Genomic DNA, 72,089 nt, shown 5'->3' with positions numbered 1-72,089 from the left:
GAATGCATGAGGAGTAAACGGAAACCTCATTTTTCAGATCTGCGTGATCTCAATACCGGAAGACGACAACGCAAGTGTGAAAGTAGCCAAAGTCATAGCACAACATACAATAGTGGTTGCGTGTTGGGAAACTGGACAGTACCGTATGAGCGCATCCAATGAGACAGGGCAGGAACTAGCAAAAGAAATAGAAATCTGCATTTGGGGAACCGGCTTTCAAAAGTTAAAATCCAAAATGGTTTGCGATGGAGGAGATGCATTGAAGTTGTCAGGAATCTGTTTTACCCTGGTGACAGTTCCCACGTGTGAATCCGCCCCAGACGTAGATCCGTGTTCAGGATTCACAGTGCTGTCACAGAACAGTGCGCTCAATGGTCTATACACCGTGTGCAGTGCTACAAGTATAAAGGATGGGCTCTGTGTGTAGGCTTGGTAGAGGTAGCCATCACGGCTGCATTTATAAAAACATAACATGTTAAAGGGGTTCTGCAGTTTTTTTTAAACTGATGATGTATCAGCATCTGATTGGCGGGGGTCCGACACCCGGGACCCCCGCCGATCAGCTGTTTGAGAAGGCAGTGGCTCCAGCAGCGCCGCGGCCTTCTTACTGTTCACTGGCCGAGTGACGTCACGACTAGTATCATCTAGCCTGGGCGCGGCTAAGATCTGTTCACTTGAATGGAGCTTAGCCCCGCCCAAGCCATTTAATTCTAGCCGTGACGTCACTGGGCCTGCGGTAAACAGCGGGAAGGCCACGGCACTCCTGGAGCGCCGCTGCCTTCTCAAACAGCTGATCGGCGGGGGTCGGACCCCCACCAGTCAGATGCTGACTATCTACTCAGATGATAGATCATCAGTTTGAACAAACTGCAGAATCCCTTTAACCGATTATGAGATTTATCAACAGAAGAAAAATACATAGAAGGTGCTGGCATATTTTTCCCTTCCTTCCACGACAGCACCACAGAGAGGATCTGCCCCCAGGGACAGGAAACCTACAGAATAAAAAGGTGGAGCCTCTCTACCCCTTCATTGGTTTCCTGTCCCTGGAGTAGGAGACCTACAGTTTTTCTTCCAGGTACTTACTGCCGGTCTGTGTATTCTAGGTGGTCCCTAGAGGACTGGCGGTATCGTGCCGGGGTCCATCGCGCTGTGGTTGCAGGCTGACAGGACCCTAGGATCCGGGGGGCTAAAGGGGCTCCTCTGGGTCTTGCGGCAGGCGCATCGGCATCTTTCTGAGGAAGCATTGCCACGCGGTGTCAGGAGGTGGCTCCAGGTAACTGAACAGAAGATGCGTGGGCATCTTTCTGGGTGAAGCATTGCCACGCGGTATCAGGAGGTGGCTCCAGGTAACGGGGCGGTAGGTGCGTGGGTATCCTTTCGATAAGGTATTGCCACGCTGCTTCAGGATGGACGAGAGGCTACGGAATAGCGTGGCTACTTCCGGTAGCCAGCGGAGCGGGTGATGTACTTCTGGAAAACGCGGGGACGTACTTCTGGCCCGTGATATTCAAAAGGATGTGTTTTACCGCTGGGATGCCGAGGCTCTGACAGGCGGCTTACTGCGACCGATGAACGCTTGTGTCCCTCTGTCTCTCTCCTTCTCCATGGCCAAGGCTCTGGCAGTGGAAGTATCTTGGAGGTTAGTAACGGTCTGAGTAATTTCATTTTTTAACCCTAAAGCTTCTTCCCTTGCTGTTACCAGCTATGATAGAAGAAGAAAAGACACAAGAATCTGCAGAGAGAGAGATGGTAGCACCAGTTTCGGTACTTGGACACATTTCTTTTTCTGTGTGAGTTATATGGTTGCGACTTTTTTTCACACTATGGTTCCCTTGTATTGTTTTACCTAAGAAAATGCTGACTAAAAGAAAGAACAAGGAATGAGCCTTATGTAAAACGGCTCTTTCGTCATCTTATGACAAAAAGCTATGTCAGCACTGTATTGATAAGACTATTTCGGACGAATCCCCATCCCTCTTAGAGAATATTGAAACACTAATTAGGATTGAAGTTAAAAATACGTTTAAAACCAGTAAGAAACTTAAAGTGACGGAAGGAGACAACGTATTCTTCTGGTAACAGTGACTCCCCTCTGGATACCTTTTCTTCAGAATCTTCTTCCTCAGAAGAAGAAAATGTAGAAAGATCCTTTTTTCCTCCTGAAGATACAGATAGACTCTTAAAAGGTATTAGATCCACTATGAACATTGAAGATGTTATGGTAGATAAGTCAATAGCAGACTCTTTGTTTGAGGGATTGCAGAAAAAAAAGGGGTAGCTGTTTCCCCGTGCATAATAGTGTTCTTTCCCTAATTCAAAAGGAATGGAAGAAACCATGTAGGAAGGTTTTTATTTCCAAAACTTCAAGGGAGTCTTTCACCTAATCTGAGCGTTTTAGACCGCTCAGATCAGGTTATAGACTCTTTAACCCTCATTACGATCATACCTTTCTCTTATGTGTCCCTCGCCCAGATAATGAAAATAACACTTTTTAAACTTATGCAAATTACCTTCTGAAGGTGCCCAGGGGCGGCGTTACTGGGCGATGTGCCCAGAAAAACACATCTCCAGCCGGCGGACGTCACGAGCGGCACCAGAGGACGGCGGGCTGGGAACTGGCCCGCACCTGCGCACTGCTCTGCCCATTATGGGCAGAGGAACATCCTTTCATATTGCGCATGCGCCGGCCGGCTGTCTTTAGTTGGCCGGCGCATGCGCAATATGAAAAGCTGTTCATCTGCCCATAATGGGCAGAGCAGTGCGCAGGTGCGGGCCAGTTCCCAGCCCGCCGTCCTCTGGTGCCGCTCGTGACGTCCGCCGGCTGGAGGTGTGTTTTTCTGGGCACATCGCCCAGTAACGCCGCCCCTGGGCACCTTCAGAAGGTAATTTGCATAAGTTTAAAAAGTGTTATTTTCATTATCTGGGCGAGGGACACATAAGAGAAAGGTATGATCGTAATGAGGGTTAAAGAGTCTATAACCTGATCTGAGCGGTCTAAAACGCTCAGATTAGGTGAAAGACTCTCTTTCATCTTCTTGGGGCAAGATTCCCAAAATAGATGTTGCCATTTCTAAGGTTTCTAAAAGATCCTCTCTTCCCTTTGAGGACAAGAAGGCTGAGTCCTTCCTGAAGGGTGCTTCCTTATTTCGTCCCAACATTGTGGCCACAGTGACGGCTAGAACATTAAAGAGGTTCTCTGGGCTTTTAATATTGATGACCTATCCTATCAGATCGGCAGGGGTCCGGCACCCCCGCCGATCAGCTGTTTGAGAGGAGGCATGCGCTGTGCCGTGGAGGAGCTGCAGAGTTCCATAGCAGAGACTGGAGTATCTGTACATAGGACGACAATAAGCCGTACGCTCCATAGAGTTGGGCTTTATGGCAGAGTGGCCAGAAGGAAGCCATTACTTTCAGCTAAAAACAAAAAGGCAAAATGTATGGAGGAAGGTGCTCTGGTCTGATGAGACTAAAATTAAACTTTTCGGCCATCAAAGAAAACGCTATGTCTGGCGCAAACCCAACACATTACATCACCCAAAGAACACCATCCCCACAGTGAGACATGGTGGTGGCAGCATCATGCTGTGGGGGACTGAGAAACTGGTTAGAGTTGAGGGAAAGATGGATGGTGCTAAATACAGGGATATTCTAGAGCAAAACCTGTACCACTCTGTGCGTGATTTGAGGCTAGGACGGAGGTTCACCTTCCAGCAGGACAATGACCCCAAACACACGACTAAAGCAACACTTGAGTGGTTTAAAGGGACACTGACAGGCCCAACAAGCATATTTCGGTATCTATATGACAGTACAGGTCTTATAAGGGGTATTAAAATCATCTAAGTATCCCCCCTGTCCACATTCTAAATACAGTAAACTGAAGTTTTAGACTTGCTTGAACCGTCTTCAATCTGCCCAAGGCTCGGCGTTTCACCTCCACTTGCGCCCAGCCAGCCGCTCCCAACTGCCGTTTTGAAGCGCCGCCCAGCTCATCAATATTCACTTTGCTGGGCAGCTTCTGCTGTCCCCGCTCTAAAGCGCTGCGCTGAACAGTGCCCGGCGCATGCGCCGGATCTTGTGAAGTCGGGGACAGTAGTAGCCGCCCAGCGAAGTGAATATTGATGAGCTGGGCGGCGCTTCAAAACGGCAGTTGTGGGCGGCTGGCTGGGCGCAAGTGGAGGTGAAACGCCGCCCCTTGGGCAGATTGAAGACGGTTCAAGCAAGTTATAAAACTTCAGTTTACTGTATTTAGAATGTGGACAGGGGGGATACTTAGATGATTTTAATACCCCTTATAAGACCTGTACTGTCATATAGATACCTAAATATGCTTGTTGGGCCTGTCAGTGTCCCTTTAAGGGGAAACATGTAAATATGTTGGAATGGCCTAGACAAAGCCCAGATCTCAATCCAATAGAAAATCTGTGGTCAGACTTAGATTGCTGTGCAAACCATCCAACTTGAAGGAGCTGGAGCAGTTTTGCAAGGAGGAATGGGCAAAAATCCCAGTGGTAAGATGAGGCAACTGCTCATAGAGACTTATCCAAAGCGACTTGGAGCTGTGATTGCCGCAAAAGGTGGCTCTACAAAGTACTGACTTTAGGGGGGTGAATAGTTATGCACATTGACTTTTTCTGTTATTTTGTCCTATTTGTTTGCTTCACAATAAATAAATAAATAATAATAAAAATTCAAAGTTGTGGGCATGTTATGCAAATCCTCAAACAATCCATGTTAATTCCAGGTTGTAAGGCACCAAAATACGAAAAAATTCAAGGGAGGTGAATAGTTTTGCAAGGCAGAAATTTGGCAGGGAAAGGGTTCCTCTTTGGAAACTCTTCCTCGTCAAATAAACAGTCTCAGCAATGACGCCAAGCCAAAAGTGGTAGAAAGACTAAAATTATTCCTCTCAGCATGGGAAAAGGTGGCAGGGCCATGGGTTTTGGAGGTCATTCGTCACAGCCTAAAACCAGAATTTCGCACCTTGCCGCCTCAAAGATTTGTTATTACAAAAGATTGTGCTGTAAAGGGGTCATTCCCCATAATAAAGGAAATTCAAGAACTAATAGAAAAGGAGGTCTTAATTCAGGTCCCTTTTAAAAAGAACTATCAGAAGGATATTTCTCCCGGCTTTTTGTAGTTCCAAAACCAGACGGCTCCTTCAGAACCATCATCAATGTGTGGGATATAAACAAGTTTTTAGTGTTCAGAAAGTTCAAGATGGAAACAATGAAAACTATTATACTGCTTTTGTTTACACTTGTTTCATGGCAGTGATAGATCTGAAAGATGTCTATTTCCACATTCCAATGCACCCGGAGTTCCAGAAGTTTCTCAGAGTTGCAGTCTCTTTGGAAGGTCAGCTACAGCAATTCCAATTTCAGGCATTACCCTTTGGCCTGTCTATGGTCCCAAGGATCTTTAGTAAAGTGGTAGCAGAAATGGTATCATTCATAAGACTAAAGAACGTGATGTTAGCGCCATATCTGGATGACTTTTTAATAATCGCAAAATCCCATCGCAGTTGCAGGGAAGCAGTACAGATGGTGATAAGCACCTTTCAGGAATTGGGTTGGATGATCAACAACAAAAAATCCAAACCAAAGCATGAAAAGTGTCAGATTTCTATGCCTAATTTCCAGAGGAAAAGATAAGCAGAATTTCCACTCAAATAAAATCCCTTGCATCTCCCACTCTGACAATTCGGAAGGCGATGGTCGGTCCTGGGTTCCCTAGTATCCTGTATTCCGAATAGGCTCAGCTATATTCTTGTCAATTACAGAGAGAAATATTGACGGCCTTCAAGAAGAGCAAAGGAATTCTAGATGTTGAGCTGCAAATCTCAAGAACAACAATGAAGAGTCTAGCCTGGTGGGAGGACAGACAAAATCTGATACAGGGTGTACCATGGACCTATCCAGATCCAACAGTCATAACTACGAATGCAAGCCCCTGCATGTCCAGGGTCACAGTTTTCAGGGTCAGTGGTCACAGAGTCAAAGACTCTTTTCCTCCAACATAAAAGAGCTTTTGGCAGTGAGATTGGCTATAGAAGCTTCTCAATCCCTAATAGGTTCGGGCCATGTCACAGTCCTATCAGACTACAGTAGCCTATATAAATCACCAGGGGAGACAAAGTCTGTTACCTTCGGGCGGGAGGCGAATCGGTTGTTGAAAAAAACTAGAGGGGCAGGTCAGTCATATTTTAGCCCTACATATAAGAGGGAAAGAAAATATTGAAGTGGAATTCCTGAGCAGGTGTCCTTTAAAACAGGGAGACTGGTCCTTGAACAATTCGGTCTTCTCCATGATCACACAATTATGGGGCATGCCCGTGATAGACCTGTTCGCCTCTCGTCAGAACAAAAAAGTAGATCTATGCTGTTCCTTGGATCCGAGGGAATCCCCTTATGGGGTGGATGTCCTTCTCCTGAAATGGGACTTCACACTGGCCTACGCCTTCCCCCTTTTCTAGTTACTACCATTAGTTCAGAAAGGACAGGGCGAGAGTAATTCTGATTGCTTCATTCTGGCTGAAGAGAGCATGGTTCACTCCTCTCAGAATAATGTCAGTATCAGACCCTTGGATACTTCCGGAGATTCCCGATCTGCTGTCCCAGGGTCTGGTTTTCCATCCAGCAGTAAAGGGTCTGCATTTAGCAGCATGGAATTTGAAAGGGGTCTATTAATAAAAAAAGGGATTTTCACAGGAGCTGATTGCTACACTTCTTAAAGGGGTTCTGCAGTTTGTTTAAACTGATGATCTATCCTCTGGATAGATCATCAGCATCTGATCGGAGGGGGTCCGACACTCGGGACCCCTGCTGATCAGCTGTTTGAGAAGGCAACGGCGCTACAGCAGCGCAGTGGCCTTCTCACTGTTTACTGCTGGCCCAGTGACATCACGACTAGTATCAACTTGCCTGGGAGCGGCTAAGCTCCATTCAAGTGAACAGAGCTTAGCCGCGCCCAGGCAAGTTGATACTAGTCGTGACGTCACTGGGCCAGCGGTAAACAGTAAGAAGGCCGCGTCGTTGCTGGAGGGCCGCTGCCTTCTCAAACAGATGATCGACGGGGGGTCCTGGGTGCCGGACCCCCTCCGATCAGATGCTGATTATCTATCCAGAGGATAGATCATCAGTTTAAACAAACTGCAGAACCCCTTTAAGAGTAGAAAACCGGTGACTATTTCTATCTATTCCAGGATATGGAGGAAATTTATAGAATTTTGTAAAATTGATCCTGATAACCTGCCTGATTCGATTCCTATTTCCTATGTTCTGGAATTTCTTCAAAAAGGGCTGACTTTGGGGTTAGCTAAAAACACATTAAAGGTGCAGGTTTCTGCCCTTTCGGTACTTTTTGAAGACAATTTTGCCTCTGATCCTTGGGTAGTTATGGTCTTTAGAGCAGTAGATAGGATGGCCCCAGTTTTTTTCCCCCCTGAAAGTTCCCTCGTGGGATCTGATTCTAGTTCTAGGAGCTCTGACGCAGCCCCCTTTTGAGCCCATTGAATCGTCCAATATCAAACATCTTACCTATAAAATGATTTTACTAGTAGCACTCACCCTGGCCAGGAGAGTAGGCGAGTTACATGCCATTTCTGAAAATCTTCCATTCAATACTATTCTAGAGGATAGAATGATTATTCAACCTGACCCGGCCTTCTTACCCAAAGTTTCCTCCAAATTTCATAGATCACAGGAAATTGTGCTTCCCTCTTTTTTTGCCAATCCTAAAACCCCAAAAGAAGAAGAATTTCATACATTGGATGTAAGACTATGTTTATTACATTATCTCAAATCTACGGAGGGGTGGCGAAAATCTTCAGCCTTGTTTGTCCTCTTCTCTGGGCCAAATAAGGGTAAAAAGGCTACCAAAGGTACCTTGTCTAGATGGATCAGACTTGGTATATCTCAGGCTTACTTGGAGGCTGGTCTTTCTCCTCCAATCTCGGTGAAGGCTCATTCCACTCGTTCTGTCTCCACTTCTTGGAGATCTGGTGCTACTATTGAAGAAGTCTGTAGAGCTGCCATATGGTCTTCTCCCTGTAACTTTTTCCAGCACTATCGTTTGGACCTAAACTCTTCCTCTGATCTATCTTTTGGTAGAAAGGTCTTACAAGCGGTGGTCCCTCCCTAAGGAAGGATATTCTTCTCTGTAATTCTCTCTGTGGTGCTGTCGTGGGGGAAGGGAAAAATGATGATTACTCTTACCGGTACATGGATTTTCCAGACCCTCACGACAGCACCCTTTCTTATTCCCTCTCTGGGTTTCTTACTTCTCTCCTCTTATAGGCACTGGGTGTAAAAAATAAAAATAAAAAATAATAATTATATGAAAGGTGTATATTGTTAAGGTAGGATTCCCTCTCTTGCTCTGAAATCCACTGACAGGGTAGAGAGGCTCCACCTTTTTGATTCTGTAGGTTTTCTGTCCCTGGGGGCCAATCTTCTCTCTGTGGTGCTGTCGTGGGGTCTGGAAAATCCGATTACCGGTAAGTGTAATCATCATTATCCAGAGCAGTCCTTCATGTTGGCACCAAGCGACACCTGTGGTTCAGGCACATGTCTTATTGTATTATTTCAGACGTGTTTTGGATGCGGCATAACATAATTGGTATCTGTTCATATAGGACTAAATAAATGGGACTTGGTTTTTAGTTTTATGGTTCAGCTACATAGCGATCTTGGTTGCTCCCAAGGATCACAGAGTAGTGGTGCTAGCATAGAAATAAATGGAGTCACAGCACAACTCACATATTTCCCGTGACCCCAGAATCGCAAAAAAACAAACAGTAGTGGTGTTTTTTTTTGGTAATTCTGGGAACATGGTTGTGGCAAAGGTATAACTGGCACCTGACGTTCAGCTCTTGAGCCTGTGGCTTACACCTCCACCAGTATTATAACATAACATGTAGAAGAAAAAGTATTAAGAATCTCTTAGTAGGAATAGGATTTTTTTTATATTTTGTTTTCCCTCCATCAGTATGGGAGTGTCCAGCTTGCTTGAAGTGCATTTAACAGCAGTCTAGAGATACACTTTACAGCAGCCACATAGACCATTGGAATCTGTAGTCTGGGGAGAGTTCTGGGCATGCTCTGTAGTAACCTGTGCAGAGGTCATTGTGCAGGGAGGGTGAATATACAAGCTGTGTCCGTCACCTATTGTGAATGATGGAACCTGTCTTCTCTTTCCCTATCTATCTGTCTCTCGTGTCCGCACGTATGTCTGGTTGGTCAGTGCATTTGAAAATGTTTAACATAAAGACTCAATTTAAACAATAGGTTTTTTTATTATATATTTTTCTATTTTTGTAGTTCCTCTGATAATCGTCAACTCAATAACGATCGTGCTACTTCTCTTATTTGGATGAAGACTCTTTTGTCACCTCTTGCGAAGACCGACCGGACTGATGACTCCACCACCTGAATATTCCCCCACGACTGGACTGCTGAGCCCTCTGTGGAGTTAAAAAAAAAAAACAACAAAAACTGATGTGATGCATTTTTGTAAATTGTCTCATCAATAAGCGTATTATCTGAAGACTGAGCGTTACTGGTATCTACATGTGCTTGTACGATCACTGTGCCCACCTGCCACTCAGTGGATAGCGATTGGCGTGTACCGCACCCCCGTGTGTAGCCGCTTATGGGACTTGGTGCTGGTGTGCAGACTCCTCATCATAAACAACACCTTCTGATGACCTTGACCAGATCATAGCATTTATCCTCTGTGGTAATGGTCTGTATCCTGTGGCTCTCCAGTTGTTTACAAAACTACAATGCTTAGCATGCTGAGAGTAGTAGTTTAGCAAGAGCTTAAGAAACCTAAAGATGCACGCCACTAGGCAATGGTTGCATACGTTTTTTTTTAAATCTCACTTGAACATACAATAGACACCTGCAGTTGGTTTCCAACCTTTGAATATTTATGACGTACAGAATGTTGAGGGGTGGGTTATCAAAGTTTTCCACGAGTCATAAGCCACTGTTTAAGTTCAGAACCATCAGTTTCCCCCATCATGACCTTACTAATGACATATTACTTTCAGAAAGATAAGGTTTGGTAGAGGTTTCCTAGAGGGGGTAGTCTACAGTATTATCAGTATACTTGCCATAAGCCGATGTACATTCCAATTCGTGGAGGAGAATGGAAGCACCTGAGACCTGAAGGACCTGTTGTCTGTATGTCTTGTCCATGTTGGATAGCTCTGCCCGATTTTAAAGAGAACCTCCCAATGTAGATTGGCTTTGACGTATCTGTGGGGGCCCTGACAGACAGTGCTTATAAAAATCATCCCATCTCTGGTGGATCTACCATGGGAATTTACCTGTAAGTGCCTGACTGGTAGACTAAGACTGGTAGGTTAGTTAAGCTTTACTTCTAGCTGGACACAGGCTATACTCTGAATATGGCCCTGTTGTGAGGGTCCTCAGCCTATAAATTCCTACACAGGTTTACATGTGACTTCTCAACAGAAAGTCCTCAACTGCCTGACAGGCGGCCACAGTATATAGAGTATATAGCTATAGAGACCATAGTATGAGGCCAGTGAATTTGATAGGATGGGCGCACAGCCTTCAGTACGCGCACTTGCGTTTTTCCTGACTACCGCAGCAGACTGGATTTTTGTATTTTATCCTGTTTTATATGTAGATCGGAGGGGGGAATAAAAATGTGTCACGAAAACTTGTCTGAAATATGTTGGGTTCTTTAAATAAGGAGCTGCAGCAGACATCCATAGACACTTAGAGCAGTTTCAGACGAGCGGATTAAAGGTATCTATGACGGGCTGCGTTTGGGTCATTGGAGGTGCGGTCAGGTCGGGTGCATAAATATGTCCAGAATGCGCTCATATGAAATTGGCAAATCTTAAAGGGCTTGTCCTAGCTACAGATATTGATGGCCTACCCTCAGGTCATCAGTATCAGAATGGTGGGGGTTCAGCATCCGACACCTCCACCGATCAGCTGTTTCGGGAGGCTGCAGTGCTGGAAGCGGACAGCTCAATACACTGTGTAGTGGCTATGCTGGGGTACTGCAGCTCAGCTACTATTCAAACGAATCTGTGTTGAGCTGGTGCTAGAAAATACACAGAGTATAGAGCCTTCTTCTCTGTACATTATATAGTCTACAGTTGCACGAAATCCTTCACCTGTTGCATTGTTTAGTTATTCCTGGACAGTCCCTTTGAGCCTTTTTCGGACCTCCGCCATACATGTAGTCAAGCCCAGGCTTTAAAAATGGTGGCTGCATGCGGGCGCCATAGCCTCTTGGTCTGCTTTTTTAAACCGCAGACAACCTAGGCTAATAACGGCGATCGCAGACATTCAACTCCTCAGATTCCATGGTTAATTGTGACCACGGCAGCCGAGATGGCTTTCCCTGGGAGCACTGTGCTCCCAGAGCCTAAACTGCTTCCCTTTACTGAGATCATAGAAGCCATTTTGTTGATGGCGGTAGCCTGGACCATGCCTACCACAAGTATATTCCTTTGGAGGTATGTAGGTGGCAGTGCTCCATAAGAATATAGTGAAATTCCCATAGGCTGCATATTATAGTCCCCTAGAGGGGCTTAAAAAAGTGGAACAAAAAAGTTTAAAAATGCAAATCATCCCCTTTCCCCATATAAAAAATGATAATTTTCACTACCAAGTCCCAAAACGTCTGTACTAATAAAATATGAATGCATTCATCCTGTATGTTGAACGCCCAATGGAAAAAAAATCTAAATCAAAAGGGGCGATTCACTTCCCAAAAAAATAAAAGGTGATCAAAAAGTCATACACACTCCAAAATGGTATTAATAAAAACTACAGAGACAAGACAAACTATAAAAATGAAAAAAAAAAACACAAGAAAAACTATAAAAATGGAATCGCTATAATCATACTGACCTGGAGAATGAAGGTAACAGGTCAGTTTTACTGCGTAGAGAACGTTGTAAACACAAAACCCATAAAACACAGACAGAATTGCATTCTTTCCACTCCAGCTTACCACTACATCATACACAGTAATAAATTAGAAAGTACAACTTGTCCCACAAAACACAAGCCCTCATATGGCTACGTAAATGAAAAAATAAAAAAGGTAAGCCAGGGAGTTAAAAACAGGAAATGTCAAGGTCCGGAAAGGGTTTTCCCATCACAGACAATGGGAACATATCGCTAGTATATGGCCTCATTGTCTGATAGGTGAGGGTCCCACCGCTGGGACCCGCACCTACACTGAGAACAGAGGCCCAAAAGTTGTGGAGGGAGCACTGCGCATGCACAGCCGCCCTCCATTCATTTCTATGGGGCTGCCGAAAATAGCCGAGCACTGGCTCGGCTATTTCTGTCAGCCCCATATAAATTAATTGGAGCTGTGACCTTGCAATTGCGCTGCGTTCCCATTTAGTACTATGGGGAGAGCAATTGGCTGTGGTTGCCGGGGTCCTCCGACCACCACCTTCCCCGCTCTGTTCTCGGAGTACTTGCGGGTCCCAGGGATGGGACCGGCACCTATAAGACAATAGAGACATATCCTACTGATATGCCCCCATTGTCTCAGATGGGAATACCCCTTTAACAATGCAGACCAACAAAACTGAGGTCCTAATTAGTTTAACCCCTTCCTGTCACAGGGATTTCGTTTTTTTCATTCTCTACTCCTTGCCTTCCTGGAGTCATAACTTATTTTTCTTTGCATCGTCATACTCTGACCCCCCCTTCCCCATAACTTTTTTGTAGTTAGTTACATCTAGGGAGCAGCGTGCAGGCTAATTTTTTTGCGGGATGATCTGTAGTTTTTATTAATACCATTTTGGGTTGTGTATGATCATTTTATAATAAAAATTTTTGGGGGAGGTAAAGCGACCAAAAACAGTGAATTGGCCATTTTAATTTTTTTTCTGTTAAGCCATTCACAGATAAACGCTTAGGCCTCTTTCACACGGGCACATTTGCGGATCTGCAATACACCGGTGCCGTTCCGTGGGCATTCCGCATCACGGATGCAGACCCATTCACTTCAATGGGTCCGCAAATCCGGAGATGCGGAACTGAAGCACGGAACGGAACCCTACGGAAGCACTACAGAGTGCTTCCGTGGGGTTTCGTCCCGTACTTCCATTCCGCAAAAAGATAGAACATGTCCTATCTTTTTGCGGAATGGCTGGATCGCGGACCCATTAAAGTGAATGGGTCCGCGATCCGCTGCGGCTGCCCCACGGACTGTGCTCGTGCAATGCATTTCGCGGGCTGCAGCACAACCACGGGGCCCACACGCCCGTGTAAAAGAGGCCTTATTTTAATAGTTTGGGCACTGTAGGGACTCAGCAATACCAATAATCTTTATTTTTTATTTTTTACATGGGGAAAAGGAAGTGATTTGAATTTTTATATCTTTTTAAAAACTTTTTCACTTTCAGTCCCCCTATGGAACTTTAAAATGTTGTTGTATGATTGCTTATCCCATAGTCTATGGGAGAATCAGTAAATTACTGCCAAGCGCTGCCGCATGCCAGGCTTTATAGGAACTTCACTATGTCAAGCCTCGGAGGCTTCAGGCTGTCATAGCAACTGAATGGCTCCTGCAATCTCTGTCCTGGTAGGATGGATTGCCACTGGACTGGTAAACCACTAACCTAGCCAACATTTGTGACCTCCTGTGGCAGTGCGGTATCTTTCCTGTGCTGCTGGTATCTAATCTGTGTTCATATATGGAGTCTGTGAGTCCCCTGATTTCACTCTGGTTGTCCATGTATGGAGTCAGCAGTTTGATGAAGAAGAGTATCTCCAAGCACAGGACAGTGCTTAAGGATACCCTTGTATATTAAAATTTTCTTTATATTTGTATTAAAGGCGAACACTAAGCATTGGGCAACAGAGCCCAATTCTATTAAGGCTACATTCACACGTCAGTATTTTCCTATATCCCGATTTTCGGTCCGTTTTTTGCGGATCCGTTGTTCCTGAAAATGTTTCCGTATGTCATCCGTTTTTTGCGGATCCGCAAAAAACGGAAACATGTATAAATTTCAATAATCAAATAAAGTTGTTTGGAATTCATTGAAAAAAAATTGAAAAATAAAATAAAATTTGTTATGTGTTTCCAGGAACGGATTCCGCAAAAAACGGATGACATACGGAATGACATCCGAATATCTTCCGTTTTTTGCGGATCCATTGACTTTGTATTGTACCAGGATCCGAATTTTGCGGAAAAGAATAGGACATGTTTTATATTTAAACGGACAGCACACATTGTGCTGTCCGATTTTTTCCAGGACCCATTGAAAATGAATGGGTCCAGATCTGGTCCTGATCTGTTCCGCAAAAAACGGAACAGATCAGGAAAGAAAAAACGGACGTGTGAATGGACCCTAATAGGAGAATTTCTCTGGCTAAAAACCTAATAATATTCTTCCCATGTGTAACGTATTCTTTCACACAATGTACTGGTATCTACATCTATCTCTCTATATATACCAGGACATTGTATGGGTGTTTTATTAGAGGATAAATTAGTAATTACAAAAAATAAATAAATCACAAAACCGTCCATTATAGGAGGAGAACCATTAAAATCATGAAAGCACCATCTCCATCAGATGATGGAAATGAGCTCTTCCTGACAGACCACACTGACTATAAAATGAACACCTCCTGACAGACTGCACTGACTATAAAATGAACTCTTCCTGACAGACTGCACTGACTATAAAATGAGCTCTTCCTGACAGACCGCACTGACTATAAAATGAACTCTTCCTGACAGACCGCACTGACTATAAAATGAACGCTTCCTGACAGACCGCACTGACTATAAAATGAGCTCTTCCTGACAGACAGCACTGACTATAAAATGAACACCTCCTGACAGACCGCACTGACTATAAAATGAACTCTTCCTGAAAGTCCGCACTGACTATAAAATGAACTCTTCCTGACAGACCGCACTGACTATAAAATGAGCTCTTCCTGACAGACCGCACTGACTATAAAATGAACTCTTCCTGACCGACTGCACTGACTATAAAATGAACACCTCCTGACAGACTGCACTGACTATAAAATGAACACCTCCTGACAGACCGCACTGACTATAAAACGAACACCTTCTGACAGACCGCACTGACTATAAAACGAACTCTTCCTGACAGACTGCACTGACTATAAAATGAAAACTTCCTGACAGACCGCACTGACTATAAAACGAACTCTTCCTGACAGACTGCACTGACTATAAAATGAACATCTTCTGACAGACCGCACTGACTATAAAATGAACTCTTCCTGACAGACCGCACTGACTATAAAATGAAAACTTCCTGACAGACTGCACTGACTATAAAATGAACGCTTCCTGACAGACTGCACTGACTATAAAATGAACGCTTCCTGACAGAACGCACTGACTATAAAACGAACTTCCTGACAGACCGCACTGACTATAAAACGAACTCTTCCTGACAGACTGCACTGACTATAAAATGAACACCTTCTGACAGACCGCACTGACTATAAAATGAACTCTTCCTGACAGACCGCACTGACTATAAAATGAAAACTTCCTGACAGACTGCACTGACTATAAAATGAACACCTTCTGACAGACCGCACTGACTATAAAACGAACACCTCCTGACAGACTGCACTGACTATAAAATGAAAACTTCCTGACAGACCGCACTGACTATAAAATGAACTCTTCCTGACAGACCGCACTGACTATAAAATGAGCTCTTCCTGACAGACCGCACTGACTATAAAATGAACGCTTTCTGACAGACCGCACTGACTATAAAATGAGCTCTTCCTGACAGACCGCACTGACTATAAAATGAACACCTTCTGACAGACCGCACTGACTATAAAATGAACTCTTCCTGACAGACCGCACTGACTATAAAATGAACACCTCCTGACAGACCGCACTGACTATAAAATGAACTCTTCCTGACAGACCACACTGACTATAAAATGAACACCTCCTGACCGACTGCACTGACTATAAAATGAACACCTCCTGACCGACTGCACTGACTATAAAATGAACACCTCCTGACAGACTGCACTGACTATAAAATGAACTCTTCCTGACAGACTGCACTGACTATAAAATGAACACCTCCTGACAGACCGCACTGACTATAAAATGAACACCTTCTGACAGACCGCACTGACTATAAAACGAACTCTTCCTGACAGACTGCACTGACTATAAAATGAAAACTTCCTGACAGACCGCACTGACTATAAAATGAACACCTCCTGACAGACCGCACTGACTATAAAATGAACTCTTCCTGACAGACCGCACTGACTATAAAATGAACTCTTCCTGACAGACCGCACTGACTATAAAACGAACTCTTCCTGACAGACCGCACTGACTATAAAACGAACTCTTCCTGACAGACCGCACTGACTATAAAACGAACTCTTCCTGACAGACCGCACTGACTATAAAACGAACTCTTCCTGACAGACCGCACTGACTATAAAACGAACTCTTCCTGACAGACCGCACTGACTATAAAACGAACTCTTCCTGACAGACCGCACTGACTATAAAATGAACGCTTCCTGACAGACTGCACTGACTATAAAATAGAATAAAAATGTGTTTTATTTACAAAAAATAAATACAAAACTAAGCTACACACCCAAATCCACACCCCCTTTTTACCTGTGTAGACTTGGCCGGTATGTTTTCTTGGGAAAGGTGCCAACCCTTGGCCCTGGGAGCGGTGAACTCTGGCAAAAAGGCCACTCAGATGCTGTGGTTGCAATTGACCATGGCATTTGAGGGGTTAAAAGTCTGTGATTGGTGTTATCGCCGGGTGTCTGCTGTGTAAAACTCCTGAGTGGGCGCCATTTTTAAAGACCTGATATCTAGCGTACATGTACACCTGATGTCAGGAATGGGTTAATTAGAGCAGACTGCGGCCCAATTTTTTCTATGTAATTACTTTATACTGTATATGCCATACGGAAAAACGGACCGCAACCGGAAACACTACTGAAACACAGACCGCACTGACTATAAAATGAACTCTTCCTGACAGACCGCACTGACTATAAAATGAACTCTTCCTGACAGACCGTACTGACTATAAAATGAACACCTCCTGACCGACTGCACTGACTATAAAATGAACACCTCCTGACCGACTGCACTGACTATAAAACGAACACCTCCTGACAGACCGCACTGACTATAAAATGAACTCTTCCTGACAGACTGCACTGACTATAAAATGAACACCTCCTGACAGACCGCACTGACTATAAAATGAACACCTTCTGACAGACCGCACTGACTATAAAACGAACTCTTCCTGACAGACTGCACTGACTATAAAATGAAAACTTCCTGACAGACCGCACTGACTATAAAATGAACTCTTCCTGACAGACCGCACTGACTATAAAACGAACTCTTCCTGACAGACTGCACTGACTATAAAACGAACTCTTCCTGACAGACTGCACTGACTATAAAATGAACACCTTCTGACAGACCGCACTGACTATAAAATGAACTCTTCCTGACAGACCGCACTGACTATAAAATGAACTCTTCCTGACAGACCGCACTGACTATAAAACGAACTCTTCCTGACAGACTGCACTGACTATAAAACGAACTCTTCCTGACAGACTGCACTGACTATAAAATGAACACCTTCTGACAGACCGCACTGACTATAAAATGAACTCTTCCTGACAGACCGCACTGACTATAAAATGAACGCTTCCTGATAGACTGCACTGACTATAAAATGAACGCTTCCTGACAGAACGCACTGACTATAAAACGAACTCTTCCTGACAGACTGCACTGACTATAAAACGAACTCTTCCTGACAGACCGCACTGACTATAAAACGAACTCTTCCTGACAGACCGCACTGACTATAAAATGAACACCTCCTGACAGACCGCACTGACTATAAAATGAACACCTCCTGACAGACTGCACTGACTATAAAATGAACGCTTCCTGACAGACTGCACTGACTATAAAATGAACGCTTCCTGACAGAACGCACTGACTATAAAACGAACACCTCCTGACAGACCGCACTGACTATAAAATGAACACCTCCTGACAGACCGCACTGACTATAAAATGAACGCTTCCTGACAGACCGCACTGACTATAAAATGAACTCTTCCTGACAGACCGCACTGACTATAAAACGAACTCTTCCTGACAGACCGCACTGACTATAAAACGAACTCTTCCTGACAGACTGCACTGACTATAAAATGAACTCTTCCTGACAGACCGCACTGACTATAAAACGAACTCTTCCTGACAGACCGCACTGACTATAAAACGAACTCTTCCTGACAGACCGCACTGACTATAAAACGAACACCTCCTGACAGACCGCACTGACTATAAAATGAACACTTCCTGACAGACCGCACTGACTATAAAATGAACTCCTCCTGACAGACCGCACTGACTATAAAATGAACGCTTCCTGACAGACTGCACTGACTATAAAATAGAATAAAAATGTGTTTTATTTACAAAAAATAAATACAAAACTAAGCTACACACCCAAATCCACACCCCCTTTTTACCTGTGTAGACTTGGCCGGTATGTTTTCTTGGGAAAGGTGCCAACCCTTGGCCCTGGGAGCGGTGAACTCCGGCAAAAAGGCCACTCAGATGCTGTGGTTGCAATTGACCATGGCATTTGAGGGGTTAAAAGTCTGTGATCGGTGTTATCGCCGGGTGTCTGCTGTGTAAAACTCCTGAGTGGGCGCCATTTTTAAAGACCTGATATCTAGCGTACATGTACACCTGATGTCAGGAATGGGTTAATTAGAGCAGACTGCGGCCCAATTTTTTCTATGTAATTACTTTATACTGTATATGCCATACGGAAAAACGGACCGCAACCGGAAACACTACTGAAACAAAAAACTGAAAAAAGGATCCGTTAAAAACGTCCCACGAAACACTTTACGTTCTGTTTTTTGTATTCCATACACGGAACCATTCATTTAAATGGGTCCGCAAAAAAAAAAAAACGGAATGTACTCCATATGCATTCTGTTTCCGTTCAAAGATAGAACATGTCCTATTATTGTCCGCATAATGGACAAGGATAGTACTGTTCTATTAGGGGCCAGATGTTCCTTTCCGCAAAAAAACGGAATGCACACGGATGTCATCTGTATTTTTTACGGATCCGTTTTTTCCAGACTGCAAAACACTGAAAAAGCCATACGGTCGTGTGCAATAGGCCTAACTTCTGTATTTTCTACAGCCCCATTTAAGTGAATGGTTCCGCATACGGTCCACACAAAAAAAAGCGGAACGAAAGCGGAAAGAAAATACGTTTGTGTGCATGAGCCCTTACGTATTATACCTGTGACTACCTCTGATCAGTGCCGTATGGTCTGCAGTGTTATAATACTCAGACTGTGTAGACCTGCTATATAACCACTGTATAATTTATACACTCCAGTTATAATCCTATTATGGCTCAGGACATTATTAACCTCCTGTAACCATCTATTTTGATGGAAATGCTATGCCAGGTGTAATGATACAATATTTTGGCTAGTTCTTTGCAGGGTATGCTGGTACAAGTTTATGCGTTCCACGCTTCACTTCCGCATCAGCCTTTACAGCAATAACAACAGCATTGAGGCGTGGAACGCACTGTTAATACAGGGCCAGGGGGCCTCTTTAAACTGCGCTGCCTTCGGAATTGCCTGACTGTAGAAAATATGAAACTGCCGCTACAATAGGGCAGGCTTCATAGCGGGCAGCTATGTACTGTCAGTGCAAGGACTGCTGTGCTGCTGCTGCATAGGAGGTAAGGCAGAAGGAGTAGACATGTCTTCCATTGGGCTCAGTTCTTACTTCAGCAGTTGGCACTGTTACTTTATCATATACAGTTGCATTTCTTTTTTGCACTAGTGACTAGTCCATTGTATTTGCTGTTTGCATTAAAATAGGAGAAATGGGAAGGGATAGATAAGAAAGGCAAGCGCTAGAATGCAGCAGTGACATAAATGTGGGTTGAGAGCATGCTGAGACTTGTGGTTCTATCACCTTAGAGTCTACAGCTCCTCTGCAGATCTGTGTCTCCATGGTTACAGACCCCATGAGGTCTGATCCTGTGGTCTGCCATGTATTTTTATTTTTTGTATGTTACTGGATGAAAGAGAGCAGCATGCTACAGAATAAGGCCCCTTTCAGACGAGCGAGTTTTCCCGCGTTGGTGCAATGCGTGACGTGAACGCATTGCACCCGCACTGAATCCTGACCCATTCATTTCAATGGGGCTGTGCACATGAGCGTTGTTTTTCATGCATCAGTTCTGCGCTGCGTGAAAATCGCAGCATGTTCTATAGTCTGCGTTTTTCACGCAGCCCTGGCCCCATAGAAGAAATGGGGCTTCAGTAAAAAAGACATTGCATCCGGAAGCAAGTGCGGATGCAATGCGTTTTCCAATGATGGTTGCTAAGAGATCTTCAGGTTTTTATCACGCGAGTGAAAAACACATCAAAACGCATTGCACTCGCGTGGAAAAAAATGAACACAATTGCAGACAAAACTGAACTTGCTTGCAAAATGGTGCGAGTTTCACTGACCTAATCCGTCTAAGGCCTTCTTCACACACCCTTTTCCCCTCAGCCTTGTAAAGAACTAATAAAAACAACTTGTGTTTCTAGCATTTTTTTTTCCCATTTTTGTTGGCATTTTTATTCTGTGAAATTTTCTACAGATGTTTCTCCTGTTGCCTTTAAAAAAAAAAAAAAATTCCCCTATGTATTTTTGCATTGCAGTTGAGAGTGTTTTTTTTTTTCTTTTTTTTTTTTTTTTTTTTTTTTATTCAGCATGCTTTGACTTCTTTATAGGACTTGAAAAATGCTTGCAGAAGAGTGTGGCTAAGAGTACTTTCACACTAGCGTATTTCTTTTCCGGCATAGAGTTCCGTCCTAGGGGCTCAATACCGGAAAAGAACTGATCAGGTATATCCCCATGCATTCTGAATGGAGAGCGATCCGTTCAGGATGTCTTCCGTTCAGTCTTTTTGACTGTTCAGGACAGAGATAATACTGCAGCATGCTACGGTTTTATCTCTGGCCCAAAAAACTGAACACTTGTCTGTTTTTTTTCTATAGGAATGTATTAGTGCCGGATTTAAAATACCGCAATGCCAGATTTGTCCTTCTGGTCTGCGCATGCGCAGACCTTTAAAAACGTAAAAAAAATAGAAACGGATCCGTTTGTCCGTATGACAAACGGACAGACAGATCTGTTCTTGCAATGCATTTGTGAGACGGATCCGCATCCGGATCCGTCTACAAATGCTGTCCGTTTGCATGCAGATTGCCGGATCACTCTACCGCAAGTGTGAAAGTAGCCTAAGACGGCAGCTCCAGATGTTAGCTGAGGGTCTATGTAAAACATGAAACACAGGACACAAAAATATTTTTTTTTCTCCTGGCATGTTTTTTCATTAAGCACGCTGGAGCTCTTGGCTTTTTCACATCAACTTCTCTATAGGTGAAAAATAAATACCTTTACTAAAACGCTAGTGGTGAGACACACTGGAGTCATTTACAAAGACCGGCTTTTTACGCCATTCTTTGTTTCCCTCCTTCAACTTATTTATAACGAGGATTGCACCTCTCCATAAATTAGGTGCACCTCCGGCAGTTTTGCACCTGGAGTAAAAACTACTTCAGCCCCTGCCTGGACTCATTTTTACTCCTGTTTTACATCTGTTTTTAAGCCTAAAGCCTCATGCACACGACCGTTGTTGTGTTCCGTTCCGCAAAATGGGGTTCCGTTCTTCCGTGATCCGTTTTTGTTTCTGTGTGGCTTCCTTTATTTTTGGAGGATCACCAGACATGAAGCAAAGTAAAAAAAAAGTCTAAGTCAAGTTTGCCATGCAAATGATAGGAAGAAAAACGGACGTGGATGACAGTCTTGTGTGCCTCCGCGTTTTTTCACGGTCCCATTGACTTGAATGGCTCCGCGAACCGTTTTCCGTGAAAAAAATAGGACAGGTTATATTTTTTTGACGCACTGGAACCACGGATGCGGATGACAAACGGTGCATTAGCCAAGTTTTCAACGGACCCATTAAAAGTCAATGGGTCCGCAGAAAAACACGAACAACGGACACGGAATGAAACAACGGTCGTGTGCATGAGGCCTAAGTGATAGTAAATTTGCTGGGGCCATGCCCCCCAATTGGCGGGGATGGTATATAATCGCCCAAAAACCGGTCTAAAAATGTTCCAAAATTACTCCCGCCGTGTGAAAAAAAAACATCAGAAAAAATGCCATGAAAAGCGCAGTAAAAAAAAGTTTTCATTTTGATGCTTTTTAAAAAAAAAATGTACAGGTAAATGCCAGAGCCAAATTCAATTCACCCTAAGGCCTACTTTCGTGAAATTCATGCTTTTTTTTTTTTGCAAGAGTTTTTCTGTTCCTATGGAGAAGTCTATGGGAAAACACCCACCACAGCTGTGATAAAACAAAACAAAAAACGCCATGGACCTATAAAAAAAAAAAAACACCACATGTGAATAAAGCGCCACTACCAGGCTAACATCTGGAAGTGCAGCCTTTTTCCAAAATAAAACAACGCTAAGAAAACATTGCAAAAAATTTTTAAAAATCAAGAAAGATGCAACAACAACAAAACACATCTTTAAAGGGGTTCTCCGGGAATTAAGAAAATGAAAATACTTAAATATTACTTTATTATAAATATATTCCCAAATACCTTTCTTTAGTTATAATGGCCCATTTTTTCTAGGGAGCAATCATCAGGAGAAATAAAATGGCAGCCGCCCTATTAGTACACACAAAACCTGTCCTAATCGGACAGAAGGACAAGTTACTTCACAACACCGAGCTAAAGAGCTGCCTCGTCCTCCTCTCTGCTCTGCTTGTCAGGGATTATGATCCTGAATATAGATCTTCAGTTAAAGGGGTTCTGCACTTTCAATTAACTGATGATCTATCCTCTGGATAGATCATCAGCTTCTGATCGGCGGGGGTCCGACACCCGGGACCCCCGCCGATCAGCTGTTTGAGAAGGCAGCAGCGCTCCAGCAGCGCCGCTGCCTTCTCACTGTTTACCGCCGGGCCGCCCGCCCACTGACGTCACGACTTGTATCAATTAGAGTGGGCGCGGCTAAGCTCCATTCAAGTGAACAGAGCTTAGCCGCGCCCACTCTAGTTGATACAAGTCGTGACGTCAGTGGGCGGGCGGCCCGGCGGTAAACAGTGAGAAGGCAGCGGCGCTGCTGGAGCGCTGCTGCCTTCTCAAACAGCTGATCGGCGGGGGTCCCGGGTGTCGGGGACCCCTTTAAAGTGCAGAACCCCTTTAAATCTCTGTAGGAATGGAGTTCATGAGAAGACATGAAGTACAGAGAGGAGGTGGGGATGTGGATAATGAGCAGCAGCTCTTGTATGCAGTCTGCATCACCGGATCCCCACATTACCACAGTCTGTCCTGTCTGTCCTCTCTTTACTTCAGCTGTTTCCTCATGAACTCCATTCCCACAGAGAATCAGCTGAAGATCATATTAAACTATATTCAGGATCATAATAGCAGAGAAGAGGATGAGGCGGCTCTTTAACTCAGTCAGGGGCAGATTAGCCATAGACCTTACAGGGAAATTTCCTGGTGGGCCGTTGCCCAGGGGGCCACCTGAGCCCTCCTCACAGCCGGCCAATGGAAGTTTTTGGGGATATATTTTGTGCTGCTGGCAGCAGTATTTTGTGATGCACTGTGGTATTTGGCACTGTTGGGGTGGTATAATGTGCCACGATTTGGTATTGCTGGTCCTGCCTTCCATCAGTTTGGACTTGACTAAAAAACAAGGGCACTTTTATAATTTTTTCCAGGGCCTCTCCAAGTTCCGAGTCCGCCCCTGACCTCAGTGTTGTAAAGTAACTTGTCCTACTGTGTGATTAGCACAGGTTTTGTGTGGACTAATAGGACGGCGGCCATTTTATTTCCCCTGATGATTGCTCCCTAGGCAAAACGAGCCATTATAACTAAAGAAAGGTATTTTGGAATATATCTATAATAAAGTAATATTTTAGTATTTTCATTTTCTGAATTCCCGGAGAACCCCTTTAACGGCTTGTCCAAGTTATAAGAAAACTCCTCCAGTGCTGCTGCTTTGGTTTCCTTTTACAGGCTGCATACGACATGTGACCGCAGCAGCCAGTCACCGGCCTCAGCGGTATATGAGACAAGACTAAAAAACACATGGAGGGGAATAAATCATCCCACCCATGCCAGAAACGGCCAGTGTGCGTAAATCTAGGGGCAAATGGTATACTGTTTGGCGGGGCCATTGGAAAGTTTATCATCATTTAGACCAGAGAACTAGGGGCTGGCGTAGATTGCAGTTGGCGCACACGCATTAAGGTGATGTGCCTAATTTATGATTTGGCTTGCTCCTCGTAAGTGTAGTTTCTGGCCGCGCAGGGGAAATCAAATGCCGTCTTTGATAAAAAAAAAGATCAGTGATTGTGAGCCCAAACCAGGAGTGTAGCCTACACAGACGTAGGGGGTCATTTATGAACAGATATATGGCACTTTTGTGGTGTATATCTGGCGCCGATTCTGTTGCACGCCATAGTGCGGCAGAATCTGCAACTTCTTTCCCGCTCACGCCTGGTCTAAAAAAGTGGAAGTGGAGGGGCCGGCAGGCCCGTTTAATTCATTTTCTACGCCAGGTTCAGGTGTAAAAAATGGTGTAAATGTAAGACAGCTCGGAAGCTGGCTTACATTTAGACCGGTGGTGGATGCGTCAAAGTTATATAAAGGCCAGCGGCTCTCCGCTTTGCGGACAAGAATAGGCATTTATATTGCCGGCGCCCGCTCCGTAAATTGCGGAAGACAACACGGGCGGCCGACAACACGGACGGCCGTGTGCATGAGGCCTTAATAAATGTGTGTATAAGGCCTCATGCACACGGCCGTTGTTTTGGTCCGCATCAGAGCCGCAGTTTTGGCGGCTCTGATGCGGACCCATTCACTTCAATGTCAATGTGTCACAGTTTTTGCCACAATTCGTCATAAGCTGGTTGGCAGTGTTTGAATAGACATCTTGGCCAGGACCCCATGGTGTATATTGCCCAGATTGTGATCTCTTGCAGGTTCACAGGGCAGACTCGAATGCAGTATGTGAGCTAGGGTTGGTGACAGTGGCGTAACTATATGGGTCGATTACGCAATTAAGTCGGGGGCCCACAGGGCATCATACAGCTCAGGAAACAGGCCAGAAGAGGCCTGCACCACATTGCGGTCAGCCACATGGAGGCAAGTATTTGAATGTATTGTTTTTTTTATTTGGCACTACAGTGCTATGGGGGCACTAAATAGGGTATTTTGTACTGGCAGACATAAGGGGGCATGCTCTTGTACTGTTATACATTATGAGAGGGCACTATGGGGACATTGGCTCAACTGGGGAGACTAAGGGAGCATTTTTGTACTGACAAACAGAAACTGGCATTTTTGTACTGGCACACATTTGAAGGGGGGCATTATTTGCACTGGAATACATTATAAGGGGAGTGGTTTTTGTACTGGCGCACGTAAGAGGGTATTTTTGTACTGGCGCACATTATAGGCAGAATTATTACTACTGGGGGACTATGGAGAACATGATTACTCGTATGGGCACAATGGGGGCATTATTACTATTGGGGGCACTGTTAACACTGAGTGCACTCTGGCAGATAATTATTACTATTGGTGGGATTCTGGGGAGCACTATTACTGTGGGGGGCGCTGGCAGAGTATCAGCTTAGCAGAAATATTTTTTTTTGGGGCCGCTATGTTTACGGCACTATTAGTGTCAGGAACAGTATTTGCTGGGCACAGTTATTTTTTAGGGCACTGTGTGCCAATAATTATTGAAGGGGGCACTATCTGTGTGGTAATTGTATTTTCAGGGGGATTATCTGTTTCTGCAGTATAGTATGGGGAGCACAGATGGCACAGTATTAGAGGTGGAAGGATTGGGTGTTCAGAAGGTGGGATGATGATGAACTCTGCAGAGACTAGAGATGGCTGAAAGAAATCATCATGGCGGTCTGGTCTGAATGGAGAAGATGAGGAAAGAGTCTACATCAGAGGAGACATCACTGGATGTAAGAGGTATGTGGGGCTGTATTACCCTGTATGTTTTGTAGCTCTGTATGTGATGTTTTCCAAGTATATCATTAAGGCCTCTTTCACACGGGCGTCAAGTTTTTGCTCCGGATGCGTCCCGGGTGCATTGCGGCAAACCCGCGCGAGTAGGTACGCAATTGCAGTTAGTTTTGACTGCGATTGCGTTCCGTTGTTCAGTTTTTTTCGCGCGGGGGCAATGTGTTTTGCACGCGTGTGATAAAAAACTGAATGTGGTACCCAGACCCAAACTTCTACACTGAAGTTCAGGTTTGGGTTCAAGGTTGTGTAGATGTAATTATTTTCCCTTATAACATGGTTATAAGAGAAAATAATAGCATTCTTAATACAGAATGCATAGTACAATAGGGCTGGAGGGGTTAATTTTTTTTAATTTAACTCGCCTTAATCCACTTGTTCGCACAGCCCGGCTTCTCTTCTGTCTTCTTTCTTCAGGATCTGGGTAAAGGACCTTTGATGACGTCACTGCGCTCATCACATGGCCCATCACATGATCTATCACCATGGTGATGGATCATGTGATGAGCGCAGTGACATCACCACAGGTCCTTTTCCTACTGCACAGCAAAGAAGAAGAAGAAAGAAGAGAAGCCGGCTGCACAAACAAGTGGATTAAGGTGAGTTAAATTATTTAAGAAAATGTTTTAATTTTTTACAGCCCTATTTTACTAAGCATTCTGTATTAAGAATGCTATTATTTTCCCTTATAAATAACCATGTTATGAGGGAAAATAATATAATGGTCTGGCCCCCATCCCGATCATCTCCTAGCAACCATGCACGAAAATCGCACTGCATCCACACTTGCTTGCGGATGCTTGCGATTTTAACGCAGCCCCATTCATTTCTATGGGGCCTGCGTTGTGTGAAAAATGCACAAAGTAGAGCATGCTGCTATTTTCACGCAACGCACAAGTGATGCGTGAAAATCACCGCTCATGTGCGCAGTCCCATAGAAATGAATGGGTCCGGATTCAGTGCGGGTGCAATGCGTTCACTTCACGCATTGCACCTGCGCGGAAATCTTGCCCATCTGAAAGAGGCCTAACAGTAGGGCTGGAGGAAGGTATTAGGTTGATAATTTGTCATGGGGGGGGCCCCGTTTTAATTTTTGCATCAGGCAGCAGAAAGGCTAGGTGCACCCCTGCCCCTTTCCACAAAGCACTGAGGGTAGGGGAGCCAAGCTGAACATGCCTCAGGGCCCATGAGCTTTAGCTACGCCCCTGGTTGGTGGCACAGAGGGGGCTGTAATGTAATTTCTGCAAAAATTGCAAAAACCAAAAAGAGTGATCCCACAGGCCAACACTGCATGCAATAACGAGAGTACTTTTGCACACATGTGCGCAATAATTTGACCCAAGAATGCAGCAGCCATCAAGCAGATCCTGGCAGGATGGGAGTGCGGGTGCAGTCAGCTTATCATCAGCATCCAATGTTCCCAAGGACAAGATTGCAGCCTTCACCTTGAAGCTGTGGCTGATGTCTTGGTGATAACAGCATTATGGGCACTTGTCATGACGGCTGATGCCGCCCATCAAGGTCAATCTGGAGTTATGTCAGATGACACAGACTGATAACTTGGGCTCTGTAATCAGCACTGATAAGATAACCGCAGGAATCTCACCGCGCAAACGACAGGGAAGTGGACGACAAAGGAGTTTATAGAACCTGCAGCAACAGGAAACAATGTATCAGTCACACAGATACTTTATATCAGAACCTCGTCACAAAAGAACATGGCGTGATGATGGGAAGGGAGTGAGACAACCTGTTATAAGGACTCCGGGGCTTGCACTATTATAGGGGATGTATGTCTGGGAGTGTTATAAGGGACTATTCACATGGTGAATTCAGTTTGCAGTTTCTTGCCAAAATTACCACTGCACAATGCCGCGTTTGCTACAGTTTTACGGTAATTACAGCAATAAATTGCAATTAGATGACCTGGGTGAGTAGACCTTTTTGGGCCCTGGGGATGAAATTACTGTAGGGACCTTGTGACTGACACTAGTTTGCTTGGACTCTAGCTAAACATAAGTTTCTTCACCTAAAACACTCAGTACCACATGGGAGATCAGGCTTTGCACAGCCAACAGGTCAGGCAGCTTCCAGGCTTCTGACCAACAATGAGATTTTCAGGCCTATTTTATCCCCACAGCATTTACGCCTGGGGTTACATCAAGCTAGGAGAAAATATTGTACTGGAGTGGGGAGGGAATGGTTAGTCCCTCTACTTACCCACCATTCCATAAAATTCCCATCCCATCCAACTGAAACAACCCAGCGTTCCTGGATTCTTTTTACCTCACCCATCTGAGCATTCTAGGTGAGATTTACATCCCCTCTACAGACACCGTTTTACATGGGATTGAGGCTGACCCTGATTTATGAGCAATGTTATAGTTGGTTTTTATGTTTGGACTTTTTATATTTGCCAGCAATTTATGGCACTATGATCTGGGAAGTGTATGGCGGTATCATGTACTGTGACACCGTAGTTTGGGATATTTTCATGTTCTAGTGGCACTATTACATGTACACTATATGTGTGACTGTCATACCGGTGTTACTATTATTTGGGCAATGTATGGGAATAATATCATTTTAGGGCCTCATGCACACGACCGTTGTTGTGTTCCGTTCCGCAAAATGGGGTTCCGTTGTTCTGTGATCCGTTTCTGTTTTTGTTTCTGTATGTCTTCCTTTATTTTTGGAGGATCACCAGAGATAAAGGAAAGTAAAAAAAAAAGTCTAAGACAGGTTTGCCATGCAAATGATAGGAAAAAAACGGTCGCGGATGACAATCTTGTGTGCCACCGCGTTTTTTAGTGGTCCAATTGACTTGAATCCGCGAACTGTTTTCCACGAAAATAATAGGACAGGTTATATTTTTTTGGGACGGACTGGAACCACGGATCACAGATGGTGCATTAGCCGAGTTTTCAACGGACCCATTGAAAGTCAATGGGTCCGCAGAAAATCACGAAAAACAGCCCAACGGACACGGAATAAAACAACGGTCGTGTGCATGAGGCCTAAGGAAAATTGAAAAAGAAAATGAAAAAGTATAAACCTGCTCCTTGATCTTCATAGAATGGCTGCTCGGCGTGCCCTTAAGGCTGTGCTGGTGGATCTAAGTGGAACCCTCCATATCGAGGACACCGCCATACCTGGCGCTCAGGAGGCTCTAAAGAGGTAAGGACGGCATTTATAACTTTGCTCAAAATATGGAGTCACTTTGTAAATCCTTTGCTTTACTAATTGAGAGTTACATGATGTTTTCTACTCCAGTCATATCTAAAGCAACATTCACGATTGCGCTGGTTCTCTGTTCCTAGTGGGCGGGAGATGAAATGACAGCTGACCACTAAGGGCTTCACTAATAGGTCTCATAACTGCCTGTAGAATACAGATACACCAGTGTCAGACTGGTGCTTTGAATGTAAATGGAGAAGACGTAATGCTACAGAAAACTGGCCCTGTAAATGTAAAGCAAAGTATCTGCAGAGTTACTCAACACCTTGTGTAATTTTGCATTGTGTTTAAAGAGATGCTTTCTTCCAAAAACGGCTCCACAGCTGTCCACAGGTTGTGTGCAGTTTTGAACCCGTTACCTCATTGGAGCTGAGCTGCAATACCAGACACAGCCAATGGAGAGGTGTGGCGCTGTTTCTAAAAGAGAACAGCCGTTTTTTTTGTTGTTGTTTTTTTTAACCCTTTATCCCATTTTAACGGAAGAAAAGAAAAAAAATATCAGGTCATCCACAGATGCCGCTGTTTGACACTTTGTGTTTTCCTGTAGATTACGCAAAGCTCCTGTTACCATACGGTTTGTCACCAATACGACCAAGGAGTGTAAGCAGACGCTGCTGGAGAGACTGAGGAGGCTGCAGTTCGATATCAGTGAGGATGAGATCTTCACATCACTGACTGCGGCGAGGAACCTGCTGGAGCAGAAGAATGTCCGCCCCATGCTGATGGTGGACGATGGCGCCCTGCCGGATTTTGAAGGTAATGGGTTATTCAGCGATTAGGTATTTGGTAGTTACTAGGTCTGGGAGCGAAGTGCAAATTACGGTGGTGACCCTGCATATCCATTAGGGCTCATGCACACAAGCGTGTGTTCCCCGTACTGTGGACTGCAAAAAGTGGTCCGCAATGCACGGGCACCATCCATGTGCACGCCGTTTGTGAACCCATTGACTATAATGGATCCGTGATCCGCAAGAGACGGTCTGCACCGTGAAAATATAGGACATGTTCTATTTTATTGCAGAGCGGAGGTACGGACCGAAATCCCACGGCAGTCCTTCATGGTGCTTCCATTGGTTCTGATCCGTGCCTTCGCTCTGCACTGCTTCGTATCTTGCGGATTGCGGACCTATTCAGGTCAATGGGTCCGCCCGTATATTGTGGATGCGCTGTTTGCGGGCTTGTGTGCATGAGCCTTTAAAAGGTTTTCTGAGAATCTTCTTTGGCAGGTGAGGTCTCTTGCCCTGTGTGCAGCTCAGTCCTATTCAAGTGAATGGGGCTGATCTGCAGTACCAAACACAGCCACTATCCAGTGGATGGCGCTGTGCTTGGTAAGCTGCAGGGAGTCGCAGCACCCACCAGAGCTGAGGTTAGGTTATTTGCCAAAAAGCAACAAATTCCTGTATACCAGTAAAGCTACATATACATTCATTCCCTTAGTGACCACCTATTATGGACCCTATGACCAACCAATTAGTTTTTTCATCATCGCATTTCAAGACCCATAACTTAGACTTTGGCACTATTTTGTGACACACATAACTTTTATTAACTTTTTTTTATGGGAAGGAATGCAATCAGCCCCACCGTTATTCTGTGCGTTCCCCCGCGCTATTTATCATGTGGTAAATATATGTTACTTGTATTCTATAAATCAGGATATGTATATTTTAATTTTTAGTAATTTTGAAAAATCAAACCAGTTTCTATAGGAAAAAATGTTTTTTTTTTGTTTCACCACATTCTGAGAACCAAGATTTTTTTTTTTTATGTTTCTACCGACCTAGCGGTATGAGGTTGTGTTTTTTACTGGATAAAGTATGGTATTCTTCTATAAAATATGTGAAGATTGTCTGAACTTCGGTTTAGGCCCCTTGCACATGACCGTATGCCCTCCGAGACATTCGCTCCGTGAGTGGGCCATATGTCCCGGAGCGGCATTGATCGTGCGTACGGGAGTGCACAGCATCATAGATTACAATGATGCTGTGCACGTCTGGCTGCCCGCGAGCTATGCTCTTATGAGTGCAAGAGGGCTCAGGCTGTTGTCATCTACACCAGAAACAAAAATATCAATGTTTAGGTGTAAAAGTAAGTCCTGGGGGAGGATTTATCAAAACTGGTGCAAAAGAAAACTGGCTTAAGTTGCCCAAACCAACCAATCGGATTCCATCTTTCATTTTCCAGAGAAGGTCTGGAAAATGATACGATCAATCTATGGGCGACTAAGCCGGTTTTCCTTTACACCAGTTTTGATAAATCTCCCCCCTGGAGTCCTCCTCGGGACCATGTCTCACCCTCCATGACACCAAGGTGAAATGTCTGCTCCTACCATCCCTGACTAAGAAAGGTCTCCAAGATAACCTGGAAATTCTGGAAATATTCAGCACCAGGTGGGCACTGCCCATCAATCCAAAGAAAACCAACATCATGGTGTACCAGAAAAGAAACCAGAAACCAGCCGGCCATCCTCCCTTCCTGCTAAACAATTGTCGACTTATAGAACCCGACAGGTACACCTAACTGGGACTAGAGATAAGCAAATCAAGACGCTTTAAGCAAGCCTTGGAGATATTTAAAGATGAGACATGCAAAACCTTCTATGCCATCAAAAGGCGTCTGTATCATCTCAAAGCACCAGTGACCGCCTGGCTTAAAATCTTTGATAGCATCATCGCCCCAAATCTCCTGTAGGGCAGCGAAGTCTGAGTCCCAGATACATATCCAGAATGGTCAAAGTGGGACTCTGGCCAAACGGAAATATTCCACCTTCTCCAGGTCCACAGGAGCACCTCCAACAGCAGAGCTGGGCAGATTCCCACTATACCTTGCTGTCCAGAAGAGGGCGCTGTCATTCAGGGCCCATCTGCATATCAGCAGTCCCAGCTCCTACCACCACAAAGCCTTGCTGCACCAAAAAGCCCCAGAAAAACAAAGCACCCCGCAACAAGTCACCCAACCCAGCCTGACCAAGCCACCAACCAGTAAAGCCTGACAAAAGGTGAAATCCAGAAGATGATATGCAAGAGCAAATAGGAATATATCAGCATCTGGAGGAACGACATAAGAATGTCGCAATAGCTGACAATCTACCAGAGCCTGCAGAGGGAGTACAAACTGGCCCCATATCTGGAGAAACTCCCAAACCTCAGAGACAGTCAGATCCTGAGCTGGTACAGACTGAGCACCCACATGCTGCTCATCAAATCTGGGCGGCACCGACAGGGGTACATGCCAAGAGAGGGGCAGACTGTGCCCACAGTGTGACCAGGAGGCTGTGGGAGCATGAGGCTCAATTCCTGCTGAGGTGCCCCAAATACTCAGCAGTGAGGGACACTCGCTTCAGGAGACTGTCTGATCTCTGCCCAGACTTCACCTCCATGGAGGAGGTAGAGAGACTATCCATACTGCTGGGGGAAGAGGATAGGTCATCAGCATCTGATCGGCAGGGGTCCCACCAATCAGCGGCGCACGTAGTAGTGCCGTGGCCTTCTTACTGCTCCCTTGAAGTGAATAGGGCTCAGCGGCACCCAGGCCACGTGACATAATCGTGACATCACTAGCCTGCAGGAAGCTGTGAGAAGCGAACACCTGATCGTCGGGGCTCCCGGGCGTCAGCTCCCCGATGATCAGATGCTGATGACCTACCCAGGGGACAGATCGTCAGCCTATAGCTGGAAGTTTGAGGAGTGCCGGGCAGCACAGGATGCAGCATATTCATCACAATAATTTAGTCCCCTCTTCCTCGTGCTGACTTTTTACTAACACTGGCCTATGAGACGTTAGTAAATCTGCCCGTTGTGTTTTTCACCCTTTGGGTTACCTGAGCTTTTTGACCACTGGCTCAGCCACCAGCACTTTCACGTGTGGCAGATATTTCAGCAACTGAAAAATCCCTTCCTTGCATGTGACTGGAGATGTTCCTGCAGCGAGAACAGGCGCAGAAATTTCCTCTATACACCTGCTTCATGTGAATTCACCTCTAAACTACTGGCGGGAGATGCAGTCTTCCATAATAAGGGCTCATGCACAAGACCGTATGTATTTTGCGTTCCTCGGAAAAAAAAACAGGTGATGTTGCATCCATTTTTTTTCGATTCATTGTAACAATCCCTGTCCTTTTCCACAAAACGGACAAGTGCGGACATATGGAAACGGAATGGACATGGAGTTTTTTTTTTTTCAAGCCCCATTGAAATGAATGCTTCCGTATACGGACCTGTAAAAAAACGGAACGGAAGAAAAATATGTTAGGGTGCATTAGCCCAAATTGGGGGAAAGCAGTCCAATTCGGCGGAGGATCAGAAAGAGAAGGGTTACAGAAAGTTTGGTAATGGCCACCGTATAGATGGAGGACAGGTATGTTAATTCCGGCGTGAGAATTAAAGGTTTTGCATTGATGAGAATTTTCTCCTTGGGCTTTGTATTGAAGCATGACTAAATTATAGACGCAGTGTACAATTCAATTAAGGCAGCGTCTTCCGGCTGTGACCTCTCTCTTCTCCGCTCGTAGGAATCGCCACCGACAGTCCCAACGCGGTGCTGATAGGATTAGCTCCGGAACACTTCAACTACCAAAGCATGAATCAGGCCTTCAGGTGAGTCCTGGCCTGATTGCATTTTATGGCTCGTGTAATTGGCTGGTAACAGACGGATTAATCCTTCTTGCTCCGGAGGGAATCTCTAACGCGTGGAAAAGCGCCTCCATCCGCGCCACGACTTTAATAAGGTACGCACAAAAAGACGTACGCGGCCGTGCCCCAATTATCTGTCAGCCGAACAGATGTTTCACTTCATTTTTGAAATTAAAAGGGGACAGACGTAGCAGAGCTGGGTTTGTCATCGAGCTATTTCTTTTGTGTTCTTGGATAAACGGATGATTAAGAGGGCTACATGGTGGCTTTCCGTCGTGCAAAACCTACCATAAAAGCAATCGAAAATTTTACAGATGCATCACTATTGTTGAAGCCTTGTTCACACACAGCGGTAGGGGTGTCCAGGGATGAAGATCCAGTACATGTGTGTAACCAGTGGTTTTTACGGATGTAGTGGAGTGTCCTTTGCCCTCTGCCTGGTCGGTGTATGTCAGTATCTCACCAAAGAAAGGCTGTGGAATAGTGTAGTAGACGACGCTTGTCCATCCCATGGTGTCCTAAAAAAAATATTTCAGTTTACCGAAGGCCATATTAGTCTATGGGTGACCGATGCCAATGTATGGCCTCCATCACTGTCCTCCGCTATACCACTATCTTGCCGTCCATACCTATACATATCACTGAAGCTTCCATGGGTAGGAAGGGGGCAGATGGTGCCTTGACTGCAGGCAGAGCTACCACATAGGGCAGTACATCAGTCTAATATTTTCATCTATCTATCTCCTTATTATCCATCTGTCTGTCTATCTCATATCAATGTCTATCTATCTACTGTATGGGACTGCTGTAGTTAAAATGCTAATACCCGTGCCAAAAAAGTGATATCTATATTTTGTTTCATGTTTGTTTATTATTTAGTATTATTTTTATTTTTGTTCATTTTAATATATTGTATTTTTTTTTATTCATTTTTGTTTACTTGATTGTTTAAATTTTTGTTATTTTTTATTTATTCATTTTTTGTTTATGCAACATTATTTTTTATTTCAATTCTTTTTACATTTGTTATTTTTTCAGATCTCTTTTGTTCATGTGATATTTTTTCAGTTTATATTCATATTTTTTTAATTCCTATAATTATTTTTTTTTTAATGCTATAATGCTACTTTTTTATTAAAATTATGTTTTCATACTTTGTAATTTTTAGGTTCAGAATTCTCACAAAGTATTCTCTATCGCCGCCGTGGTATAGCATAGGCTGAGGGAGGTCACCAGGTGCAGGTCAGGGACATCAGGACCAGTTTTATCTAATCTCCCTGCTGCTCTTATCACCCCCAGCATCTATCTTATCACCCCCAGCATCTATGGGTGACATAAAGCCGTGTTTTCCGTCACATTGCTGCACTCTATAACGTATATGCTGCATCCTCCACATCTTCACCTTTCTCTATAATAGCACGACATAGACATGTGTTGCCCAGGTCACTGTCTTTCTGACTTTTGCCCCTGGAATGCTTCCACCACCATTCTGTGTATTTATTACTAGAAGAATATTGATCCCGCAAAGGCCCCTTGCCCCCATTCATGACCCAGAGATGTTCCATTGACCACTTTGCTATCCTAGACCACCAGGGATATTCGTTCTTCACCTCTAGAGCTAACCGTACACATTTAATGAATGTTTGATGAATCCACCAACTACCATGCATGGGGTTGTCTTGATTTGCCCTTGAGAGAAGGATCAGGCATGGTAGATTTCACCAGTCCCAATCTTTTTGTTCTCGAGGAAGATACATGTAAACTCTCCACCAGAGGGGTGCTCACTTCTCCTCACTGAAAACACCTCGGCCAACATGAGTGTTCATGTGTATTGGGGTAGAGGAATTTGGGCAACAGAGCTGTCGACAGCTGTCTAAAGTTTAGGGCCAACTTTATGCTCTCTGGACAACCATGAGTCATATCTATTAGTTCCTTCAATACTTGAAGGTGGCACCTTCTTTTCAAAGAATTTTGTACCATTACAAAAAAGTGATTTCTATATTTTGTTTCACGATTATTTATTATTTTGTATTATATTGATTTTTCAAGTTTAGTATTTTTTAATTTTTGTTCATTTTATTATAGTAACATAGTATATAAGGCTGAAAAAAGACATTTGTCCATCCAGTTCGGCCTGTTATCCTGCAATTTTTGTTTACTTGATTGTTTAAATTTTAGTTATCTTTATTTTATATGTATTCATTTATTCATTTTTTGTTTATGCAACATTTTATTTATTTATTTAAATTCGTTTTACATTTGTTATTTTTTCAGATTTTTTTTGTTCATGTGGTATTTGTTCAGTTTATATTCATTCTTTTTTTTTATTCCTATAATTTATGTTTTTGAATAATGCTACTTTTTAAAAAAAATTATGTTTTCACACTGTCATTTTTATGTTCAGAATTCTCACAGAGCTGTCAACAGCTGTCTGAAGTTTAGGGCCAGCTTTATGCTCTCTGGACAACCATGAGTCATATCTATTAGTTCCTTCAATACAGGGAATAACTAGTAATACATCTGTCATCAGTTTATACTAACACTATGTAAGAGCTGGAAAGAATTTTTCTCATCATGAGTAGTATAAATATGAAGTTTTATTCTGCCCAACCCTTCTCTTCTCCAAGTACCCTGGTGGCAAGAGCGGACAAGAATAGGCAGTTCTATGGGGGATGCCGGCCGGGTGTATTGCGGATCTGCAGTTTGCAATACACTACGGACGTGTGAATGGACCCTCAATCCGTATCGTTCGTGTGAAAGAGGCCGTGAAAGAGGCCTTAAAGGGGCATTCCACTTTAAATTAAAAAAAAAATTACATATGCATGTATCACTTTTGCTTGGCTTCATGGGAGAAATGGGGGATCAGATATAGATATGCCTGTTAGAGAGGTATTAAGAGATGTATTGAAAGTGATGGAAATGAAACGTGGAATAGTTGCCCATGAGAGATGGAATCTGATTGGATGCCAGGGGAATTACTTCACCTATGATTTTGCAGCAGGGGCGGACGCAGACAGCAGGGGGCCCCTGTGCAAGGAATGTACCGCCCTCCCTTAAACCACACATACAAATATAAACATATACGTGCAAATTTCATACTAGGTCACGCCTCTGCCCAAAGCATAACTACGGTATACACAACCAGTCCCCTTAATGCCCCCACATAGTAATTATTCCCCCTTTGTGCCAGTAGCTATGCCCAGATGTGCCCCCTTCACAGTAGCTATGCCCAGATGTGCCCCCTTCACAGTAGCTATGCCCAGATGTGCCCCCTTCACAGTAGCTATGCCCAGATGTGCCCCCTTCACAGTAGCTATGCCCAGATGTGCCCCTTCACAGTAGCTATGCCCTGATGTGCCCCCTTCAAAGTAGCTATGCCCCGATGTGCCCCCTTCAAAGTAGCTATGCCCAGATGTGCCCCCTTCACAGTAGCTATGCCCAGATGTGCCCCCTTCACAGTAGCTATGTCCAGATGTGCCCCCTTCACAGTAGCTATGCCCAGATGTGCCCCCTTCACAGTAGCTATGCCCAGATGTGCCCCCTTCACAGTAGCTATGACCAGAGATGCCCACTTCACAGCAGTTATGCCCAGATCTGTGCCCATTTCACAGTAGTTATGCCCAGATCTGTGCCCATTTCATAGTAGTTATGCCCAGATCTGTGCCCCCTTCACAGTAGTTTTGCCCCAATATGTGCCCCCTTCACAGTAGTTATGTCCAGATATCTGCCCTCATTGCTGAGAAAAATGTTTTATTATATGCAAACGGGGGCGTTACGATTACTCCTAGAGGCTCTGCTCTCTCTGTAACTGCCGCGCCCTCTGCACTTTGACGCGGCTAGTTGTGATGACATTTTCACTGGCAGGCCCAGTCAAATTAGACAGGGAGCAGCAGTTGCAAAGAAACCGGAGCCTCTAGGTGTAATGGCAACGCCCCCGTTGCTCCTACAGGCTCATTTGCATAAATTAAAACATAATCTTTCTCAGCAATGCGGGCACATGTGAACATGGGGCCAACACAGATGTCTTAAGCTGCCAAGTGCACATGTAACAGGTCAGCCAGTGTCATAGGTACAGAACTGCTGACAGATGCCTTTTAAAGCAGTTGTCTGGGTTCAGAGCTGACCCCGGACATATTCCCTTCTCCCCCCCCCACTCAGCCCCTCTGACATTTCATACTCCGATGCTCTCCCTTGGCCTGCATTGTAAAGAGTAGAGCAGGGGCTGTTTGGTTTACAGCCCTAGCAGTGTTCCCGGTGACTGATGGGCGGCTTTACTAATAAGGCATCCTTAATAGAAATAAGGCCAATTCTTAAGGCAGCTATGGAGCCCTCAGTAGTAATGCCGTCATCACTGCCAGTCTTCTATAAAATACAGTCCCATGTAAATTAATCCCCTCCTTCAGCCCCTCCAACACATAGTCCCATGTAAATAACATCACTCCTTACCCTCCAGTCCTCCATAATATCCAGTCTCATGTAAATAACACCAGTCATCTCCCCCAATCTTCTGTAACATACAGTCCCATGTAAGTAACAGACACCTCCTCCCTTCAGCCCTTTTAACATACAGTCCCAGTTAAATAACATATTTTCCTCCCACTAAGCAGGGGGGAGGTATGAGGTGAACCACATCTCCCAGCATTTCTCTGGCACTTACATTCACAGGTCTCCACTGCTGAGCGCTGCCTCTTTCTGCACTGGTCACATGACGGTGACCTCACCACAGGTCCTACCCCCCGCCACACACACACACGCCCCAACCGCCCGACCTCCACCCCAAGGGGACCAGGTTATCCTGGCAGAGGAAGGGAGGGAAAAAATAATAAAATAAAAAACACCTCAGCTGGCGGTGGGAAGGGCCCCCTCCCTCTCTGGGCCCCTGTGCAGCTGAACCAGCTGCACAGGCAATATGTCCGCCCATGTTTTACAGCAGTTTTTCTCCTATGAGTGGGTGGCATTATTTCACTGCTTCGATGAGCATTTATATGTATCTTATGTAACCTGCACTGACCCACACATGGCACTACCACTACCATCCTCTTCCTGTGTGTGTGTATATAGAGAAAGGGTAGCCATAGATGTGGATTGCTGCACCTGCTTCTTATCACAGCGGTGCCCTGATATCTGATCTGAGCCGGGGTCATAAAGATCTGTGTGTGCAGTGTCTGTGGGCACTGCCAACTTATCAGGCGTCTGCTTCTTCCTGGGCTTAACCCTAGACTCTACAAGTGGCTTTCCAGTTGTTGCAGAAGAACAACTCCTAGCATGCACTTTCCATTTTCGACAATGCCTTTGTGTTAGAAGGGTCCTCCGACAATATGTCCTGGTTCTATAACTCCCAGGAATGAGTTCTAATCTGTTTGGCAACAAGTGTTCGATTTCCCTGCAGCACCCCCACAGGACGGATGAGGCATTACACAGTTTCTCTTGATGGAATGCAAATGTTTTGGGTCCTCCAGAGCAAAGAATGAAAGAGTGAACGTCCATTTTAACCTTCTCTGTAATCTCTTTCCAGACTGGCGCTGGATGGCGCCCCCCTCATAGCCATACACAAGGCCAGGTATTACAAAAAGAAAGACGGCTTAGCACTGGGTCCTGGCCCATTTGTAACGGCTCTGGAATATGCAACAGACACAAAAGCCACCGTGGTGGGAAAACCGGAGAAAACCTTCTTCCTCGAAGCCCTGAGGAACACAGGCTGCTGCCCGGAAGAAGCTGTGATGATAGGAGATGTAAGTTTGTGTGAGATCTATCTAAGCCAGGGATCAGCAACCTCCGGCACTCCAGCTGTTGTGAAACTACAACTCCCAGCATGCTCCACTCACTTCTATGGGAGTTCTGAGAACAGCCAAGCAAGTGTGCATGCTGGGAGTTGTAGTTTCACCACACCTGGAGTGCCGAAGGTTGCTGACCCCTGATCTAAGCTAGTTATCTAACATCCATCTAATCTATCATAACCTATGTAGCAGACATGAGTTTGTCATTCAACTCTTTCTTGTCTACACTGATAACTTTACTGTGTGAAGTGCAGTAGATTGGCCGGCGGTAAACCACTGGGAACACGCTTTGACATTGTGGTCATGTAACTCGGCTACGTTTTAGTGCACATGGCGGTGGCTCCGTGGTTAGCACTGGTCTCATGCAGCGCTGAGGTCCTAGGTTTGAATCCGACCAAACACAACATCTGCATGGAGTTTGTATGTTCTCCTCGTGTTTGGGTGGGGTTCCTCTGGATTGCTCTGGTTTCCTGATAGGGACCTTAGGCTGGGTTCACATTACCGTTTCATTTTTCTTTCTTCTGATCCGTCAAAAGAGCAGAAAAAAATGTATCCTGTAAAAAAAAATGATCCTGAGCATCCATTTCTGTCTGAGATCCATTTTTTTTAGACAGAAAAAAAAAAGTCTTGCATGCAAAGAAACGGATGTAAAATGTGCTTAATGGTATGCTCAGGATCCGTTTTTTTTTTCCTACTCTTCTGACGGATCATAAGAAAGGAAAATGAAACAGTGATCTGAACCCAGCCTTGGATTGTGAGCTCCACTGGAGACAGCAAGCAGAGATGACGTCTGAAAAGCGGTGCGGAATATGTTGGCGCTATATCGGTGAGCAAAACAAATAAATGCATTTTATTTTTAGAGCATTTGAAATGCAGTGCTGCCCTCTTGTGGACTCACCTGGTAATGAAATCATAGCCAACTCCATAGTGTAGACCTTTACATTGTACACCAGGGATGGGAAGATGTTTCTTGTACACAAGCCATTTTTTTGTGGAGTCGGAGCCAAGTGATTTCGGATGCAGCAGTTTACTTTCCGGCTGGCAGAGCTGCAGGTTTACAGTGGAGTTTATGGTCGATTAAAGATTTGGCAGCCATGCATCAGAGCTACGCTAAAACATGACGATTCAACATAGTGACCTTACACCTGATTGTCTCAGTCAGTTTTATTTTGACCCTCTAATTCTGTAAGGTAACGATTGGAACCCGTCTCTAGTACTGGCTATGGTTTGGCAACTTGGCATCTGGCGGATATCCGGCGGGATGAGATATGCTCACTATCAGGGGCGTTGCTAGAGTCTCAAAAGATCCGGGGCCCAAGCCCCAATGAATATGGCCCAGTTCTGTAAGTCCCCCCACACACCGCATTTTGCTGTACTTGCTATACAGCAGCACATACCTGTCACATCCGGTGCCTCAAGGTGACGTCTCCTCTGATGTAGCACTTCTCTGTTATCATCTTCGACATTTGGTCCGTACAACTTCTTTCAGCCGCTCCTCATCTCACCAGAGTGTGACACACAGACATCTTAGCTTCCTCACATTTCTATCATCATCTCCCAACCTGGAGACCCCACAGTGTTCTCCTGCTGCTCGCTGTGCCCCCCAATACCCCCAAATACTATCCTGAAGAAATATCAGTGCCCCCCAGTAATAGTGCTCCTCATAATCCCACCAATAGTAATTCCCTTCTAGAATGCCCTCATTAGTAATACTGCCCCCTACAGTGATAATGCTCCCCAAGAGTGCCTTCATTAGTAATACTGCCTCCCACAGTGCCCCCAACAGTGATGATGCTCCCCAAGAGTGCCTCCATTAGTAATACTGCCCCCTACAGTGCCCCCAACAGTGATAATGCTCCCCAAGAGTGCCCCATTTTGTAGAAGAGCCCTCCAGTATTAACAATACCCTCACAGAGCCCCCAATAGAAATAAGGCCCCCTATTGTTCCCCCAGTGGTAATAAAAATGCCTATAATGTCCCCTGGATTTATAATACCCCTACAGTGCCCCCAGCAAAGGTTGCACTACATTTTTTACCATTGGAGTATTTTTAGCTGAGGAGGAGTACGAAAATTGCAGTTATTCATATATATAATACGTAGTGGTACATAACATTAAGGGGTTGCTATTTATGCAGGTAAACCATTACCAGTCTCCTCTATAATGTCTTCCATGCAGAAATAGCAAATTTTGACCATTTAAAATGTCTCTCTCAGAAGACTGAATCCCTACCTTTCTTGAAGCACCAAATCTGTCACGTAGGGATCGGAGCAGTAGACTGGTGGCACTGGGCGGATTCTGGGACGAATGCACAGGAGACAGTTATAGGACAGTCTTGTACACAGTATATCGGACAGTATAGTGTTACCGTATAGTCCTCTCTGTGATCTCTGCACACTGCGCTCCGTACATAAACCATACGGGGAAATAGACCTCTCGGTGGCCCAGGGTACTTACATAGAAAAACTAACAGCCAAGAGGCTAAACAAAACCCTGTTTCTGACCCTTATGTTAAAACATAACTTTCATTTGATTAGTCCGATACCTAAACGGATTTTTTTTTTTTTTAACTGCCGTTTCTCTAGATGACCTTACATTGATAGTAGTGTTAATAGAGTCTCAACGGTCTATAAAAGTAGGGTACCTGCTCTATTAACACTACTATCAACATAAGGTCATCCAGAGAAACTTAAGTTTTTTTAAATTCTTTTTTTGTTCCGTTTAGGTATCTGGGCAATCAAATGAAAGTTATGTTTTAACATAAGGATCAGAAACAGGGTTTTGTTTAGCCTCTTGGCTGTTAGTTTTTCCATTCAAAAACCTCCACATTGAGCTCCCAGCAGCAGATAGACGCCTGCAGGGCACGCTGGGACTTCTGGTGTGACATCACCTGGGCACATGGTCTTTGCTCAGCAGAGGCTCCGCCATGCTGTCCCTGGACTTCATCCGCAGCCGGCAATGGCGCAGGGTGGCTTGCGCTCCCCGTTTTCATAATAACTGAAAAGAAAGTTGCTGTGTTCAGCACGCGGGAGAAGGGGGTGTGAGAGGAGCGGCCAATGGCACGGCAGCCCGCTGATACTGGCAAAGTCTGTACTGTGCGGAGCTCTGTTATTGGAGCTTTCAGGCACTAGCGGTATTGCTGTGCTGCCTGTGCTGTTCACAGCGCTCATAAATGGCAGTGAAATCATCATGCGTATTCTTATGCATTAGACATTTTTTAGGGAGTACTGCCTGTACAGGCGTCTGATGCTTGTACAGGCGTTATTGCAACCTCTTCCCCCTACTGTTATAACGCTCACCCTGAAGTGCCCCCAGTATTTATAATGCCCCCTGTAGTTATATTCCTCCCTCCACCATACAGTCCCATGTAAATAACATCACACCATCTTTCCAGCCCCCTCCAATATACAGTCCCATGTAAATAACATCACCGACTTCAACATACAGTCCCAAGTAAATAATATCACCCCCTTCCCCAGATGCCTACAACATGCAATCCCATGTAAACATCACCCCCTCAACATTCGGTCCCATGTAAAAACATCGCCCCCTCAACATTCAAACCCATGTAAATAACATCACTCCCTCCCACAGCCGTCATCAATATACAGTCCCATGTAAATAACATAATCCCCTCCCACAGCCGCCTCCAACATACAATCTCATGTAAATAACATAATACCCTCCCACAGCCACCTCCAACATGCAGTCCCATGTAAATAACATCACTCCCTCCTCCAGCCCCCTCCAACATATAGTCCCATGTAAATAACATCCCTCCCTCCCTACAGCCACTACAACATACAGTCCCATGTAAATAACATCACCCTGCCCCACCCCCTCCATAATTCAGTCCCATGTAAATAACATCACTCCCTCCCCCAGCCACCTCCAACACACAGTTCCATGTAAATAACATCAGTCCCTTCAGCCCTAACATACAGTCCCAATTAAATAACCACAACTCCCAGCATTGCTCTGCCTCTCCCTTCACTTACCTCTCCTCATGTAGCAGACATCACCACAGCTTCTCCCCCCAGGACTTCTCCTCGTCCCTGCCGTCCTCTCCTGCCCTTTTCACGTGATGGTGACATCATCGCAGGTCCTCAACCACTGCCTGTTTTATTGGTCACATGATCTGTAATGTCATCACAGGTCCTTCAGCTCGTCCTGTGCATTAGATTGAATTGTATTGCCCTCCTGAGGACATTCGGGCCTGGGACAAAGCATCAGGGGCCCAGGCCCCAAATGTTTTAACCTAGCAACACCCCTGCTCACTATGATCCTAGGTAAATAAAGGAGAGATGTAAAATACATTTTTCTATATTCTTTCTCTTTTCTTACAGGACTGCAGGGATGATATTGGGGGCGCACAGGACACCGGCATGTTGGGGATACTAGTAAAAACTGGTATGTATCTATCCGCTGTGTTCTAGGTCTCTGTAAGGACACAGCTATTTCTGGTGGGAGTCTGAAATCCATTAGAGCAGGGATCTGCAACCTCCGGCACTCCAGCTGTTCTGAAACTACCAGAATACTCCTTTCACTTCTAGGGGAGTTACAGGAATAGCTGAGTAAGTGTGCATGCTGGGAGTTGTAGCTTCACAGCAATTGGAGTGCTGAAGGTTGCTGATCCCTGCATTAGAGGCTCAGTTTGATCTAGGGCTGCAGTAAACGAATATTTTAGTAATCGAGTATTCTATCGATTATATTTCTCGATTCATCGAGTAATCTAATAAGAAAAACCTTCTTAAAATAACGTACGTATTTACGTTTTTCTTTATAAAAACAATATATTTATTTCTTACAGTGGTGGTATGGTATAGCAAATAATTGCACACACATGTTGGCTTGGCTGTATAACGTTATTGGTTTACTTTGGAGGGGTTAATGGAAGCACCTTGGCATTAGGCATGTATAAAGTTATTTGTTTGAAGGGGTTAATAACTTTATACATGCCCATTGCCAAGGTGCTTCCATTAACCCCTCCAAACCAATAACTTTATACATGCCTAATGCCAAGGTGCTTCCATTAACCCCTCCAAACCAATAACTTGTATAAAGTTATTGGTTTGTAGGGGTTAATGAAAGCACCTTGGAGGTGCCTTCATTAACCCCTCTCTAAACCAATAACTTTATACATGCCAAGGTGGTGCCTCCATTAACCACTCTCCATCTGCCTTTTTTCAATAAATCAATTTACAGTGAGTGCCCCCGATTCCCCCTCCCCTGGCGTGCCTCTGGTGCTGTTAACGTAAATTACCTAATGGCACTGGCACTAGTGAGGAGGGCGCAGCCGCAGACACATGGAGTCCGGACCGAGACCGTCTTCATCCCAGCATGCACTGGGACCTTACGTGACGTCACACACACTTTAGCCAGCGTGCTGACGATGTATTGTGCGCGGCTGCGCATTACGCAAAGTCCTGCCTGCAGGGCGGTGCCATCTCTCTGGACTCCGGAGGACATGGAAGCGGTGAGTGAGACTGTTAATTTCACTCCCGCTCCGTAATCATGTGATGTAAACGATTACTCGATGCAGGGAAACTGCATCGAGGATTTTTTTGACTCGATTTAATCGAAGTATTCGAATAATCGTTTCAGCCCTAGTTTGATCCATTGGACCTTATGCTTAACACTGCTGCTCTGCTGGTTAAGATTGTGTGCAAGCTTAAAGAGGACCTTTCATGGCTCCATACTTTATTAACTGAGGAGACATCAGCTTTTCTCCCTGGGCGTTCCTTCTCCCTGGCTGTAGTGCTGTCTAATCGCAGCGGGGAGCGTCACAAGCCAGGGAGAAGGTGATTATTTTTTTGTCTCCCTGGCTGTGACGCTCTGCGCAGCGATTGGACAGCGCTACAGCCAGGGAGAAGGAACGCCCAGGGAGAAAAGCTGATGTCTCCTCCCCATTGCTCCGATGCTATTACTTAGCATACAGAGCGGGAGAATGTAACGGGGGCCACAGCGGGCGAACGGAGCGGCGCCCAGAAATAATAGTAAGTGCAGGGACATCCCCCATGTATGCCCTACATGTCCTACTACTTAATTAATAAAGTATGGACCTATGAAAGGTCCTCTTTAACCCTTTAATAGTGCAGCGCTGGCCGGGTCTTTAAAATGGCGCCTGCTCCTGAGCAGAGTGGGTGCCATAGCTGCGGGTTGGCCTGCTGTTTCTTATAGCAGACACCCGCGGCTAATGTCTGCAATGGCAGTAATGCCGATCGTGGACATGTAACCCGTCAGATGCCGTGGTCAGGACATCTAAGCGCATGAAACACAGATGCTCTGGCTCCCCAGTGCAGCGATCAGAGGAGCCGGAGCGTGTATGCAGCAGCCCCTGTCTTTGTGAATGACAGGAGGCTGCTGCATAGTACTTCCTATGGAGCCCTTGCCTGTAATAGGGCTCCATAGGAAACTAGCAATTTTCTCATAGACTTCAATGCTAGTGCATTGGGGTCTATGAGAATCGCAATCTAATGACTGCTTGTTATAGTTCCCTATGGGAACTGTAAAAAAAAAAAAAAAAAAATACACATCATGGGTGTCACCATGTGCAAAAACACCCATAGTATAAAAATATATTCCCCATACGGCAAACAGCAGAACGGGGAAAAAAAAAACATCAAAATGGCCGACTCGCTGTTTTTGGTTGCTTCATTTTCTACAAAAAAATTAAATAAAAAGTGATTAAAAAGTCATACACACCCCAGAATTGTATCAATGAAAAGTTCAGATCGCCCTGCAAAAAATGAGCCCCGACATGGCTCTGTACACATAATTACAAAAAAGTTATAGGGGTCAAAATATGGCGATGAAAAATAAAACAGCTTTTTTTCCCCACTTTATTATTTATCATATCAAAACGCAAGAAAAACTATACATATAAGGTATTGCTAGATTCGTACTGACTTGTAGAATTAAAGTAACTGTCAGTTTTATTGCACATCGAATGTTGTAAATAAAAACCCCGTAAAACTGTGGTGGAATTGCATTATTTTTATTTTTTTGCAGTTTCATCCCATTTGATTTTTTTTTCCACTTCCCACTACATCATATGCAATATTAAATGGTGGCGTTGGAAAGTACAACTTGTCCTGCAAAAAACACGCCCTCATATGGCTATGTGAACAGACAAATAAAAATCCTGGAATCCTGGGAATTGTATTTCTTTAAATGGTAATCCCACCCTGAGCAAGCTGTGGCAGCATTAAAACAAAGGTGCAGCACAGTGCTGGAAAAGATAATGAAAATGATCATTACTTCTGATCATGGTGACATCATCTGGTTTGTATTCAGACACATGCAGACACTTTTTTTATGGCTTTATAAGCCTACAAGACCCCCGCTAATGGCACATGCCTTCGGTGACAATCCAGCAGTTGTAGGTTGGTAAAGCACATATTGTTGACAACTGATACTAATATTGATGACAACAGCAATAAAAATATTTTTATCCTCTATCTTAAACAGGGAAGTACAGGGTTGGCGATGAAGCCAAAATTAACCCAGCACCTCATCTGACCTGTGACAGCTTTCCTCAGGCTGTGGATCACATACTGAAGAATCTGCTGTGAAGACCGTCTTCTCTTTTCATAGTCACAACTAATTCAGAACAGAGACATTGCACATTACACTTCCTTCTTCTCTTTCGGACTTCAGAGAGAAAGAGAGAGAGCCTGCTTGAATAAGTGCTGATGCTGCTGTAATCACAGGACTTCATTGGCTAGCATGTTCTTATCGCAGCACAGAGGAAGTAGTTCAGGGCTCTTCCTTCTCTGCCACGTATTGACATAAATGGAGTGTGCAGCCTGTAAGTGAATAAAGCAAATAAACACCAGCAAGCTCTCATTTTATATATCTGCATTGGAAATGTGAATTTACACACTATGAAGTGCGTATCTCAAGAGGTTTGTAAGTGCATCAGTGGAGCGAAACTTAAAGGTAAATTGAGCATGAAGGAATCTTGGTAAATTAAAACCACTGTGCGGAGAAAGAGAGTGCCACTGATTTGCCTCAAATTTAAATGCTACAGCCCCCTTTGCTTTGTATAAACCTCATACACTGTGTTATGCCTAGTGCAGAACCTGTGGGGACGGAGCATGACATGGGGATTGAAAAAAGCTAAAGGGAGAATTTTGGAGTCATGCAGTGCCTCCTCATGGCCTGGAGCTAGATGTATCACAGTAAATAGATTTTACCCACAGGATCTCTTCAAGGGCCAAGGAAAATACAGTATCTGTAAAGTCCCAGACAGGACAATTTTCTTTTATTTGCTGGCATTTGCTTTTGTTTTACTTCTTGCCAAAAGGCAGTGCAGACTGAGACCCTGAAATGGGCACTTAACCCCTTAAGGACCCTGCCATTTTTCACCTTAAGGACCAGGCCATTTTTTGCAAATCTGACATGTCACTTTATGTGGTAATAACTTTAAAACACGTTTACTTATCCAGGCCATTGTTTTCTCGTCACATATTGTACTTCATGATAGTGGTAAAATGGAATTTAAAAAATTTCATTTTTATTTATAGAAAAAATACAAAATTTACCAAAATTTGTAAAAAGTTTCAAATTTCAATTTCTCTACTTTTATAATAGATAGTAATAACTCAAAAATAGTTATTACTTTACATTCCCCATATGTCTACTTCGTGTTTGGATCATTTTGTGAATGCCATTTTAGTTTTGCGGGGACGTTAGAAGGCTTAAAGCAAATCTTGAAATGTTTCAGAAAATTTCCAAAACCCACTTTTTAAGGACCATTTCAGCTCTGAAGTCACGTTGTGAGGCTTACATATTAGAAACCACCCAAAAATGACCCCATTTTAGAAACTACACCCCTCAAGGTATTGACAACTGATTTTACCAACTTTGTTAACCCTTTTAGGTGTTCCACAAGAATTAATGGAAAATGGAGATTAAATTTCAGAATTTCACTTTTCTGGCATATTTTCCATTTTGATAAATTTTTTCTGCTAACAAAGCAAGGGTTAACAGCCAAACATAACTCAATATTTATTACCCTAATTCTGTATTTTACAGACACACCCCATATGTGGTCGTAAACTGCTGTACGGGCACACGGCATTGCATAGAAGGAAAGGTACGCCTTATGGTTTTTGGAGGGCAGATTTCATTGGGATAATTTTAAGCTGCCATGTCACATTGGAAGACCCCCTGATGCACCCCTAGAGTAGAAACTCCAAACAAGTTGCCCGATTTGAGAAATACACATCTCAAGGTATTCAAAACTGATTTTACAAACTTTGTTCACCCTTTAGATGATCCACAAGAATTTATGGAAAATGGAGATAACATTTCAGAATTTAACTTTTTTGGCAGATTTTTCATTTTTTCCAGTAACAAAGCAAGGGTTAGCAGCCAAACACAACTCAATATTTATTGCCCTGATTGTGTAGTTTACAGAAACACCCCATATGTGGTTGTAAACTGCTATACGGGCACACGGCAGGGCACAAAAGGAAAAGAACGCCATATGGTTTTTGGAAGGCAGATTTCACTGGAATAATTTTAAGCTGCCATGTCACATTTGAAGAACCCCTGATGCACCCCTAGAGTAGAAACTCCCAAAAAAGACTGCATTTTGGAAACTACGGGATAGGGTGGCAGTTTTGTTTGTACTATTTTAGGGTACATATGATTTTTGGTTGCACTATATTACACTTTTTGTGAGGCAAGGTAACAAAAAATAGCTGTTTTGGCACCGTTTTTATTTTTTGTTATTTACAGTCTTCATCTAACAGGTTAGATCATGTGGTATTTTTATAGAGCAGGTTGTTCCAGACACGACAATACCAAATATGCCTTTTTTTGGTTGTTTGTTTCAGTTTTACATAATAAAGCTTTTTTTTTTCCTTTTTTTTTGTGTCTCCATATTCTGAAAGCCATAATTTTTTTAAAATTTTGGGCGACTCTCTTATGTAGGGGCATTTTTTTTAGTATGAGATGACGGTTTGATTGGCACTATTTTAGGGTGCATATGAATTTTTCATCGCTTGGTATTACACTTTTTGTGATGTAAGGTGACCAAAAAATAGCTATTTGACACACTTAAAAAAAAAAATATTTACAGTGTCCACCTGATGGGTTAGGTCATGTGATATTTTTATACAGTAGGTTCTTTGAACGCGGCAATACCTAATATGTATACTTTTTATTTATTTAAGTTTTACACAATAACAGCATTTTTGAAACAAAAAAAACATTTTAGTGTCTCCATAGTCTGAGAGCCATAGTTTTTTTTATTTTTTTGGGCGATTGTCTTAGGGTATAATTTTTTGCGAGATGAGATGCATATGACTTTTTGATCGCTTGCTATTACACTTTTTGTCATGTAAACTGACCAAAAATGGCTTTTGATACAGTTTTTATTTAAAAAAAAATTACAGTGTTCACCTGAGGGGTTAGGTCATGTAATATTTATATAGAGCAGGTTGTTACGAACGCGGCGATACCTAATATGTCTACCTTTTTTTTTTTTTTTTTACACAATAAAAGCATTTTTGAAACAAAAAAAATTATATTTTAGTGTGTCCATAGTCTTAGAGCTATAGTTTTTTATTTATTTAAGGTGACTTGTCTTAGGTAGGGGCTCATTTTCTGCAGGATGAGGTTACGGTTAGATTGGTACTATTTTGGGGGGCATACACCTTTTTTATCGTTTGGTGTTGCACTTTTAGTGATGTAAGGTGACAAAAAAATTGCTTTTTTAGCACAGTTTTTATTTTATTTTTTTGACGGTGTTCATCTGAGGGGTTAGGTCATGTGATATTTTTATAGAGCTGGTTAGATACAGACGCGGCGATACCTAATATGTCTACTTTTCTTTTTCCCCCCTATTTAAAAAAAAAATTTTTTACTTGAAACTATTTTTTTTTAAATCTTTTTTTTCCACTTTATTATTTGTCCAACTCTGGGCCTTCAACATTACAAGGTCTGATCCCTGTTTCAATGCAGCACAATACATCTGTATTGTGCTGTACTGAACTGTTAATGTCTTACACTCTAACGCTGGGTTCACACCTAAGCGTTTCGCAAACGCGCGTTTTTATGCGCGATTTTGTCGCGCGTTTTTATGCGCGTTTTTTGTAATAGTAAACGCGCGTTTGACGCGCGTTTGGGTGATTGACAGCAGTGTTGTCCAAAGAGTCTATGGCCCAAACGCGCGTCAAACGCGCCAAAAAAAGCTCCTGTACTTGTTTGAGCGGCGGGCGTTTTACAGCGCGTTCAAACGCGCTGTAAAACGCGAAAATGTGAACCAGCCCCATAGGGAAGCATTGGTTTTCATGTGTTGTGCGTTTTACAGCGCGTAGGAACGCGCTGTAAAACGCTCAGGTGTGAACCCAGCGTAAGATGCTAACAGTTGCCTAGGAGACCCAGCCTGGGGGCTGGGCCTCTGTACATGCCGGAACGGCTTGGGGCTGCCATGGCAACCATCGAGTCCCCACCACAGCAGCGCGGGGACCCGATGGATGAGGTGAGGGAGCGCAAACCTCCCATATGCCGCGGTCAGCGCTGACCGCGGCATATGAGGGGTTAATCCACCGGCATTGGCGTCATCAACGATGCTGGTGGATGCAGCAGAGATCCGGCTGTCAGTAACAGCAAGATCTCTGCCACTAATCACGGCACCGCACGCGGGGGGGGGAGCAAGGACCTCAGGACGAGAATGCTCATCCTGGGGTACTAAGTACCAGCCCTTTAGGACCAGCATTCTTGTCCTGGGTCCTTAACGTGTTAAAGGGGATCATCTAGTGGGCACAAGTATTGCCTACTAGATCTTTCAGTTAAAGTTGTTGTGCCACGAAACACACTTTACATTTTTCAAACCAGCAACTGGATCTGAATACTTTTGTAATTGCATGTCATGAAAAATTTAGTATAGCCGCTGAGCTATTCAATAAAACAGGGATGCTCAACCTGCGGCCCTCCAGCTGTTGCAAAACTGCAACTCCCAGCATGCTCTGGCAGCATACAGCTATCGTACTACATAGCTACGGCATGGTGGGAGTTGTAGTTTTACAGCGGCTGGAGGGCCGCAGGTTGAGCATCCCTGCAATAAAATATAGGTATAGCGCCACCTGCTGTTTATTTTCCTTATTACTTATCTACCCCACTGAGATGGTCACACGCGCTCAGTTTAATTCTGTGATGCTGTAGCAGTTACGGAGAAAGAGCTACAGCAGAAAGGACACGCCCCCTGAGCTGCCAACCTGAAGAGGGTTGACCAGAACAATTGGAACATTGAATGTGGAGATCTCTGGATCCATGTGAGGTACAGGGCTGGTTCTAGCTTTGTTAGAAAGAGACTTTAATGTACTATTTGGTGTCTGATTTTCATTTTTTACATTAATCATGGCATAACCCCTTTAAGGACCTGAACATACCATCCTTGCCAAATTTCTGCAGGCACCCTTGTCAGCACAATTCATCCTGGCCCTGTGACATTGTGGGAGGAAAGCTGCTGACAACTTATTTCCTGCTTGCAAATCCAACCCAGGAAAATAATGTTTTATTTTATGTATTTTTTCCCCCCTTTTTTTATATAGTTCATACAGTGCAAAATTCGCCACAATAAACGTCCATGCCACAGAGCATGTTAGGCTCCAGGTCTGAGGGCAGTTTGGTCCCTGTGTAGTGCAGCAGCAGTTGTGTCCGCCAGCCTCTCTTTCTCACACCGACTCAAACTCTTTCTGCCAGGCGCTATATTTTTCCACCAGACTTTTGGCTGATGGCTTTGTGTGTGCTAAAACGTCCAGAAAATCGGATGTGGTCACTGTGTCCAGACGAATGAAGGGCAAGTCCTGGCTCCCTGGAAAAAAAAAAAAAAGGCTTAGGGCTCATGCACATGAATGTATTTTCTGTCCATGTCTGTTCCGTTTTTTTTTTTTTGCAGCCCGTGTGCATAACCATTCATCTCAATGGGGCCGCAAAAAAAAGGAAATGACTCCATGTGGATTCCGTATCCGTATGTCTGCATGTCCATTCCGCAAAAAAATAGAACATGTCCTATTCTTGTTCATTTTGCAGACAAGGACAGGCAATGTTACAATGGATCCGCAAACAGAACGGATGTAACACAGACGTCACACGGAGGTAATCAGTTTCTTTTTGCGGATCAGTGTTTGCAGTCGTGTGCATGAGCCCTTAAACATATCTTCTATTTGGACTCTTTGGGCAGCGTATGTGTATCTATGGGGGATCGCTGGAGGTGCAGTATTTCTGACAGTGCCGCACACCTTTACCTTGTTGGTGATTTTCTAGGGCGTGGAACACTTTCCTCACGGGTCTCATGGCGGCTTCTTTACACACCAGCTTAACATCTGATCCTGAGTAACCTTCAGTCTCCTACACACAGGACAGAAGAGTAAAGGGATAAAATGTCATGCAGTATACTGTACACGTTACTGCAGCAACAATTAACATATAAAGGTCATTTCCATGGTTGTGACCACCCTGCAATCGAGATGTGGTCGTGCACACTATAGGATAAGGCGATGGCCGGGACCATGGGAGCGTTCCCCCAATGCACGCGCACTGTCCGTGTGATCTGCACTGACGGATGAAGACTTATTCAATTGAATGGGTCGGCGATCTGTCCACACCGCCCAAAAAATTTATAGGGCATGTTCTATTTTTTTGAGGTGCGAAGGCACGGACCGAAATGCCACGGAAGCGCTTCTGTGGCCTTCCGGATTGCAAACCCATTCAAGTGAATGGGTCCGCATCCGTAATACGGTGCGCACAAGGCCGCTGCCCATGTATTGCGGACTGAATACGGGCACGGCCTGCACATGTTAATGCCTCGAGACACAGTTTCCAAATTCTTTCTACACATTTCATATGTCATTTGTATTTCTACTTTTGACAGCAAAGATTTCTGGCTTGCTGTCAGTGAATTTGTCCAACCAAGACCTGAAAATAAATCTTGATTATGTCCAACTGACAGCGTCACGACTCATTACAAGGGAGTCTCTGATAAATTGTAACGTGTCCTGCACCAGTGTCACCTGGACATGATCAGGGCAAGGGCAGGTGTGCAGTCTTAGGCCTCTTGCACACGAGTGTATGTATTTTGCGATCCGCAAAAAATACAGATGACATCCATGTGCATTCCGTATTTTGCTAAACTGAACAGCTGGCCCCTAATACAACATTACTATCCGTGACCGTAATGCGGACAATAATAGGACATGTTCTATTTTTTTGCGGAACGGAAATACGGAAACGGAATGCACACTGAGTACCTTCCGTTTTTTTTTGCGGCCCCATTGAAATTTATGGTTCCGTATACGGTCCGCAAAAAAAAAAAAATGCGAAACTGACACGGAATGAAAATACGTTCGTGTGCAAGAGGCCTTAGGGTGCCTTCACACTTTTGCGCAACAAAATGCGCACCATAAAGGCTTCCCCAGTATTAGCCTATGGGGATCAAAAGTCTCAATAACTGCGTTCTGTTCCGCATTCAGAACGCAAATAAAGTTTTCTTGAGTATTTCACACACAAAATCTGCAGCATAATCCGCAACTTTGAAAAATCTGCACCTGTGGATTTTTTTTTACTGAAAATTCTGCAACGTGTGACGCCACCCTTAGGATGTAAGACCGACAACAAGCAGAGATCTAGAAAACTGTCTCTTTAGATAATCAAACTTTTATGACATAAAAGTGAAACTCCCTGTACAATATTTTCCACGTATGAATATATATGTATGTAATATGTAAGTCATAAAGATCCGATCCCACCTCTGCATTAGGCCCCATGTGTGCATCCCGTGGTCGTGCTGTGGCCAGCAAAATGCGAGCCGCAATGCACAAACACAGTCAGTGGGGCAGCCGCAGCACTCCGTAGTGCTTCCATAGGGTTCCGTTCCGCACCATTCCGCATCTTCGGATTTGCGGACTTATTCAAGTGAATGGGCCCGCATCAGTGATGCGGAATGCCCACGGAACAGCACCTGTGTTTTGCACATCCGCAAATGCGGTCCACAATACGGCAACAGGAAGCACACGTTTGTGTGCAGGGGGCCTTAGTCTAGCATTCTACAGTTATAATCTACATAAAATGTTGAATATCTTTGCAAATACTTTGCTTTTCTAATCCTGTGTGGCTTTATAAAAACGTTTTATTCTTCATTCACACAGAAAGCGACATTTACAATTCTGCTGGGTTCCTTTTACCGGAGAGCAATGCATTGTGGGAGCTCGGCTGCTCGCTCTAGCGCGCAGGCCGTTTTCTTCCCTCTAGTGAAGAGCTCACTTGCATATTTCTTTTCTCAGGGAGAATCGGGAATCAGATAAGGCCGCGTTCACATATGCGATGTGAACTCCGGCAGTCTGTTGTGGTGGTGGCGGAACATGCACTACAATGGAATCCGGCCGCTTCCTGGCATATATGCAGTCTTTCGGCTGGACAAAAGATGCTGCGTGTAGTATTTTTTTTTTCTGCCCGAAAAGCCGCCATATATGCCAAATAGTGTGACCGAATCAGAGATCCAAAGTGCACAACGCAGGTTTGAACCCGGCCTAACCTACATACATATTTAGGGCACATGCACAAGAGTGTAAGCGCTCAGTGCCCGGTCCGCAGTGCCCAGCCACTGGCCGTGGACCCATTGACTTGAATGGGTACGCGGCCCACACCATAAGGCCAAAGATAGAACATGTTCTATCTTTTTGCGGTGCGGAGTCATGGACGGAAAGCCCGCGGAATCTCTTCGTAGTGTTTCCATAGGCTTCCAATCCGTGCCACCGCTCCACAAAAGATAGGACATGTTCTATCTTTGGCTGTATGTTGCGGATTGTGGACCCATTCAAGTCAATGGGGCTGCATCCCCACCATGCAGTGCACACGACCAGTGCCCATATATTGCGGACCGGCTGTTTACAGTCTGCAATACGGGCACTGAGCGAGTACACTCGTGGGCATGAACACTCAAAGTAAGGACCAGCACAATTTTTACTTTAGTTCTGGGTAGGGTGGCAACGATTACTCAATGTAATAGATACAAATAAAACCTTGATGCAATTTCCCTGCATCGAGGATTCGTTTTAATCATGTGACCATGGAGAGTGAGTGAATGGCATGGAGGGGCTGATGGCACTGGGGGAGTGGGGGACATGGTGGCATGGAGGGGCTGGTGGCAGTGGAGGACATGGCATGGAGGGGCTGATGGCACTGGGGGAGTTGGGTACATGATGGCATGGGGGGGCTGGTGGCAGTGGGGGACATGGCATTGAGGGGCTGATGGCACTGGGGGAGTGGGGGACATGGTGGCATGGAGGGGCTGGTGGCAGTGGGGGACATGGCATTGAGGGGCTGATGGCACTGGGGGAGTAGGGAACATGATGGCATGGAGTGGCTGATGGCACTGGAAGAGTGGGGGACATGGGGGGCTGATGGCACAGCGGACAGAGAACATGGGGGACTGATGGCACTAAGGGGAGCTGATGGAACAGAGGACTGTTGGCACTGGGGGGAACTGATGGCATGGAGGTGGCTGATGGCGCTGAGGACTGATGGCACGGGGGGCTGATGAGTTTTTATAAAGTAAAATGTTCCTTTAATAAATTTTTTTCTTATTAGAGTACTCGATTAATCGTTGGATTAATCGATAGAATACTTGATTACTAAAATAAATCGTTAGCTGCAGCCCTAGTTCTGGGTGTGAAGTGAGAAAAATATTCCTTTAAGGCCTCATGCACACGACAGTATTTTTTTGCGGTTCGCAAAAAGGGGTTCCGTTGTTCCGTGATCCGTGTCCGTTTTTGTTTCCGTGTGTCTTCCTTTATTTTTGGAGGATCACCAGACATAAAGGAAAGTTAAAAAAAATCTAAGTCAAGTTTGCCATGCAAATGATAGGAAAAAAAACGGAGGCGGACACGGATGACAATCTTGTGTGCCTCCGTGTTTTTTCACGGACCCATTGACTTGAATGGGTCCGCGAACCGTTGTCCGTGAAAAAAATAGGACAGGTATTTTTTTCACGGACTGGAAACACGGATCATGGACGCGGATGATAAACGGTGCGTTAGCCGAGTTTTCCACGGACCCATTGAAAGTCAATCGGTCCGCAGAAAATCACGGAAAACGGAACAACGGACACAACGGTCGTGTGCATGAGGCCTAAAGATAATTAAAGGAAAAGAATCATTAAAAAAAAAATTGAGTTTCCCTTCAAAAAGAGATATTTTTTTTTAAGGTGAAATTGTCCTTTATGATTATACTCCCTCTAGTTCAGCAGCAGTCAAAGATATTGGGGGGTATTTATTAAACTGGTATAACGGAAAAGTAGCTTAGTTGCCCTTAGAAACCAATCAGATCCCATCTTTTATTTTCCAAAGGAGCTCTGAAAAATGAAAGGTGGAATCTGATTGGTTGTGTAGTTACCTCTCCCAGCACGCTGTAGTCAAGCTCGGTTCTCAGCTCCACTCCTCCGCTATTGCTCACTGGTGGCAGCCAGTGCTGGATCATGGACTTTCGTGCTTCTTTACTGGGTAAATCCACCAGAATCCTCTTCTCCAGCCGCCTTAACATGGCATGATCCAGCTCCCTATCATAAACATGATGTTATTGCTGCTCGTGACAAAGCAATAAAGCATCATTTTGAGGAGCGACAATTCCAGTCGTCTGGAGAGTACGACGAGCAGTGTGCCCAGCAATAGAGAAATCACAGTCCTCTGTCTCCTGCCTCTGTACGGCAGTATTATGTGGGCACTGGATGGTGGTCTTATTAGGTACTATATGGCAGCATTAGGCTAGGGCTGTACTTTGGCTTCAACGTAGCGCTGCACAACTAATGAAAGGGAATCCACTGCTGGGTCTGGTTTCTTGTGACGGCCATGGTAAGTCATGGGTCGCAGCACAACCGCATTCACTTTCACTAGCTGGCAGGCAGCGATCTTAGGCCGTACATGTATCACAGCCAAAGTCGCTGTACAGCCCTGGCCTTATTTAAATCCTCTACGTATAGTATGGTGGCATTATTTCACGCATGCAGATGTTTGTCACATTGGGAGCCACTACGGCATCCATGATGATGGGATGAACCTAGGTTCTCCAGGTCTGGAACCTGTAAGCCCAGGGGGTACATGTCTCCAAGAGGTATTTTTACTGTCCTCAGGCGGTGCTTTTAATATTTAGTATAAAACACAATCATAATAACCTTGGGGCTGTGTGAAGTCATTTATGAGAATTGAAACATTAAAGGGGTTCTCTGCTTGAATAATCCCTTTTTAGGTGAAGCGTCCCCTGACCTTTAACTGCAAAGTGTCAACCAGCTGTTAACTCTAGGGTTAAAGGGGTTGTCCTCTTTTGATAGGTCATCAATATCAGATCAGCGGGGGGCCGACTCGCAGCACCCCGCAGATCAGCTGAGACCGTAGCGCTCATACGAGCACTGTGCTCTCTTCACTGCTCGCCATCGTAATTACAACTGCTCCTTCCCCTTTCACTTCAATGGGAAGGCTCCCTCCGATTCACTTGAACAGGAAGGACTTCCCATGGAAGTGAATTGGACAGCGGAGTCTTAATTACACTGCTCTCCGCTGCAGTTGCAATGGCGAGTAGGTAAACATTGAAGAGAACACAGCGCTTGTATGAGCGCTACGGTCTCTTCAAACAGCTGATTAAGGGGTTGCCGGGAGTCGGCTCCCCGCTGATTGATATTGATGACCTATCCTGAGGAGAGACCATCAATATAAAAAATGCAGACAACCCCTTTAAATTTGCAGCGCCACCACAGGGTAAACTAAGCATTACACATCGATGGGCAGTCTAGTCTGTAAGACAGGTCTCCTGGAGAAGCTCTTTGTAACCACTGTCCACTCTGATCAACACATGAAGATCCTTAACAGGAGGACCCCTCCCTGATGCAGAATACTCTGGTTTTCTAAATCCCGGGGCTCACAAATTCACAGTAATGGTTCTCCTAGTCATAGGAGAGGAACAATGGATTCTTTTTATAAATGACATCTCTCCGCTGCTTATAGAAAGCATATTTGCCACATAAGATTATAGGGAGATGATCAGGGTCATAGGGCGGCTGAGACCCCCCTCCCCCGCTACGTACAGATGTACAGAGCTAGAAATCAGATTACAGCCGCCCTCACATTTAGCTTCTACTTCTACAGCTTTAAGTACTTTACACTTGGAAGTTAAAACCCTTCTCAGCTAAAACCCTAGTAAATAACTTGGCTGGAAAGTTGGAGGAGGCTCGGTAAATACTGGCATATGGCCGCCGCCGCGAGGTTATTAAAGATTATATTTTATTCTGAGGAATAAACATTAGAGGGAAGAGCTCACAATTAATCTTTAAATGTTTTAAGCAAAACTAAGGCCCTTTCTGCTGATCCGAGAGGCTTTGCGCTCGCTCGGCTCCACCGTGCGGACCTCTTACCAGGGGAGATTGGAGGCGGCGAGAACAAACACCAGGTCGTCTGATCGGGACAAGCCGTCCATCTGAACCAGCAATTCTGTTTTCATCCTGCGACTTCCCTCGTGCTCACCTCTACCGCAAATAAACATGACGCCGTGAGAAATGGAAGAAACAAATGCACAATACAGACAAATACAGTAACTCACTGGAACTATGCATTGAAGTAGGCCTAAGAAGAGGCCCTCTGCCCTCTTCTAACAGCTGATCTGATACTGAGGACCTATCCTGAGTCATCAACATCCTGAGGGACTATGTCCAAGACTTAAAGGGGTTCTGCAGTTTGGAACACCCAGGACCCCTGCCGATCAGCTGTTTGAGAAGGCAGCTGCCCAGTGACGTCACGACTAGTATCAACTGGCCTGGGCTGGGCTAACCTCCATTCAAGTGAATAGAGCTTAGCCGCACCCAAGACAGTTGATACTAGTCGTGACATCACTGGGCCTGCGGTAAACAGTGAGAAGGCCGCGGCACTCCTGGAGCGCCGCTGCCTTCTCAAACAGCTGATCGGCGGGGGTCCTGGGTGTCGGACCCCCGCCGATCAGATGCTGATGATTTATCCAGAGGATAGATCATCAGTTTAAACAAACTGCAGAACCCCTTTAACACCTTCAACCCCGGGCCTGTTTTAACCTTCCTGCCCAGGCCATTTTTTGCAAATCTGACATGTGTCACTTTATGTGGCGATAACTTTAAAACGCTTTTACTTATACAGGCCATTCTGAGATTGTTTTCTCGTCACATATTATACTTCATGACAATGGTAAAAATAAAAACATTTTTATTCATAAAAAAATACCAAATTTACCAAATTTTAAAAAATTAGCAAATTTACAAATTTCAATTTCTCTACTTTTATAATACATAGTAATACCTTCAAAGATAGTAATTACTTTACATTCCCCATATGTCTACTTCATGTTTGGATCATTTTGAAAATAACATTTTATTTTTGGGGGACGTTAGAAGGCTTAGAAGTATGGAAGCAAATCTTGAAATTTTTCGGAAAATTTCCAAAACCCACTTTTTAAGGACCAGTTTAGGTCTGACGTCACTTTGTGAGGCTTACATAATATAAAACACCCAAAAATGACCACATTTTAGAAACTACACCCCTCAAGGTATACAAAACTGATTTTACAAACTTTGTTAACCCTTTAGGAGTTCCACAAGAATTGATGAAAAATGGAGATAAAATTTCTGAATTTCACTTTTCTGGCAGATTTTACATTTTAATCAATTTTTTCCAGTAGCAAAGCAAGGGTTAACAGCCAAATAAAACTCAATATTTATTACCCTGATTCTGCGGTTTACAGAAACACCCCACATGTGATCGTAAACTGGTGTACAGGCACACGGCAGGGCGCAGAAGGAAAGGAATGCCATATGGTTTTTGGAAGGCAAATTTAGCTGAACTGGTTTTTAGATGCCATGTCCCATTTGAAGCCCCCCTGATGCACCCCTATAGTAGAAACTCAAAAAAGTGACCACATTTTGGAAACTACGGGATAAGGTGCCAGTTTTATTGGTACTATTTTGGGGTACATATGATTTTTTATTGCTCTATATTACGTTTTTTGAGAGGCAAGGTAACAAAAAAATGGATGTTTTGGCACCGTTTTTATTTTATTTTTTTACAGCGTTTACCTGAGGGATTAGGTCATGTGACTTTTTTTATAGAGCAGATCGTTACGCATGTGGCAATACGTCTACTTTTTCTTATTTATTTACGTTTTACACAATCATAGTCTGAGAGCCATAGCTTTTTTATTTTTTGACCGATTTTCTTAGGTAGGGTCTCATTTTTTGCGGGATGAGGTGACGGTCTGATTGGTAATATTTTGGGGGGAATATGCCTTTTTGATCACTTGCTGTTGCAATTTTTGTTTTTGACAAAAAATTTTTTTTTTTTTACATTTTTCTTTTTTTTTTACGGTGTTCATCTGAGTGGTTAGGTCATGTAATATTTTTATAGAGCTGGTTGTTACGGACGCGGTGATACCTAATATGTGTGGGTTTTGTTTTTGTTTTCTGTTTTTTTATTATAAAATAAGGAGAAAGGGGCTTCTTTTTCTTTTTTACTTTATTAATTTTATTACTTTATTAATTTTATTAAAAACACTTTTTTTTACTTTATTTATGACATTCACTTTTAGGGGTCTGATCCCCTCTGCAATGCATTACAATACATCTGTATTGTAATGCATTGCCTATTACACTAACAGGTTGCCTAGGAGACCCAGCCTGAGACTGGATCTCCTCGGCTCCCGTAGAAGGCAGTTCCGGATGCCGTGCAAGGCATTGGGCAGCCTCTGCACGGCATCGGGCTGCCTTGTGTCGCATCGGGTCCCCGCCACAGCAGCATGGGGACTCGATGCAATTGTTCACCTGCCGCAAACCTCTTCTATGTCGCGGTCAGCGCGGACCGCGGCATAGAAGGGGTTTATCCGCCGGCATCGGCTTTTACAGCAATGCCGGCGGATACAGCAGGGGCCCGGCTACCACAGACTGCCGGGCCCCTGCAGTGATCGCGCGCGCGCAGCGCTCCGATGCCCGCGCGATCACTATGACGTACTATTACGTCAAATTTGCGGGAACTCAGTGGTTCCCATGACGTAGCATCGGGAAGGGGTTAAAGGGGTTCTCCGGGAATTGAGAAAATGAAAATACTTACAGTAAATATTACTTTATTATAAATACATTCTCAAATACCTTTCATTAGCTATAATGGATCGTTTTGTCTGGGGAGCAATGATGAGGAGAAATAAATTGTCTGCCGTCCTATAAGTCCACACAAAACCTGTCTTAATTACACAGTAGGACAAGTTACTTCACAACACTGAGCTAAAGAGCTGCCTAATCCTCCTCTCTGCAATGCTTGTGAGGAATGATGATCCTGAATACAGATGATAAGATCTTCAGCTCAATCTCTGTAGGAATGGAGTTCATGAGGAGACATGAAATACAGAGGGGAGATGGGGATGTGGTAATGAGCAGCAGCGCTTGTATGCAGTCTTTATTACCACAGCCGCACATCACCACTGTCTGTCCTATCCATCCTCTTTGTCCTTCATGTCTCCTCATGAACTCCATTCCCACAGAGATTCAGCTGAAGATCATATTAAACTGTATTCAGGATCATAATACCCATAAGGCAGCTCTTTAGCTCAGTGTTGTGAAGTAACTTGTCCTGCTGCGTGATTAGGACAGGTTTTGTTTGCACTAATAGGATGGCAGCCATTTTATTTTTCCTAATGATTGCTCCCCAGACAAAATGAGCCATTGTAACTAATGAAAGGTATTTGGGAACATATTTATAATAAAGTAAAATTTTAGTTTTTACATTTTCTCAATTCCCGGAGAACCCCTTTAAGGCTGTATTAGACAGCCCAATGTGACAATCACCTGCTTGCTAGTGGAGTAGACCGCTGCCATTACATGCGATCTCTTCCGCAGCGTTTGTAGGCGCGATCACTATGCCATCGCTCATCCCCATGCTGTATAGTGGTTTCCCGGTGGCAGATCATTATTAGACACCACGATTTGCCAGCTGCAAACGTTTATTTTTTAACCTGTCAAAAGATTTGGATTGCCCGGTGATCGAGCTCGTTCATCAGGCAATCGGCGGCAGTATTACACTGCCAGATAATCGCTAATGAGTGTTCATACGAACGCTCATTAGCAATCATTTGCCGAGAAATCAGCAGGTGTAATACAGGCTTAAAATTACTTACCCTGGTCCTGCTCCTCTCTGACTCATCACAGATTCAAGTTCATCCAGGAAAATGGTGGATGGAGCATGATATCGGGCAAGTTCGAATAAAACCTGAAATGAAAAAAAAAAAAACGAGAAAAAAAACAAAACTGTTCATTAGGAATTTTTTTAAATAATATGTGAACTAATACATTTTGTAAATGAAGGCGATAGCTGGACCAGCAAATTGCATTATGTAGTTTATATGTTCTAGGCTCTACAAAGTTCTTGTATACGCAGAGCTCCTGGGGACAGGGACTTAATCTGTGCAGAGTGCCGTGGACATACTGCTGCCACAGTGTCTATGTATGTATCAGCAAATATTAAAGGGAACCTGTATATTTTCTAGTGCGGAGTAAACCCAAAATTGCTGTCCGGTGCAGGTGTCACATTCCCACCAATCTGATATTAATGACCTTTCCTGAGGATAGATCATCAATATCTAAATCTTGCAAAACCCTTTAAGGCTGGGTTTCCATAGACCCGGCCATCCATTGATTTTTCCTGCTGGCATGGTACAGAAACAAGGAGGTAAACAGAACTGATCTCATGGTTTTTTATGGGATCCTTTCGGGAATCCTGTGCATCAGTTGTAACAACGGATCTCTCCCTTTCGCCATATCGAAAAATGCTGCATGCCGCATTTTTCTGTCTAACTATATCCAGCAACGGATTCTGGACCGGAGCACAACATGTGCAAAACCGCCATCAGCCGTGGCAGGCTCAGCCATAAAATGACTGGACAGACACAACTAATAGCCTACAAACAACATATACAGAGGGCTTCCGTGATAACAGGGTCACCTTCCTACCCGAACAAGTTTTTCCGAATCCCCTCTCCACTTGCTGACAATTGTAGAAGCGGAAATGTTGAAAAATGTGGTGTTACATTCAGTGGCCACTGCTTTAGCCAGCAAGGTCTTTCCAGTGCCTAAAAGACAACATATAAAATATACCTATAAAAGTGAAATTAGAAACATTCCAAGATTTACAGAGAACCTGTCACCGCTCCTGACGGATTAGAAAATACTTGTATTCCCCATGAAATAAAAACTATGAAGCGTCTTTTCTCTCTACGTTGTGTCATTCCTCTATTATTCCTCCTGGAAATGTCTGAATAGACGGACAACTGGGTGTTACCAGCTCCTCTTGAAGAATGACCTACCAAATTGAATTGCCTCAAAATGAGGGTAAATTCCAGCATAGGACAATCTGTTGGCGTACAGTTATGTAATAAGGGCACAGGGTTTGGGGAGTACAGCTTGTGGTTTTCCTGAAAGGGCAGGAATTCGCACATGGGTCATATACCTTAGACCAAACTGCGGCTATCACAACTCCCAGCATGCCCTGCCTTAGAGTGTCCACATCCCAAGGAAGTTGGCTAGATGTGCCAGCAAATAACTCATGTCTATTCTGTCCAGACTGGCCACACACATCAGACTGTGGCTGACCTCGCCGATTTACAGTCATGGCCAGATTTAAGACTGACACAAATTTTTTGATTTTCACAATGTTTGCTGCTTCAGTATTTTTGGAGTTTTTTTTGTCAGATGTAATTGACAAAGCCATCAGGTTTATGCAAAAGCTGAATATTTCCAGAGTTGACCCTTCCTTTTGTAGACTTCTGCAGTTCACCCTGGCATGCTGGATATCAGCATCTGGGCAAAATCCTGACCGATGGCGACCTACTCTTGTCTAATCAGTGTTTTTGTCCATCCACTTTTTGAAGATTGCAGGTTCTCTATGGGATTGAGATCTGGGGAGTTTTCTGTCCGTGGACCCAAAATTTAAATTTTTTTGTTCATCGAGCCACTTCGTTCTCACTTTTGCCTTCTGTCATGGTGTACATCATGCTAGTAAAAGCATTGTCCATCACTAGATTTCTCCTGGATGGTTGGGAGAAGTTGCTCTTGAAGGAAGTTGACTGAATTTATTATTATGAACAATATATATCACTGCTCGGCTCCTCCTGATCTATAACATGCTGCCTGCAGACTGCACTGAATTTTGTTGTGACAGGTCCTCTTTGACACTTTCTCCTGAGCTAACGAGAAGATCACTGAAATTACGTTAGCAGGACATTTTGCGGCAGGGCTGAAATGTAGTGGAAATGAGTTTTTTGTGAATCAGTCACTCTTCAAAACAAAGTTGCCACTAGAAAAACCGAAGCACCATACTTTGTGAAAACCAAAGTTTCTGTCAGTTTCAAAACTTTTGGCCACGACTGTAGACAGGACCAGCTGACAATCTAATGTGTATGAAATGTTCGTCTGATGTTTGTTCTCCAGGAGACATGTCACCACTAGGGATGAGCGAACTTGTGTTTTCAAGGTTCGGGTTATCTAAGAATTCCGTTATGGATGACGCTACCAAGGACCATAAGTTATGGTCCGTGGTAGGGGAATCCATAACAGAATTCTTAGCTAACCCTAACCCAAACCTTGTACGCCCAACATGAAAACACAAGTTCACTCATCCCTAGTCACCACCACAGGTGTCTTGCAGCAGCTTCTTCCCGTTTCACCATTTAAAATAAATACACTCTTGGCCGAGCAGAGCGGTATGAAAAAGAGGGAGAATAGCCATCAGCCAAATCAGCGTTTGGCCAACAGCTATTGAACCTGCTTTAGACTGGCTCTGTGCAGCTATATCATTCATCAACACCAGGTGTGATGCACAGTAATATTGCGCCAATAAACAACGTATACCTTACCCGGTGGGCCGTACAACAAGAGCCCCTTCCAAGGAGACAGAATTCCAGTGAAGAGCTGCGGGTACTACGGACAATAACAAAATAAATTAAGCACTGAGTGGGATTCTTAAGTTAAAGGGGTTCTCCAGGAATTTAAAAAAATGAAAATACTTAAAATATTATTTTATAATAAATATATTCACAAATACCTTTCATTACTTAGAATGGCTTGTTTTGTCTAGGCAGCAATCATTGGGAGAAATAAAATGGCCGCCGTCCTATCAGTACACACAAAACCTGTCCTAATCACACAGGAGGACAAGTTACTTCACCACAATGAGCCATAGAGCTGCCTCATCCTCCTCTCTGCTCTGCTTGTCAGGAATCATGGTCCTGAATACAGGTGAATCTCTGTCGGAATGGAGAAGATGAGGAGACATGAGAGGAGGTGAGGTGTGGCTAATGAGCAGCAGCACTTGTATACAGTCTCCATTACCAGAGTCTGTCCTGTCCGTCCTCTCTGTACTTCATGTCTCCTCATGAACTAAATTCACCAGAGATTCAGCTTAAGATCTTATCATCTGTATTCAGGATCATAATCCCTGACAAGCAGAGTAGAGAGGAGGATGAGGCAGCTCTTTACCTCAGTGTTGTAAAGTAACTTGTTCTTATGTGTGATCGGGACAGGTTTTGTGTGAACTAATGGGACAGCGGCCATTTTGTTTCTTCTGAAGATTGCTCCCCAGACAAAATGAGCCATTATAAATAATGAAAGGTATTTGAGAATATATTTATAATAAAGTAATATTTAAGTATTTTCATTTTTTTAATTCCCGGAGAACCACTTTAATTATAGGAATTAATAAAAATGGATTGTGCCATTGTCTCACCCTAATAGGGTACACCACTGCCTCCTTTACTAATCGCTTTGCTGCATCAAGCCCAATGATGTCATCCCACCTTACATTGGGGTTCTGAAGATAAATGTCCTGAAAGAAAGAAAAAATGATTTCCCATTAAGCTCCTTTAAAGAGGACCTTTCATGGCTCCAGACATTATGAAATAACTAGCAGGTTATGTAGGGCATAGTGCAGGGATGTAATATCGCTTACTAGTTTGTGTGGGGCCGCCGCTCCGTTCGCACGCTGTGCCCCAAGCAGTTTTCCCGGCTGGTATGCTAATGAGTACCATCGGTACAGGGAGGAGGAGACTGTCCTGTTTCTCATTGGGCGTCCCCTTCTCCCTGGCTGTAGCACGGTCCAATCACAGCAGAGAGCGTCACAGCCAGGGAGAAAAAAAGCTCACCTTCTCCCTGTGACGCTCTCTGCTGTGATTAGACAGCGCTACAGCCAGGTAGAAGGGGACACCCAATGAGAAACAGGACAGTCTCCTCCTCCTTGTACCGGTGCTATTCATTAGCATACCAGGCCGAACGGAGCGGCACCCAGGAAAAATAGTAAGCGCTATTAGATCCCTGCTTTATGCCCTACATAACCTGCTACTTATTTTATAATCTCTGGACCCATGAAAGGTCCTCTTTAAGCAGCACAGAACATTGAACAAATTAAAATACAATCAAAACATAGTAATGCCTAAAGGGGTATTCCAACCTGAAGCATTTATCACTCGCCTACTGGATAGGTGATTAATGCTAGTTTGGTGGGGCCCCCACCTTTTTCCAGAATAGGGAACTCATGTCTCCTTCTAATGTGTGTGAGTGTACAGTGTATATATCGAATCTAACTCATATCTATCTACAGCTAATATCCAGAGTAACCACTTTGTGCAGCACGGACAGCAGCTAGACGGGCTGGGAGTGACTCAGTAAGGTCCAGGTAGGTCTTCACAGGTATCTGGAGCCATGCTGACTGCAGTGCATCCCACAGCTGCTGGAGGGGCGTGGGGGAAGATCCACAGAGCGATCACGATGATCGAGGTGGTCCCACAGATGCCGATTTGGGTTCTGGTCTGGGGAATTAGGAGGACAGGGTAGTACGTGGAAGTCTTAGTCATATTCTTCCAGCCAATGTGAGACATTTCTAGCCATATGGCAAGTCGCAATGTCTTACTGAAAGATCCCATCTGCCCCAGGAAAGACAATCAGCATGTATGGGTGTACCTGATCTGCAAGAATGGATTCATACCCAGATTGCCTGAGAGTGCCATCTACACGGATAAGTGGGCCCAGAGAATACCACAAAAACCTTCCCAGACCATAATACTGCCACCACCAGCAATGGCTGCAGGGTGTTTGTTCTCTGATGTTTCTCACCTGACCCACCAACGTCCATCCGTTCAATGAAGCAGAAAACGTGACTCATGGGAGAAGACAACCCTTTACCAATCAGCGGAGATACTGCCACGAAAACTGAAGCCTTTTCCGACAATGCAATTTCGCTAGCAGAGGTGCAGGGGCCGTCTATCTGCTGCGGAGCCCTATACTCAGTTGGTTCGCTAAACTGTTCGTAGCTCTTGGTTCATTTTGCTGGCGAGCTGTTCCACTGTAGCGTGTCGGTCAACCCTCGCTAACCATCACCTCTCACATCAGTGGCACGTGGTGCTCTGCAGTTTCCACATCTCTTATTCACAATGGTGCTATTTGTCCTCTCATGATACATTTTCACCACAGTAGCACTGTACAGTTCACACTGCGCACTTTCAGAAATACCGCCACCCTCGGCCCGAAAGCCAATAATCATCCTTTTTTTGCAACTCTGGTAAATCACTGCTTTTATCTATGACAGCAGCGAGGGATATGTGGCAGACAGCCTATCGCACACCTAATATACCCACCAAGCCAGCTCAGCACACGTGACCTCTTACGCGCTGCAGACATCGAAAGTAGGAAGTGGTCATAATAATGGGACTCGACTGTATCGCTCTCTTATATCTATTCATCCATCTATACCAGGGCTGGCCAACCTGTGACTCTCCAGCTGTTGTAAAACTACAACTCCCACCATGCTTTGCTGTAGGCTGATACCTGTAGGCAGTCTGGGCATGCTGGGAGTTGTAGTTTTGCAACAGCCGGAGAGCCTCAGGTTGGCCATCCCTGATCTATACAAACATCTATACCGCATACAATATAATACCCTACTATTTTATTCTATAATAACAAGAATAAACTCACCCGGCTTATCACTGCAGCCAGTTCTCTCATCTCGCTATTGGCGCCGAGAAAAGCGCTGACCGGCTTCAGCAGTCTTTCCTGGGAAATAAAGGGTTACTATCCATAATTCAGATGAATTATGAAATGGAATAAAAGTAAGAAGTATAGAGCCTTTATGGTTTCGGCAAATAAAAGTTATAATGTATAAATACAAGTTTCCGATATACTTTCTATATCAGTGCCTCATGTTTTCAATACCTCCACTTGCTGTCATTTAATAGGAACCTTCACTGTTTACTTTCTTTGCATAAAACTGGTTCATATAATGGACACAAAAACTGATCAGAAATCTGGCTTCAAAAAGTGGCAAAAATGGGTTTTGCAAATATTTGGGTTTATATGCGCAAAAGAAAAACTGCAGCAGTTTTACACCACTCACTGTAGCTTAGAGAAGGCGGGAACGTGGTCGTGGTTAGGCTGGGTTCACATCACGTTTTTCCCATCCACTTAAAGCATACAAAAAAAACGTATACGTTAAACGGATGCTTCAGACTGATGCCATACAGTGGCATCCTTCACCATAGAGTTCCATTTTTTTTTTTTACCGGACTGTGCAGGATACAAGAAAGTGGTGTGCTGCGTTTTTGTATCTTTTTTTTGTAACGTATACATCAAACGGAGGCATCAAAAGTGATGTGAGCCCACCCTTAGCCTGTCAAGCTGATATAAGCCAGATTTAGGAACTACAAATTTTTTAACAAGCTGCCAAAATGGTCACAATCTTACTCCAGTAAAGTCGTGGTGTAGAAAGTGGAGTCAAATCTAAAGACTAGCGCTAAAATGTTCCGGCATGCTGTTCTGCCGGAGCACCGACAGGCCCCATTGACTATAATGGGATCTGCTGGGGATCCGGCTCGTTTACGGCATTGGTGCTGGGATTCGGCTGGATAAAAAAAGGCTGCTTGCGGCAGTATTTGTATGGCCGGATTTTGCGGAACGGGTGCAGACCTATTCATTTTCAATGGGGCCGGAATGTGCTGTCCGCATCCGCATTTGCGGATCCGAACTTCCGCATCCATGCTTCCGTTTCCGCAAAAAAAATAGAACATGTCCTATTCTTGTCCGCAATTGCGGACAAGAGTAGGCATTTTCTATTATAGTGCCGGCGATGTGTGGTCCACAAATTGCGGAATGCACATTACCAGTGTCCGTGTTTTGCGGATCCGCAAAACACTTATGGACGTGTGAATGGACCCTTATGCTGCAAAGAGGCGGGTAGTTTCTGGTTCTGCCAGATGTGAGGAGCTCCGGCAGGCGCTTCCTCTGCTGGAACATTTTAGCACTAGTGTGGAACTAGCCTAAGAGCAAAGTGGATGAGACCTGGAACATTTCTTGTCCTGGGACTGGTAGTGGGTTCTTCTGCCGAATGGCAAAACACACAGTGTCCTTCACCACTGTCCAACCCAGAGACAAGACATTGTGGACGAGCGGGCACAAGTCCTATAAACTGCCTAATATAATCTGAAGTTAACTTGTTTGTCGAATATACCATCATCTTTTCTAAACTTCAGCTTGGGACCAACTTACGGAAGGGTCAGGGTTGTAGTTTAGGGTATTCATAGCGATTTCATTGGATGCGCCCTTTATTGCGTCTTGGATCATTCCACGAAAGTCAATGATCTGTCCCTGTGCAATGAAAGGAAACAGTAAAAATAATCGTTATGATAATTATAATAAATAAATTATAAAGATCTCTGTTTTCAGTCATTGAATGGAAACATTACATACATACATACATAGGCTCTACACATGTCCTAATAGTTTGCTAGAGTGCATCGTCGTGAAGTCCAGACCGCTTGCGTTACTGAAGACTTCTTGGACTGGATGCAAATGTAGCAAACTCCCAGCTGTGAGGAGTTCTCAGCCTTTGGATACTTGCATCAGAGTGGAAATCCCCTTTAATACAGTCACCGTGACAAGAAATTCGGACTGTCATTGTTTATACCACCTACTGGCTGACTTTACTTTACAACTGCAATTTTGGCACTAAATGCTGCATCTTAAACCACACCCCTAAACACTAAGCCACACCCACATATGCTAAGCCACACCCCCTTGGTGAGCTAGGTGGAGTGGATTTTTCTGTAAGTAGATGCATCAAATTGTGGTGCATTTTACAACAAGGCCTATGCGGGTCCAACACACCCCTACTGATCAGCTGTTTTCGGCAGCCATACACCAGTAGGGCCACTGCTTCTGGCCCTGTCCACTGTATAGTTTTTGGCACCTCACAAAAATAGTTAAATGGTGGGGTGGAGTGCCACTTTAAGCTGTAAATGATAGACTGGTGGTCGACTATGACACTTTTGTTGTGTCTACGGTCATAGACCGCCACCGCTTGGACAGTGATGGCATCTCTAGCAATATACTGTGGTTACACTGCTTGCAAAAAACCACGCCAGTGTATATTGTGTGTGTGTGTGTGTGTGGGGGGGGGGGGGTTAGCTCTTTTCCGGGGGTCATTCACACAAGTATCTTCGCCAGTCACCAAGTTTAAGGTCCAAACATCGCTTTTATTTTGCACCTCAGCAAAACAAACATAAATCATAAAAAGTAAACACCTGCCCGGCTGGGCTCTAACTAAACAAGGCATCTTCCTATCTTACTTAAAGGACCGTTCGCACACGGTAATTACAAGCGGCTTTCCCAGCCCAGTGTCCCACAGCCGCCTGGCTGTACAGAGCCCTGTTCACACACGGTCTCACATCCAGTACCTTTATGGGGGAGTGTGGCCCAGTAGTCCCTCCGACTCCGGCCTTGCGCACAGGCGTCACGGCGTCCCCCAATGATCCGGCTAGCACCTAGCCCTGTGGTCCCTCAGCCAGCCCGGCAGAGACCACTAATACAGAGCCTCCAGCAGGACCCTGTTGTACAACGAATCTCCTCGCCCTAGACTGACCCCCTGGGAGGTGCTTTATGCCAGCCCGAGCACCTCCAGCTGGTCTCACCTGTGGTGGAATAGGGGTGTGGACCGCACTATCCACCCCTTCCTTGCCCCTCGCCTCTGTGAGATCTGTCACTATCTCACAATATATATATATATATATATTTGAGAATACAAGTTACAGTTATAGTCATTCCATGTTCTGACTGACCCGCCTTTGTGAAACGCCTTCTCCTCCGCCATTTTTATTTATGGCAGAAACATTCAACCCA

General features: G+C 44.4%; 3 protein-coding genes across 6 annotated transcripts in view; 2 read left to right on the top strand and 1 right to left on the bottom strand.

Moving 5' to 3' along the window:
• The window catches only part of LOC122924839 (immediate early response 3-interacting protein 1), a 12,022-nt gene extending 1,327 nt beyond the window's left edge, over nt 1-10,695 (top strand). The window contains exon 3 of the mRNA XM_044276321.1: nt 9,324-10,695. Coding sequence (XP_044132256.1) covers nt 9,324-9,379 — 56 coding nt within the window. The 3' untranslated portion in view covers nt 9,380-10,695. The remainder of the gene's footprint in view (nt 1-9,323) is intronic.
• A 9,127-nt stretch (nt 10,696-19,822) lies between these two features.
• Nucleotides 19,823-48,311, top strand: LOC122937091 (haloacid dehalogenase-like hydrolase domain-containing protein 2). Its single transcript, XM_044292634.1, has 7 exons — nt 19,823-19,840; nt 29,300-29,401; nt 30,009-30,217; nt 33,972-34,056; nt 39,608-39,824; nt 44,215-44,278; nt 47,339-48,311. Exons 2-7 carry the CDS (start codon nt 29,301-29,303, stop codon nt 47,440-47,442), a joined length of 780 nt encoding a protein of 259 aa, XP_044148569.1. The 5' UTR covers nt 19,823-19,840; nt 29,300; the 3' UTR covers nt 47,443-48,311.
• Nucleotides 48,312-52,418: 4,107 nt separating this feature from the next.
• Nucleotides 52,419-72,089, bottom strand: part of LOC122924838 (katanin p60 ATPase-containing subunit A-like 2) — a 37,907-nt gene continuing 18,236 nt past the window's right edge. For all 4 annotated transcript variants that reach the window (XM_044276317.1, XM_044276320.1, XM_044276319.1 and 1 more), the window contains 11 exons: nt 72,029-72,089; nt 70,461-70,559; nt 68,895-68,972; nt 66,655-66,753; nt 65,786-65,849; nt 63,885-64,003; nt 63,053-63,144; nt 59,283-59,393; nt 57,275-57,437; nt 53,131-53,233; nt 52,419-52,697 (listed from right to left, as the gene is read on the bottom strand). The exon at nt 72,029-72,089 is cut by the window's right edge and continues 38 nt beyond it. In XM_044276317.1, the coding sequence (XP_044132252.1) occupies nt 52,558-52,697; nt 53,131-53,233; nt 57,275-57,437; nt 59,283-59,393; nt 63,053-63,144; nt 63,885-64,003; nt 65,786-65,849; nt 66,655-66,753; nt 68,895-68,972; nt 70,461-70,559; nt 72,029-72,089 (1,129 nt within the window). In that variant the 3' untranslated portion in view covers nt 52,419-52,557. The remainder of the gene's footprint in view (nt 52,698-53,130; nt 53,234-57,274; nt 57,438-59,282; nt 59,394-63,052; nt 63,145-63,884; nt 64,004-65,785; nt 65,850-66,654; nt 66,754-68,894; nt 68,973-70,460; nt 70,560-72,028) is intronic.

This window comes from Bufo gargarizans, chromosome 1 (genome assembly GCF_014858855.1).
Source record: "Bufo gargarizans isolate SCDJY-AF-19 chromosome 1, ASM1485885v1, whole genome shotgun sequence".
NCBI classification, from domain to species: Eukaryota; Metazoa; Chordata; class Amphibia; order Anura; family Bufonidae; genus Bufo; species Bufo gargarizans.
This window is presented reverse-complemented; position numbering and strand designations above follow the sequence as displayed.

What these genes read in the sequence shown, in the direction of transcription:
- LOC122937091 (XM_044292634.1), top strand. Translation starts at nt 29,301, where the DNA reads ATGGCTGCTCGGCGTGCCCTTAAGGCTGTGCTGGTGGATCTAAGTGGA. An exon ending in GCTCAGGAGGCTCTAAAGAG is followed by an intron (nt 29,402 to 30,008) that starts GTAAGGACGGCA and finishes GTTTTCCTGTAG; the next exon opens with ATTACGCAAAGCTCCTGTTA. An exon ending in AGCATGAATCAGGCCTTCAG is followed by an intron (nt 34,057 to 39,607) that starts GTGAGTCCTGGC and finishes ATCTCTTTCCAG; the next exon opens with ACTGGCGCTGGATGGCGCCC.